General features: G+C 45.8%; 2 protein-coding genes across 2 annotated transcripts in view; one reads left to right on the top strand and one right to left on the bottom strand.

The window, feature by feature from the left end:
• LOC118396068 (collagen alpha-4(IV) chain-like) overlaps positions 1 to 25,180 on the top strand; it is a 26,442-nt gene extending 1,262 nt beyond the window's left edge. The window contains exons 2-20 of the mRNA XM_052463360.1: positions 736 to 894; positions 1,212 to 1,379; positions 4,133 to 4,282; positions 4,803 to 4,910; positions 6,718 to 6,899; positions 7,217 to 7,280; positions 8,583 to 8,657; positions 11,954 to 12,052; positions 12,205 to 12,315; positions 16,059 to 16,130; positions 16,259 to 16,387; positions 16,856 to 16,963; positions 21,109 to 21,264; positions 21,426 to 21,533; positions 21,630 to 21,773; positions 21,862 to 21,978; positions 22,164 to 22,352; positions 22,751 to 23,034; positions 23,236 to 25,180. Of these exons, the coding sequence (XP_052319320.1) occupies positions 1,244 to 1,379; positions 4,133 to 4,282; positions 4,803 to 4,910; positions 6,718 to 6,899; positions 7,217 to 7,280; positions 8,583 to 8,657; positions 11,954 to 12,052; positions 12,205 to 12,315; positions 16,059 to 16,130; positions 16,259 to 16,387; positions 16,856 to 16,963; positions 21,109 to 21,264; positions 21,426 to 21,533; positions 21,630 to 21,773; positions 21,862 to 21,978; positions 22,164 to 22,352; positions 22,751 to 23,034; positions 23,236 to 23,496 (2,493 nt within the window). The 5' untranslated portion in view covers positions 736 to 894; positions 1,212 to 1,243 and the 3' untranslated portion in view covers positions 23,497 to 25,180. The remainder of the gene's footprint in view (positions 1 to 735; positions 895 to 1,211; positions 1,380 to 4,132; positions 4,283 to 4,802; positions 4,911 to 6,717; positions 6,900 to 7,216; positions 7,281 to 8,582; positions 8,658 to 11,953; positions 12,053 to 12,204; positions 12,316 to 16,058; positions 16,131 to 16,258; positions 16,388 to 16,855; positions 16,964 to 21,108; positions 21,265 to 21,425; positions 21,534 to 21,629; positions 21,774 to 21,861; positions 21,979 to 22,163; positions 22,353 to 22,750; positions 23,035 to 23,235) is intronic.
• A 6,326-nt stretch (positions 25,181 to 31,506) lies between these two features.
• Positions 31,507 to 60,100, bottom strand: LOC118396069 (neuronal tyrosine-phosphorylated phosphoinositide-3-kinase adapter 2-like). The gene is made up of 4 exons (XM_052463359.1): positions 59,969 to 60,100; positions 48,548 to 48,888; positions 39,557 to 40,678; positions 31,507 to 32,976 (listed from the first exon to the last, which is right to left on the bottom strand). The coding sequence occupies exons 2-4, from the start codon at positions 48,846 to 48,848 to the stop codon at positions 31,649 to 31,651; spliced, it is 2,751 nt and encodes a 916-aa protein (XP_052319319.1). The 5' UTR covers positions 48,849 to 48,888; positions 59,969 to 60,100; the 3' UTR covers positions 31,507 to 31,648.
• Positions 60,101 to 71,917: the final 11,817 nt, after the last annotated feature.

Here is a 71,917-nt window from a genome sequence, read left to right as displayed (position 1 = left end):
AAGTTTTTATTTGGGCTGGTAACTCTAATGAACTTATCCTCTACAGCAGAGGTAACTCTCGGTCTTCCTTTCCTGTGGTGGTCCTCATGAGAGCCAGTTTCATCATAGCGCTTGATGGTTTTTGCAACTGCACTTGAAGCAACTTTTAAAATTCTGGAAATGTTCCGGATTGACTGACCTTCATGTCTTAAGTCATGATTGACTGTCGTTTCTCTTTGCTTATTTGAGCTGTTCTTACCATTATATGGACTTTTACGTTTTTTACCAAATAGGGTTATCTTCTGTATACCACCCCTACCTTGTCACAACACAACTGATTGGCTCAAATGCGTTAAGAAGGAAAGAAATTCCACAAATGAACTTTTAACAAGGCACATCTGTTAATTTAAATGCATTCCAAGTGACTACCTCGTGAAGCTGGTTGAGAGAATGCCAAGAGTGTGCAAAGTTGTCATCAAGTCAAAGGGTGGCTACTTTGAAGAATCTGAATTATAAAATATATTTAGATTTGTTTAACACTTTTTTTGGTTACTACATGATTCCATATGTGTTATTTCATAGTTTTGATGTCCTCACTATTATTCTACAATGAAGAAAATAAAACCCTTGAATGAGTAGGTGTGTCCAAACTTTTGACAGGTACTGTATTTTGAATGCTTTACAATCTTTCATTGTTCTTGGTGACTCTAAGATGGGGCTCATTGCATCTCTAACCATATGGTGATTTCATAACAGGGGGATCAGGCCCGTACGGAGGTGTGGGTTACAAGGGGTCAAAAGGAGACACTGGGGACCCAGGACCGGGCGGTCCTCCAGGGCCAACAGAATGTAGAGAGAAAGGAGCTGTTGGCCCACCGGGAGCCTCAGGACCACCAGGAGTCAGGGGCCCATCGGGTGAGGATCTAAAATAGCCACCACACGGTACAGTTCTTTTCGTGTTTGATCTGTTTGACACACAGCTAAAATCAGGAATCGGTTAGGTTTTGGAACTATCCCCAGAGCATGTCATCGTTCCATAGTCATTTTAACAGTCACACTTTAAGGGAACTATAAATTATAAAAGATTAATATGGCATCAGTATTAACTAAGCACTTCAATACTCACTGCACATAGCTTCCCATTGTACAATATGCTCTGAACAGTCCTCCACCTCACATTTTGTTAAAAAGACATGTACTGCTTTCAGTCAATTAGTGGTGTGTCTTGTTAGGTTTCCGTGGTTATAAAGGACATAAGGGTGCGATGGGTCCTCCTGGACGTGGAGTGAAGGGACCAGCAGGGATCCCCGGGCCTCCTGGTCCCCCGGGACCCGTTGGTGCCAAAGGTTTCAGTGGGTCACCAGGTGTCCCGGGCTTCCCTGGTGTAACAGGAACCAAAGGTGAGCCAGGTCCAATTATAATAATAATTATTATTATTATCAATATTATTATTATTATCATCAATATTATTATTAGCAATATTGTTATTACAATTTTTATCACTATTTATTAATTATAATTTTGATGATGATGGTTATTATCATTATCATCTGAACATACCACAGCAACAGGCAATGTCAAATAATATGCTGGTTGCTTTTACTATTGTATTACATGTTTAATAAACAGAAGCTATTTTTGTTTCCAGCTTGTCTCAGCATCCACCCGGTTGACTAAAATACAGTGCCTTCGGAAAGTATTCAGACCCACTGTCTTTTTACACACTTTGATACGCTACAGCCTTATTCTAAAATGGATAAAATAATTTTTTTCCCTCATCAATTTACACACAATACCCCATAATGACATCACAATACCCCATAATGACATCACAATACCTCATAATGACAAAGCAAAAACGGATGGGATTTTTTTGTTGCCAATTTTTTTTTTTTTTTTACTGAAATATTACATTTACATAAGTATTCAGACCCTTTACTCAGTACTTTGTTGAAGTACCTTTGGCAGTGATTACAGCCTTTTTTCTTCTTAGGTATGACGTTGCATCTGTATTTCTCCCATTCTTCTCTGCAGATCCTCTCAAGCTCTGTCAGGTTGGATGGGGAGCGTTGCTGCACAGCTATTTTCAGGTCGTGCTCTGGCTGGATCACTCAAGGACTTTCAGAGACTTGTCCCGAAGCCACTCCTGTGTTGTCCTGGCTGTGTGCTTAGGGTCGTTGTCCTATTGGATGGTGAACCTTCCCTCCAGCTTTCCCTCAATACTGACTAGTCTCCCAGTCCCTGCAGCTGAAAAACATCCCCACAGCATGATGCTGCCACCACCATGCTTCACTGTAGGGATGTCCTTGAGACGTGACGCTTGGCATTCAGGCCAAAGAGTTCAATCTTGGTTTCATCAGACCAGATAATCTTGTTTCTCATGGTCTGAGAGTCCTTTAGATGCCTTTTGACAAACTCCAAGCGGGCTGTCATGTGCCTTTTACTGAAGAGTGGCTTCCGTCTGCCCACTCTACCATAAAGGCCTGATTGGTGGAGGGCTGCAGAGATGGTTGTCCTTCTGGAAGGTTCTCCCGTGTCCACAGAGGAACTCCAGAGCTGAGTGACCATCGGTTTCTTGGTCACCTCCCTGACCAAAGCCCTTTTCCCCCAATTGCTCAGTTTGGCCGGGCGGCCAGCCCTTGATGGTTCCAAAATTCTTCCATTTAAGAATGATGGAGGACACTGTGTTCTTGGCAGTGGTGGAAAAAGGACCCCATTTTCATACTTGAGAAATAAAAAAATACCTTAAATGAAAATGACTCAAGTAAAAGTGAAAGTCACCCAGTAAAATACTACTTGAGTAAAAGTTTTAAAAAAGTATTTGGTTTTAAATATACTTAAGTATCAAAAGTACAAGTATAAATCATGTCACTTTCATTATATTAAGCAAATCAAAACAAATTTAAAGATAGCCAGGTGCACACTCCCACACTCAGACATCATTTACAAATTAAGCATGTATGTTTAGTGAGTCTACCAGATCAGAGGCAGTAGGGATGACCAGAGATGTTCTCTTGATGTGCGTGAATTGGACCATTTTCCTGTCCTGCTAAGCATTTAAAATGCAACAAGTACTTTTGGTTGTCAGGTAAAATGTATGGAGTAAAAAGTACATCATTTTCTTTAGGAATGTAGTGAATTAAAAGTTGTCCAAAATATAAATACTAAAGTACAGATATAAATACTAAAGTACACCCCAAAAAACACTTAAGTAGTACTTTAAAGTATGTTTACTTAAGTACTTTACACCACTGGTACTTGGGGACCTTTAATTGCTGCAGAATGTTTTGGTACCAATCCCCAGATCTGTGCCTCGACACAATCCTGTCTCGGAGCCCTACTGACAATTCCTTCAACCTCATGGCTTGGTTTTTGCTCTGACATGCACTGTCAACTGTGGAACCTTATATACACATGTGTGTGCCTTTCCAAATCATGTCCAATCGATTGACTTTACCATGGGTGGTCTCCAATGAAGTTGTAGAAACATCTCAAGGATGATCAATGGAAACAGGATGCACCTGAGCTCAACTTCGAGTCTCATAGCAAATGGTCTGAATACTTATGTAAATAAGGTATTTCTGTTTTTTAATTTGAATAGATTTGCCCAAATTTCTAACAACCTTTTTTCACTTTGTCATTATGAGGTATTGTGATGTCATTATGGGGTATTGTGATGTCATTATGGTGTATTGTGATGTCATTATGGGGTATTGTGTGTATATTGCTTTGGCTTTGTATTTATTTAATCAATTTTAGAATAAGGCTGTAACTTAACAAAATGTGGGAAAAGTCAACGGTCTGAATACTTTCCAAAGGCACTGTAATGTTATGACATTTACGTGATTCTCTGTTCGCACTTTGAATTGAATAACTTGAATTGGGATAACGATATATAAATATGGATGCCTTGTTTTGGGTATCGCCTGCCTCGAAATAGACAGCCTGCAAAATAGACGTACACAACTCTGATATCCCATTTTAAGTACAAAGTATACCAGGACCGTGTTCATTAGGCACCAATAAGAAACACAAATTGTTTTTCCATTGCAAAATATTTTTCAGGTGATGCCCTAATGAACATGACCCAGCCAATGGACTATCTTTATTATTATCCTATGACAACTATTCCCAATGATGTCATCTTTCCCAGGGCCCAGGGGATATCCTGGTAGAGATGGGTCGGCTGTTCCTGGTACACCGGGTGTGCCTGGAAACCCAGGATCCCACGGGAGGCAAGGGGAGAGGGGTTTTACAGGACGCGACGGTCAGGATGGAGACCAGGGGTACAAAGGAGCCAAAGGTACAAACTGTACATTACAGTGTATGCACATTGCAGCATCCACATAATAAAATACATACAAAGTATTGTGTCTACCTTTGGTATCTGCACACAGACAGTCAACCTTCCTTAGAAGTATTTGTAATTACTCTCTTTATGTGGAGTGTCATTTCAGTGAATTTAGAAAACTATTCTCTCTGTGTATACTTCCTTGTTTATGGTATCCTATTTCTCTTCATGACTATGTGCATGATTTCCTCTCTGCATACTTTACATAACATTACTATTTCAGTGTGCTGTCCCTCGTCGTAGACCGTTTCTGCATAGAACGCCATATCACCCGTTGTTGTTGCATTCACAGTCTTATATATGTTGTACTTATATGTGCACATAATGTAGTATATTATATTGTTCAGTATATTACACATTCACAGTATTATATATGTTGTACTTATTATATATGTTGTACTTATATGTACACATAGTGTAGTATATTATATTGTTCAGTATATTACACATTGACAGTGTAGAATGTCCCCAGGTCACAGAGGTCCCCCCGGAAGTCCTGGCCCAGTAGGAGTCATAACCGTTAAAGGACAGAAGGGCTCTGAAGGACCACCAGGAGAGGATGGCTTCACTGGAGCAAGAGGTGAGAGAGAGACAACACAACCCCCTCTGAACACTCTTACAAAACAAGGTGCTATCTAGAACCCGAAAGGGTTCTCTGGCTGTCCCCATAGGAGAACCCTTTGAAGAACCCATTTTGGTTCCAAGTAGAATCCTTTTGAGTTCCATATAGAACACAGAGGGTTCTATATGGAAAATTGTACTTAGAACTAAAAAAGGGTTCTCCTGTTTGGACAGCCAATGAGCCTTTTTGGAGCCCTTTTTTCAGAGAAAAGGGTTCGCAGTAGCATCATGCAACTGTGTTAAAACAGATCAGTTCTGCTTTGGTAATACATGTTGGACTAGGTTTTTTTTTGGTGAAAAATCCTTCAAACTAATATAAGAGGATGCAGGTGGTAGACGGCGGGACTGTATTTTAGCAGGTGGTAGACGGCGGGACTGTATTTTAGCAGGTGGTAGACGGCGGGACTGTATTTTAGCAGGTGGTAGACGGCGGGACTGTATTTTAGCAGGTGGTAGACGGCGGGACTGTATTTTAGCAGGTGGTAGACGGCGGGACTGTATTTTAGCAGGTGGTAGACGGCGGGACTGTATTTTAGCAGGTGGTAGACGGCGGGACTGTATTTTAGCAGGTGGTAGACGGCGGGCAGGTGGTAGACGGCGGGACTGTATTTTAGCAGGTGGTAGACGGCGGGACTGTATTTTAGCAGGTGGTAGACGGCGGGACTGTATTTTAGCAGGTGGTAGACGGCAGGACTGTATTTTAGCAGGTGGTAGACGGCGGGACTGTATTTTAGCAGGTGGTAGACGGCGGGACTGTATTTTAGCAGGTGGTAGACGGCGGGACTGTATTTTAGCAGGTGGTAGACGGCGGGACTGTATTTTAGCAGGTGGTAGACGGCGGGACTGTATTTTAGCAGGTGGTAGACGGCGGGACTGTATTTTAGCAGGTGGTAGACGGCGGGACTGTATTTTAGCAGGTGGTAGACGGCGGGACTGTATTTTAGCAGGTGGTAGACGGCGGGACTGTATTTTAGCAGGTGGTACGGCGGGAGCAGGTGGTAGCGGCGGGACTGTATTTTAGCAGGTGGTAGACGGCGGGAGCAGGTGGTAGACGGCGGGACTGTATTTTAGCAGGTGGTAGACGGCGGGACTGTATTTTAGCAGGTTTAGCAGGTGGTAGACGGCGGGACTGTATTTTAGCAGGTGGTAGACGGCGGGACTGTATTTTAGCAGGTGTATTTTAGCAGGTGGTAGACGGCGGGACTGTATTTTAGCAGGTGGTAGACGGCGGGACTGTATTTTAGCAGGTGGTAGACGGCGGGACTGTATTTTAGCAGGTGGTAGACGGCGGGACTGTATTTTAGCAGGTGGTAGACGGCGGGACTGTATTTTAGCAGGTGGTAGACGGCGGGACTGTATTTTAGCAGGTGGTAGACGGCGGGACTGTATTTTAGCAGGTGGTAGACGGCGGGACTGTATTTTAGCTAGACGGCAGGACTGTATTTTAGCAGGTGGTAGACGGCAGGACTGTATTTTAGCAGGTGGTAGACGGCGGGACTGTATTTTAGCAGGTGGTAGACGGCGGGACTGTATTTTAGCAGGTGGTAGACGGCAGGACTGTATTTTAGCAGGTGGTAGACGGCGGGACTGTATTTTAGCAGGTGGTAGACGGCGGGACTGTATTTTAGCAGGTGGTAGACGGCGGGACTGTATTTTAGCAGGTGGTAGACGGCGGGACTGTATTTTAGCAGGTGGTAGACGGCGGGACTGTATTTTTGATTCTCTAATAAGACATGGATAAACAATGCACTGTTCTTTCTTCTCAGGTTCCAAGGGCTCAAGTGGGTCACCAGGTAAACCAGGGGGGAATGGACAGGATGGTCCTCCTGGATATGAGAAAGGGCTCCCAGGACAACCTGGCAGACCTGGTCTCCCTGGACCCCCCGGATCCCGAGGACCTAAAGGCTTGAGTGGTATAGTTGGTTTCCCTGGACCAGTCGGTGATAAGGTACTTCATTACTGATACTCATCACTACATCTTAGATGTTCTTTGTTTACCTCATTAAACTACTAAAACTTTGGTAAAAATTGCTATTATGAATGGTTTCCAGACAAATTAATGCTGCTCAAGATTGATAAATGAGGTGCAGTATGTCTGTATGTATTTAAATTGAGAATATATTCCCTCCCAAGTAAGTGGTCTTGGAAGTAATGTAAGAACACATGTCTTTGTTAAGACACAGGATGTTTATGTGTGAGTATCTTGGTGTGTGGGTGTTACTGTGTGTTGCTATGCCAGTGACTGTTGGTTTATCCCCCTTGCAGGGGGACCCTGGGCACACGGGCCCTCCTGGGAACCCAGGCCTTCCAGGAATGACAGGCTTAAAGGGTGAGTAGAGAGACAACAGAAAATACACACAAACATGATAAGGGGACCTTAAAGGGACAAGAAGAGAGGAAGGGGAGGTCATAAAGGGACAGGAAGAGAGGAAGGGGAGGTCATAAAGGGACAAGAAGAGAGGAAGGGGAGGTCATAAAGGGACAGGAAGAGAGGAAGGGGAGGTCATAAAGGGACAGGGAGAGAGGAAGGGGAGGTTATAAAGGGACAGGGAGAGAGGAAGGGGAGGTCATAAAGGGACAGGAAGAGAGGAAGGGGAGGTCATAAAGGGACAGGGAGAGAGGAAGGGGAGGTCATAAAGGGACAGGAAGAGAGGAAGGGGAGGTCATAAAGGGACAGGGAGAGAGGAAGGGGAGGTTATAAAGGGACAGGGAGAGAGGAAGGGGAGGTCATAAAGGGACAGGGAGAGAGGAAGGGGAGGTCATAAAGGGAGAGGAAGGGGAGGTCATAAATGGACAGGAAGAGAGGAAGGGGAGGTCATAAAGGGACAGGAAGAGAGGAAGGGGAAGTCATAAAGGGAGAGGAAGGGGAGGTCATAAAGGGAGAGGAAGGGGAGGTCATAAAGGGAGAGGAAGGGGAGGTCATAAAGGGACAGGAAGAGAGGAAGGGGAGGTCATAAAGGGACAGGGAGAGAGGAAGGGGAGGTCATAAAGGGACAGGCAGAGAGGAAGGGGAGGTCATAAAGGGACAGGGAGAGAGGAAGGGGAGGTCATAAAGGGACAGGGAGAGAGGAAGGGGAGGTCATAAAGGGACAGGGAGAGAGGAAGGGGAGGTCATAAAGGGAGAGGAAGGGGAGGTCATAAAGGGACAGGAAGAGAGGAAGGGGAGGTCATAAAGGGACAGGCAGAGAGGAAGGGGAGGTCATAAAGGGACAGGGAGAGAGGAAGGGGAGGTCATAAAGGGACAGGGAGAGAGGAAGGGGAGGTCATAAAGGGACAGGGAGAGAGGAAGGGGAGGTCATAAAGGGACAGGAAGAGAGGAAGGGGAGGTCATAAAGGGACAGGGAGAGAGGAAGGGGAGGTCATAAAGGGACAGGGAGAGAGGAAGGGGAGGTCATAAAGGGACAGGGAGAGAGGAAGGGGAGGTCATAAAGGGACAGGGAGAGAGGAAGGGGAGGTCATAAAGGACAGGAAGAGAGGAAGGGGAGGTCATAAAGGGAGAGGAGGGGGAGGTCATTAAGGGACAGGAAGAGAGGAAGGGGAGGTCATAAAGGGACAGGAAGAGAGGAAAGGGAGGTTCCTCTCTCTGATCTTCTCTGTTTCCTGACACTCAAACCCTGACCCTATTCTGCAGGTGACCCAGGAGACTCTATCGGACAACCAGGACTACCTGGACCACCGGGTCCTCCAGGAGAATGCGGAACCTTAGGTGATCACAATACAACGTCTGCTTACAGCATGGCGCCTTATTCCCCATACAGAGCTCTACACTCCGCTTGGCTAGAGCCAGAGTATCTGGGGCGCTACATTTGGACACATTTCCAACTGAGTGAACAATCACAAACAACACTATTGCAGTTTTGAGATGATGACAACAGGATACAGGATGTTTAGGACTCCCGGACCTACCAGATAAAAACGTTACTACATAAATACAAATACTCACTTCCAATGGGGATTCTGGCCCGTACAGTTTAGAAGTCACATCAGTGCACACGTACACTCTTAGAAAAACTATGCTATCTAGAACCTGGAAGGGTTATTCAACTGTCCCCATAGGACAACCCTTTGAATATGTAGAACCCTTTCCATGTAGGACCAAAAAAGTGTTCTCCCTGGAACCAAAAAACGGTTCTCCTATGGGGACAGCCGAAGAACCCTTTTTGGTTCTATGTAGAACCCTTTCCATGTAGGACCAAAAAAGTGTTCTCTCCGGAACCAAAAAAGGGTTCTCCTATGGGGACAGCCGAAGAACCCTTTTGGAACCCTTTTTTTTCTAAGAGGGCAGCATGACAGAACTGTGTGCTATGCATGTATCATGACCATATCTCTCCTGTTTATTCATTTGTGTTTATGTTCTCCCCATGATCCTGGTACTGCTCTTGTCCAGAGTGTGATGCTGAGTCATTAGAATAGGAGTAACTTCAGGTCACATATGATATTAACTGAATATGCTATGGCTAGCTTGCCGTACTTTACCTGCACACAGAGGAAAGCTGCAAAATGGCTTATGCTCAGGTGAGGTCCCCAATGCATTAGGTGTTTTGTCGCTGCTCACTACACCTTCTGAAGGGTGCACCGATCGGGTCGATCAGGCCCCATCTGAGCCAGGTGGCTTGCCAACTGCTCCTCCAGCCATTACCATGCCCTCTCTGCCTCCTGCCTAGCTATGCAACAGATCTTCTAACGCTCTGCTCCCTTTACTCATAGAATCCCTAGTGTCCTTCTACTGGTAGACACTTGACCTTCCATCCCTTGTCAGTGCATTCATCCACGAGTGTCTGGCACGTCAACAGCTTCCTTTCATAGGCTTCCTTAATGCTCTCCTCCCATGGAGTCATTAGCATGGCCATTTAGATGTTGGTGCTCCTTGACCAGACTGGCCGTTCTGGTTTGAATGTTGTGCTGACAATGTCCTGGGGGAAGATGAGGGGCCTTCCCAGGTCAGCTCTTAACTCTTTCCAATCCGCTGCTGTTGTTGTCAGTAAATTGGTCAGTCAGTCAGGCTGCTGCTGCTGTTCCAGTCAGTCGGTCAGTCAGTCAGGCTGCTGCTGCTGTTCTCAGTCAGTCGGTCAGTCAGTCAGGCTGCTGCTGCTGTTCTCAGTCAGTCGGTCAGTCAGTCAGGCTGCTGCTGCTGTTCTCAGTCAGTCGGTCAGTCAGTCAGGCTGCTGCTGCTGTTCTCAGTCAGTCGGTCAGTCAGTCAGGCTGCTGCTGCTGTTCTCAGTCAGTCGGTCAGTCAGTCAGGCTGCTGCTGCTGTTCTCAGTCAGTCGGTCAGTCAGTCAGGCTGCTGCTGCTGTTCTCAGTCAGTCGGTCAGTCAGTCAGGCTGCTGCTGCTGTTCTCAGTCAGTCGGTCAGTCAGTCAGGCTGCTGCTGCTGTTCTCAGTCAGTCGGTCAGTCAGTCAGGCTGCTGCTGCTGTTCTCAGTCAGTCGGTCAGTCAGTCAGTCAGGCTGCTGCTGCTGTTCTCAGTCAGTCGGTCAGTCAGTCAGTCAGGCTGCTGCTGCTGTTCTCAGTCAGTCGGTCAGTCAGTCAGGCTGCTGCTGCTGTTCTCAGTCAGTCGGTCAGTCAGTCAGGCTGCTGCTGCTGTTCTTAGTCAGTCTCAGGCTGCTGCTCTCAGTCAGTCGGTCAGTCAGTCAGTCAGGCTGCTGCTGCTGTTCTCAGTCAGTCAGTCGGTCAGTCAGTCAGGCTGCTGCTGCTGTTCTTAGTCAGTCGGTCAGTCAGTCAGGCTGCTGCTGCTGTTCTCAGTCAGTCGGTCAGTCAGTCAGTCAGGCTGCTGCTGCTGTTCTCAGTCAGTCAGTCGGTCAGTCAGTCAGGCTGCTGCTGCTGTTCTCAGTCAGTCGGTCAGTCAGTCAGGCTGCTGCTGCTGTTCTCAGTCAGTCGGTCAGTCAGTCAGGCTGCTGCTGCTGTTCTCAGTCAGTCGGTCAGTCAGTCAGGCTGCTGCTGCTGTTCTCAGTCAGTCGGTCAGTCAGTCAGGCTGCTGCTGCTGTTCTTAGTCAGTCGGTCAGTCAGTCAGGCTGCTGCTCTCAGTCAGTCGGTCAGTCAGTCAGTCAGGCTGCTGCTGCTGTTCTCAGTCAGTCAGTCGGTCAGTCAGTCAGGCTGCTGCTGCTGTTCTTAGTCAGTCGGTCAGTCAGTCAGGCTGCTGCTGCTGTTCTCAGTCAGTCGGTCAGTCAGTCAGTCAGGCTGCTGTTGCTGTTGTCAGTCAGTCGGTCAGTCAGTCAGGCTGCTGCTGCTGTTCTCAGTCAGTCGGTCAGTCAGTCAGGCTGCTGCTGCTGTTCTCAGTCAGTCGGTCAGTCAGTCAGGCTGCTGCTGCTGTTGTCAGTCAGTCGGTCAGTCAGTCAGGCTGCTGCTGCTGTTGTCAGTCAGTCGGTCAGTCAGTCAGGCTGCTGCTGCTGTTCTCAGTCAGTCGGTCAGTCAGTCAGGCTGCTGCTGCTGTTCTCAGTCAGTCGGTCAGTCAGTCAGGCTGCTGCTGCTGTTCTCAGTCAGTCGGTCAGTCAGTCAGGCTGCTGCTGCTGTTCTCAGTCAGTCGGTCAGTCAGTCAGGCTGCTGCTCTCAGTCAGTCGGTCAGTCAGTCAGTCAGGCTGCTGCTGCTGTTCTTAGTCAGTCGGTCAGTCAGTCAGGCTGCTGCTGCTGTTGTCAGTCAGTCGGTCAGTCAGTCAGTCAGGCTGCTGCTGCTGTTCTCAGTCAGTCGGTCAGTCAGTCAGTCAGGCTGCTGCTGCTGCTGTTCTCAGTCAGTCGGTCAGTCAGTCAGTCAGGCTGCTGCTGTTGTTTTTTGTATTTGTGTTCACTTCCAAATGTGAAGTTTGTGTTATGGCAGTGATTCACACTCCTAGAAGGTATGTGCAGGTGTGATTGGTACTGGGGTTGCAAAAAAACCTTTCCAGAAATCCTTGTTGGAGGATTACAGATGTCCTTATTTCCTCCCGATTCTGGGAACCTCCCAAACCGGAATTTCTGGGAAAGTGACTAGAAATGTGCAACCCTAATTGATATTTTTCACACTCTATAGATCCAAAGGGAGACCCAGGAGATCCAGGGAGCCCAGGACCCAGAGGATCACCAGGACAGCCTGGTGTCCACGGAGCCCGAGGACCACTGGGTGGCCCAGGTAATGGATCCCTAAAGTCCCCTTCTGTGTTGTCACTCATTTCATATTTTCTCCTTAGGACAGGATACAGGACATTTCATTTATGTCTATGTGTTTGTTTAGTGTCTACATATGTAAGCATTTTAGATTCTAAAGTTTGTGTGTGTGTGCAGGTTTCCCTGGTCCCTCAGGTCCGCCGGGTCGTCCAGGCTCCCCAGGGCCTCCCGGAGGAATTCTCGGAGGTCAAGGCCCCAATGGCAATCCTGGACTGCCCGGTCCTCCAGGTACTAAGACCCAATCTATAGTTGAAGTCGGAGGTTTCCATTCACCTTAGCCAAATACATTTAAACTCAGTTTTTCACAATTCCTGACATTTAATCCCAGTAAAAAAATACTCTGTTTTAGGTCAGTTAGGATCACCACTTTATTTTAAGAATGTGAAATGTCAGAATAATAGTAGAGAGAATGATTTATTTCAGCTTTTATTTCTTTCATCACATTCCAAGTGGGTCAGAAATGTACATGCACTCAATTAGTATTTTGTAGCATTGCCTTTAAATTGTTCAACTTGGGGCAAATGTTTCGGGTAGCCTTCCACAAGCTTCCCACAATAAGTTGGGTGAATTTTGTCCCATTCCTCCTGACAGAGCTGGTGTAACTGAGTCAGGTTTGTAGGCCTCCTTGCTCGGACACGCTTTGTCAGTTCTGCCCACAAATTTTCTATAGGATGAGGTCAGGGCTTTGTGATGGCCACTCCAATACCTTGACTTTGTTGTCCTTTAGCCATTTTCCACAACTTTGGAAGTATGCTTGGGGTCATTGTCCATTTGGAAGACCAATTTGTGACCAAGCTTTAACTTACTGACTGATGTCTTGAGATGTTGCTTCAATATATCCACATAACTGTCCTCCTCATGATGTTTTCTATTTTGTGAAGTGCACAAGTCCCTCCTGCATCAAAGCACCCCCACAACATGATGCTGCCACCCCAGTGCTTCACGGTTGGGATGGTGTTCTTTGGCTTGCAAGCCTCCCCCTTTTTCCTCCAAACATAACAATGGTTATTATGGCCAAGCAGTTATATTTTTGTTTTATCAGACCAGAGGACATTTCTCCAAAAAATACAATCTTTGTCCCCATGTGCAGTTGCAAACCATAGTGTGGCTTTTTTATGGCGGTTTTGGAGCAGTGGCTTCTTCCTTGTTGAGCGGACTTTCGGGTTATGTCGATATTGGAGTCATTTTACTGTGGATATAGATACTTTTGTACCTGTTTCCTTTTGGCACCAAAGTACGTTCATCTCTAGGAAACAGAACGCGTCTCCTTCCTGAGCGGTATGACGGCTGCGTGGTCCCATGGTGTTTATACTTGTGTACTATTATTTGTACAGATGAACGTGGTACCTTCAGGCATTTGGAAATTGCTCCCAATGATGAACCAGACTTGTGGAGGTCTACAAATTTTTTTCTGAGGTCTTGGCTGATTTCTTTTGATTATCCCATCATGTCAAACAAAGAGGCACTAAGTTTGAAGGTAGGCCTTGAAATACACTGCTCAAAAAAATAAAGGGAACACTAAAATAACACATCCTAGATCTGAATGAATGAAATATTCTTATTAAATACTTTTTTTCTTTACATAGTTGATTGTGCTGACAACAAAACCACACAAAAATTATCAATGGAAATCAAATTTATCAACCCATGGAGGTCTGGATTTGGAGTCACACTCAAAATTAAAGTAGAAAACCACACTACAGGCTGATCCAACTTTGATGTAATGTCCTTAAAACAAGTCAAAATGAGGCTCAGTAGTGTGTGTGGCCTCCACATGCCTGTATGACCTCCCTACAAAGCCTGGGCATGCTCCTGATGAGGTGGCGGATGGTCTCCTGAGGGATCTCCTCCCAGACCTGGACTAAAGCATCCGCCAACTCCTGTACAGTCTGTGGTGCAACGTGGCGTTGGTGGATGGAGCGAGACATGATGTCCCAGATGTACTCAATTGGATTCAGGTCTGGGGAACGGGCGGGCCAGTCCATAGCATCAATGCCTTCCTCTTGCAGGAACTGCTGACACACTCCAGCCACATGAGGTCTAGCATTGTCTTGCATTAGGAGGAATCCAGGGCCAACCGCACCAGCATGGTCTCACAAGGGATCTGAGGATCTCATCCTGGTACCTAATGGCAGTCAGGCTACCTCTGGCGAGCACATGGAGGGCTGTGCGGCCCCCCAAAGAAATGCCACCCCACACCATGACTGACCCACCGCCAAACCGGTCATGCTGGAGGATGTTGCAGGCAGCAGAACGTTCTCCACAGCGTCTCCAGACTCTGTCACGTCTGTCACATGTGCTCAGTGTGAACCTGCTTTCATCTGTGAAGAGCACAGGGCACCAGTGGCGAATTTGCCAATCTTGGTGTTCTCTGGCAAATGCCAAACGTCCTGCATGGTGTTGGGCTGTAAGCACCACCCCCACCTGTGGGCATCGGGCCCTCATACCACCCTCATGTAGTCTGTTTCTGACTGTTTGAGCAGACACATGCACATTTGTGGCCTGCTGGAGGTCATTTTGCAGGGCTCAGGCAGTGCTCCTCCTGCTCCTCCTTGCACAAATGCGGAGGTAGTGGTCCTGCTGCTGGGTTGTTGCCCTCCTTCAGCCTCCTCCACGTCTCCTGATGTACTGGCCTGTCTCCTGGTAGCACCTCCACGCTCTGGACACTACGCTGACAGACACAGAAAACCTTATTGCCACAGCTCGCATTGATGTACCATCCAGGATGAGCTGCACTACCTGAGCCACTTGTGTGGGTTGTAGACTCTGTCTTCTGCTACCACTAGAGGGAAAGCACCGCCAGCATGCAAAAGTAACCATAACATCAGCCAGGAAGCATAGGAACTGAGAAGTGGTCTGTGGTTATCACCTGCAGAACCACTCCTTTATTGGGGGTGTCTTGCTAATTGCCTATAATTTCCACCTGTTGCCTATTCCATTTGCACAACAGCATGTGAAATTTATTGTCAATAAGTGTTGCTTCCTAAGTGGACAGTGTGATTTCACAGAAGTGTGATTGACTTGGAGTTACATTGTGTTGTTTAAGTGTTCCCTTTATTTTTTTGAGCAGTGTACATCCACAGGTACACCTCCAATTGACTCAAATGCACAAAGTAGATGTCCTAACTGACTTGCCAAAACAATAGTTTGTTAACAAGAAATTTGTGGAGTGGTTGAAAAATTAATTTTAATGACTCCAGCCTAAGTGTATGTAAACGTCCGACTTCAACTATACTTACCACCTAGTGACAGGCCCTAGCCATTTAGATTTGTTTGGGGGGGCCCCTCACCTCAGGCAAAACATTTTATTTGCATGTGAAACATATGTTAACATTGCCAAAGCAAGTGATGTAGATAATAAACAACTGAGAAATAAACAATAAACAATGTAGTTTGGCGATGAAAAAAAATGCTATTTCAAAGTTAATTTCCTGCAATTCTACACATTTTGCCATGCATAGAGAAAATGTTGCTGTTTTTAAATACACATATTCTGCAATTCTACACCTATTTTACCATGGGGGGGGAATAAATCTTGTAGTTTGAAAACTAATTTCATGCAATGCTCCTAATTCTGCCATGGGTTGTAAGAGAAAATATAGCAGTTTTAAAGCTAATATCCTGCAAATCTACACATCTTGACATTGGGTGGAGAAAACATTTTTGTAGTTTTCAAAGCTAATTTCCTGAAATTCTACATGTTGCCATGACTTAATGCCATGTTCATACAATATCTGAGTGAGAGTAACTTACACTGGGGCCCCCTGGAGGTCAGGGCCCCGTGCCCTGCATACCCGGGTTGGTAATTCGGTCATGATTACTACAAGGTTTAGATTGCTGGCTGGACTCATTTACCTCGCATTCCCAAACATTTAGCTGACATGGTATACATGTATACTGTACATGTGTGCAGTTTACCCGGGAATGATTTGGATGTATATGGGATTGACTTGATGTGAATTTCTCCACAGGTTTCCCGGGACCCCCAGGGCTGCATGGTCTGAACGGGCTCCAAGGCCAAAAAGGAGAGAAAGGAGCCAGAGGTGAGGTTACAAACACTTATCAATAAATAACTGTCTCTGAATAGATACAGTATCTAAATCCAGGTAAAGTACGTTACTAATAGAAACAGGTACCAGTAGTCCTTATGTGTCACATCTCACTCTCTCAGGACCAGATGTGTTGGGCCCACGAGGGCCATCTGGGTACCCCGGAGTCAAAGGCCACACAGGCTCCCAGGGACCCCCGGGAACTTCTTACCCCGGATCTAAAGGCCTAAGGGGCCCTCCAGGCTACCAAGGTACTGTTTGTGTCAGTCATGAGTGAAAAATGTGCTTTTCAAGATAGTAATGACATGATTGATATGCCATGTAAGAGATCATCATACGTTAGAATGTAGCAAAAGGTTGGCGTGTGATTTTATTTTTAGTTTATAGACAGTGCATTCAGAAAGTATTCAGACCCCTGGACTTTCTTTCACATGTTGTTACATTACAGATTTATTCAAAAATGTATGAATCTACACACAGTACCCCATAATGACGAAGCAAAAACAGGTTTAAAGACATTTTTGAAATGTATTAAAAACAAAAACATTTTAACACTGTGATTTTCTTTTAAGTTTCTAATATAGTAGATACAGTACATTGTGTGTCATTACTGCGTAGTTCCCCGGTGGAGTAGGGTACATGTGAGTGTTAGGTTGTTGACATGATGTTAGCTACTGTATGACTCCTGTATGGTTGATTGAATGTGTAATGTCACCCAGGACCAAAAGGAGTCACTGGTGAGCCCGGTGGTTCAGGTGGAGAGTGCTCAGAATGTCACAGAGGACCCAACGGAGAGCCAGGATACGAAGGCATTCATGGACCTCCAGGTCTGTCTGTCTGTCTGTCTGTCTGTCTGTCTGTCTGTCTGTCTGTCTGTCTGTCTGTCTGTCTGCCTGTCTGTACCAGGTGACAAATGTCAAACTGTCTGTCTGTACCAGGTGACAAATGTCAAACTGTCTGTCAGTGTGTACGCCAAATAATGAAAGGCTTACTTACAAGCCCTTAACCAACAATGTAGTTTTAAGAAAATATTTTTTTTTAAAAGTAAGAGAAAAGATGGATGGCAGGAAGCTTGGCCCCGGTGATGTACTGGGCCGTACGCACTACCCTCTGTAGTGCCTCGCAGTCGGAGGCCGAGAAGTTGCCATACTACGCAGTGATGAAACCAGTCAGGATGCTCGATGGTGCAGCTGTCAAACCTTTGAGGATCTGAGAACCCATGCCAAATCTTGTCAGTCTCTTGAGGGGGAATAGGTTTTGTCGTGCCCTCTTCACAACTGTCTTGGTGTACTTGGACCATGTTAGTTTGTTGGTGATGTGGACACCAAGGAACTTGAATCGCTCAACCTGCTCCACTGCAGCCCCAACGATGAGAATTGGGGCGTGCTCGGTCCTCCTTTTCCTGTAGTCCACAATCATCTCCTTTGTCTTGATCATGTTGAGGGAGAGGTTGTTGTCCTTGTGTAACCGGTGTGAAATGCAATAGAGATTGCATCATCTGTGGCTCTGTTGGTGTGGTACTCAAATTGGAGTGGGTCTAGGATTTATGGGATAATGGTGTTAATGTGAACTATGACCAGCCTTTCAAAGCATTTCATGGCTACAGGCGTGAGTGCTATGGGTCGGTAGTCATTTAGGCAGGTAACCTTAGTGATCTTGTGCACAGGAACTATGGTGGTCTGCTTGAAACATGTTGGTTTTACAGAATCGGTCAGGGAGAGGTTGTACATGTCAGGGAAAACAGTTGCCAGTTGGTCAGCGCATGCCCGGAGTACACATCCTGGTAATCCATCTGGTCCTGCGGCCATATGAATGTTGACCTGCTTAAAGGTCTTACTCACATCAGCTGTGGAGAGTGTGATCACACAGTCGTCCAGAACAGCTGATGCTCTCATACATGTTTCAGTGTTACTTGCCTCGAAGCGAGCATAGAAGTTACTTAGCTTGTCAGGAAGGCTCGTATCACTGGGCAGCTCTTGGCTGTGCGTCCCTTTGTAGTCTGTAATAGCTTGCAATCCCTGCCACATCTGACAAGCGTCGTATGATTCGATCTTAGTCCAGTATTGACGCTTTGCCTGTTTGATGGTCCGTCGGAGGACATAGCAGGAGTTTTTATAAGCTTCCGGGTTAGAGTCCAGCTCCTTGAAAGCGGCAGCTCTACCCTTAGCTCAGTGCGAAAGTTGCCTGTGATCCATGGCTTCTGGTTGTGGTTTGTACGTACAGTTACTGTGGGGACGACATCCTCTATACACTTATTGATAAAGCCAGTGACTGATGTGGTGTACCAATGCCATCAGAATCCTGGAACATGGAACATGTTCCAGTCTGTGATAGCAAAACAGTCCTGTAGTTTAGCATCTGCTTCATCTGACCACTTTTTTATAGACTGAGGTGCTTCCTGCTTTAATTTTTGCTTGTAAAATGGAATTAGGAGGATAGAATTATGTTCAGGTTTGCCAAATGGAGGGCGAGAGAGAGCTTTGTACGCGTCTCTGTGTGTGGAGTAAAGGTGGTCTAGAACTGATTTCCCTGCATTATAGTCCCCGGCCACTAGGATTGCCTCCTCTGGATCAGCTATATCCTGTTTGCGTATGGTGGTATACAGCTCATTGAGTGTGGTTTTAGTGCCAGCATCGGTCTGTGGTGGTATATAGACAGCTACAAAAAATACAGATAAACTCTCTAGGTAGATAGTGTGGTCTAAAGCTTATCATGAGATACTCTACCTCAGGTGAGCAAAACCTTGAGACTTCCTTATATATCATGCACCAGCTGTTGTTTACATATATGCATATGCCCCACCCCATGTCTTACCAGTGGCTGCTGTTCCATCCTGCCGATGGAGTGTATAACCCGCCAGCTGTATGTTATTAATCTCATCGTTCAGCCACGACTCAGTGAAGCATAAGATATTACAGTTTTTAATGTCCTGTTGGTAGGATATAAAGTTGAAGTCGGAAGTTTACATACACTTAGGTTGAGTCATTAAAACTGATTTTTCAACCACTCCACAAATTTCTTGTTAACCAACTATGGTTTTGGCAAGTCGGTTAGGACATCTACTTTGTGCGTCACACAAGTAATTTTTCCAACAAAAATTGTTTACAGACAGATTATCATAATTCACTGTATCACAATTCCAGTGGGTCAGACGTTTACATACACCAAGTTGACTGTTCCTTTAAACCGCTTAAATGATGTCATGGCTTTAGAAGCTTCTGATAACTCAAATGATGTCAATTAGCCTAATTGGAGGTGTACTTGTGGATGTATTTCACGGCCTGCCTTCAAACTCAGTTAATATATATTCATAGTGAAACGAGTCCTATATCGACATAACCTGAAAGGCCGTTAAGCAAGGAAGAAGCCACTGCTTCAAAACCACCATAAAAAAGCCACACTACGGTTTGCAACTGAATTTGGGGACAAAGATCATACTTTTGATTGTCCAAAGATTGTCCTGTCCTCTGTTCTGATGAAAGAAAAATAGAACTGTTTGGCCAAAATGACCATCATTTTGTTTGGAGGACAGGGGAGGCTTGCAAGCCGAAGAACACCATCCAAACCGTGAAGCACGGGAGTGGCAGCATCATGTTCTGGGGGATGCTTTGCTGCAGGAGGGACTGGTGCACTTCACAAAATAGATTGCATCATGAGGTAGGAAAATTATGTGGATATATTGAAGCAACATCTCAAGACATCAGTCAGTAAGTTAAAGCTTGGTCGCAAATTGGTCTTCCAAATGGACAATGACCCCAAGCATACTTCCAAAGTTGTGGCAAAATTGCTTAATATATGCCATATATATAATATATATGCCATTTTAGCAGACGCTTTTATCCAAAGCGACTTACAGTCATGTGTGCATACATTCTACGTATGGGTGGTCCCGGGGATCGAACCCACTACCCTGGCGTTACAAGCGCCATGCTCTACCAACTGAGCTACAGAAGGACCACAACGTCAAGGTATTTGAGTGACCATCACAAAGCCCTGACCTCAATCCTATAGAACATTTGTGGGCAGAACTGGAAAAAGTGTGTGCGAGCAAGGAGGCCTACAAACCTGACTCAGTTACACTAGCTCTGTCAGGAGCAATGGGCCAAAATTCACCCAACTTATTGTGGGAAGCTTGTGTAAGGCTAATTGAAGCGTTTGACCCAAGTTAAACAATTTAAAGACAATACTACCAAATACTAATTGAGTGTATGTAAATATATCACCCACTGGGAAGGTGTTGACATGTCACATTCTTAAAATAAAGTGGTGATCATAAGACAGGGAATATTTACTAGGATTAAATGTCAGGAATTGTGGAAAAACTGAGTTTAAATGTACTTGGATAAGGTGTATCTAAACTTCCGACTTCAACTGTACGTGCTCTCAGTTCGTGCTTTTGCACCTGTGTTGCTTGCTGTTTGGGGTTTTAGGCTGGGTTTCTGTACAGCACTTTGATATATCAGCTGATGTTAGAAGGGCTATATAAATAAAGGGCTATATAAATCAAATTGATTTGGTTTGTAGTATATCCCTCCCGTCTGACTCATTCAAGAAAAACTTTACTCACCTCAAATTGGACAATCACAGTTCTGATGTCCAGAAGCTCTTTTCTGTCATAAGAAATGGTAGCAGCAACATTATGTACAATACAAGATACGAACAACGTGAAAAAACATGCAAAATATCAAAGTTGGTTAAGAGCCGAGAAGACTGCAGCCATCCCTTACTTACTTGCTTAAATGACATTTTATGGTGTCAGATGTCAGTGTGTACCAGGTGTCAGATGTCGGTCAGTGTGTACCAGGTGTCAGATGTCGGTCAGTGTGTACCAGGTGTCAGATGTCGGTCAGTGTGTACCAGGTGTCAGATGTCAGTGTGTACCAGGGGTCAGATGTCAGTCAGTCTGTCATTCTGTACCAGGAGTCAGGTGTTTCTGTGTGTTTTTCTTGTCTCAGTATTTGAGTGTTTTCAGGACCACCCGGTGAACCGGGTCCTGCTGGTACTGCAGAGCCATCTCCAGGAGACCCAGGCCCCCAAGGGCCACCAGGGCCCAATGGCCATAAAGGACAGAGAGGCCCCCCAGGACCCCTAGGGCCAACAGACTACTCAGGATCACAAGGACCCAAAGGTAACCACATAACACACAACTCCGAAACAGAAAACTGTGTAAAACATTTAAAATCGGAAAACAAAATTGTTGTGTTTTTTTGGGGGCGGGGCAGGTCGAGTTAGTCCCTCCCTGATGCAGTCTGTTTTCTCTGTTTTGTGCCTAATGTTCTTTTCTGATAGGTGCCAGAGGCCCTGTGGGTCACATGGGCCCCAACGGAGCAAGAGGTCGTCCAGGCGCCTACGGCCTCCTGGGGCCCAAAGGTGACAAAGGCAAACCTGGGGATGCAGGTGAGGGCTCAGACCAATAGAGATAACTGAGACAATTCTAGCTGTTTAGCCTGCCCTGTTCTTTTGACAATGAGGTTCCTCTGTATCCCCCTGCAGGTCCCAAAGGCCTGCCCGGTCAGGTTTTAGACAGTGTCGTTACCACTCAGGAACCCTACCGTGGGATCCATGGCCCCTCAGGTCCATCAGGTCCAAATGGTCCCCCGGGAAAGGCTGGGCCCAGTGGGAACCCTGGGCCTCACGGTAAGTGACCTACAGAAACATGGTGTGTGTGTGTGTGTGTTGTTTTCACACAGACGGTGGGTGGTGTTTCGTGTGTCATTTTCTCTAGGTCCTAAGGGCCCAGCTGGGTCACGAGGGCCCCCAGGGAGAAATGGACCTCCAGGTCCACCTGGACCTTTAGGAGACCCAGGCGATCATGGACAGCAAGGTTTTGTGGGACATCAGGGTAAAGACACACACACATATATACACACACACACACGCACACAGAGACAGAATATATAACAAATAGTAACAGAAGTAAGCCGTTTCACCGTGCTCCTCAACATAATGCAATATACTAATATTCTCGCATCTGACGTGTATACATTAGTCTTTTGGTGTAAACACATATACTCTTCCTCCTCACAGGTCCTCCGGGTTCTCAGGGTGACCGTGGCTACCCCGGTTCCACTGGCTCTGTGAGTTCAGGCTTCCTGCTGGTGATCCACAGCCAGTCGGTGGAGGTCCCTGTGTGTCCCGAGGGCAGCAGCCCCCTGTGGACCGGCTATAGCCTGTTCTACCTGGAGGGGCAGGAGAGGACACACACACAGGACCTGGGTACGTACGAACCCCTAGATGGGTGTGGAGGGGTGGGCTGAGGGTGTGTAGGGGTGGGCCGAATGTAGGGGGGTGGACCGAGTGGAGAGGTGTGGAGAGGTGTATAAGGATACTGACTAATGAGTTATCTCCATTTTGTGTCAGCTCATCAATGTGTTCAGGTCTGTCTTTCAATCTATTCACATCAGAGTTGGGGTTCAATTCCTTTTCAGTTTTCCTATTAGGAAAAAATAGAATTGGAATTTATTTTTACTTCCTGAACTGGCTGAATTAAAAAGGAATTGACCAGCAACCCTGATTCACATGTACACAACTCTCTCTCCTCCCCCGCCCTTCTCTTTGCCCCCCCTCTCTCTCTCTCCCCCCTCCTGCCCTTCTCTCTCTCTGTCCTCCCCCAGGCCAGGCCGGCTCATGTCTGCGTATCTTCAGCACCATGCCCTTCTCCTACTGCAACACAGGTACCTGTGACTACGCCAGCCGCAACGACAAATCCTACTGGCTTTCCACCACCGCTGCCGTGCCCATGATGCCCGTGTCGGGCCACGACATCCGCGCCCATATCAGCCGCTGTGCCGTGTGTGAGACACCCTCACCCGCTGTGGCAGTGCACAGCCAGGATCATATCGCCCCCACCTGCCCCCCTGGGTGGAGGAGTCTGTGGGCTGGCTACTCCTTCCTCATGGTGAGTGTATGGTGGTAGGGGAGATCTGTGTGTGTGTGTGTGTGTGTGTGTGTGTGTGTGTGTGTGTGTGTGTGTGTGTGTGTGTGTGTGTGTGTGTGTGTGTGTGTGTGTGTGTGTGTGTGTGTGTGTGTGTGTGTGTGTGTGTGTGTGTGTGTGTGTGTGTGTGTGTATATCACTCACACTATCCTCTCGTCTCTCCAGCACTCTGGAGCGGGCGACGAGGGTGGCGGCCAATCTCTGACCTCATCCGGCAGCTGCCTGCGAGACTTCCGTGCCCAGCCCTTTGTGGAGTGCCAGGGCCCGCGGGGCACATGCCACTACTTCGCCAATGTCTACAGCTTCTGGCTGACCCATGTTTCCCTGGACGAGCAGTTTGGCCCCAGTCCCGTCCCTAGCGTGTTGAAGGCTGCCGATCAACAGCGCCAGCAGGCCAGCCGCTGCCACGTGTGTACCAAGGGCTGAACACCTTATGTCACCTCCGATTTCTACTTTTGTTTTGTTGGTATTTTGTATGTTTATTAGATTGAGAGAGAAGAGCGTGTTCTGAAAAGGCAGTAGAACAGATTTCAATCCTTGCTGGCAGCGGCACATCGTACATGTGCTCCACACCACTAGACCTCCCCAGGCCACGTCACCTCCTATTTCATCCATAAGTCAAGTTGCCTCATAATATGATTACCAAACTACCCCGACCCCACTACATCACTGTCACAATGCTGTGCTATGCTAGCCCTATCAGCGCCCTGTCCCACTTGTCAGGGATACATACAATCATCATCTATTACTATTTACAATTTTTGACTATGGTGGCTAGTTTAACGAAACCATAGTGTGGATTGCAGTCCATAGACCACTTTCAAGGGAAGGAAACATCTATCAAGTGTGGAGGATGATGTAATTTTGCTGAACTATCCCTTTAACTGACTTCGTAATGGAGGCCATTGGCCAGATCATAGACGGGTTGGTTGTTTAGCAACAAAACCGACGCGTGTGCAACTATGGGGCAAAACAGACGGGGTTGGCTTAGATGGTTGACAACATGTCAACTATATTTCATGTCCAGTGTTTATTGAAAACATAAATTAATGTGCTTAATGGGCACTTGTTGTCTCAAATACGTTACAGTTGTTGGTTAGCTAGTGAATTTGAGCCATATTAGCATCGATGTGACAGTCAAAACACCTCAAAACAAGATAAAAAACGAGCCACCTAGGATTCCCCACATAGCTGCTTTTTGTCATTGTTGCTATAGCTACAGTATTTGGCCATCTAGAATCAGAACAACACACAGCGTTCTGCCCCATTTAAGGCTTGCTCATTGTTTTCGTGACTCTGTCCACTAACCCATCTATTGGCACAATGGTTTAGCACTGATCAACCTGCACTGAGCACCTCCCAGATCAGGAAGTGACAGTGGACACTGGGAAAGGAGTAAGGCATGTGAACACACTGTATTACTCAGAGCGCTCATCATTGTAAAACCAGCTATTCACTCCAACAAAGACTACAGGCCAAAATCAGAAATAATTTTAACATGTGTAGTTAAAATAACCAATAATCTAGTATTGTTGTATCAATATCCATGTCATAATGTTAGAATTAAGTGACAAGGCGCCAGGGGTGTGGTATATGGCCAATATACCACGGCGAAGGGCTGTTCTTGGATATTGGCCATATACCACAAACCCCCAAGGTGCCTTATTGCTATAAACATTTTAAAAACGTGTTTACTGTTCAATTTTTGTCTGTAACAAATATTTTTAGGTCAATGCCGTGGTATATTGTCTGATATACACACGGCTGGAATGCTGTTTCAGCCAATCAGCATCCAGGACCCAAACGACCCTGTTTATAATTAATCATTTACACTACAGCTATTACGGCTTTGAAATGCACTGGTCCCATTTTTTTCCGACATCATAACTGTTTTATATACCGGTTTTTAGTTGTGTAAAATGAAATGACAAATGAAATAGTTTAATTTAGTTTCTTGTGGTGTGACTATCAATTGTGTTCATGTTGGTGCTGATTATTACAGTCGTGCTGTTATTGTTTTGAGCTCTGCCATGTTTGTATTACAGATACGCAAATGTCTTTATTCTTTAAAGTTTTTTCCACAATGAAAAAATCCTTGTGTATCATTTACAGGGACCTTTTCCATTAACTTTAACTTCTTTTTAAGGTTACTCTTATCGAAAACCACATATGTATCCAAGTAAATCGGAGTAAAATGTAATGACCAAAAGCACAATCGCATATTTCACCGGGAGTCCCATCTCTTCCACAGTGAGACACAGTTAATATTTATTTCTCTCGACAACAGAACCAATCAGCATACAGCACTTTTTTCTCAAACATGTTTTTTTCTTCTCTTTCTTCTTTTCCTTTTCAGAATGAAGAGCACAGTCAGCGCTGTGTTCTTTCTCTCGCTTTCACACTGCACATTATTTACACACACACAAAAAAAAGATAGTTAAACATCGGACCTGCGCTGTAAGAAATGTTCATGTTTCAAACAATCATTTCAGAGTTGACCTGCATACAGTGTAGCTCGGCACACACTAACACACACGCACAGTTATAAAGGACTTGGTGCGGACCGCCGTGTTGATTTCTCAATGGAAGGGGTATTGCACTGGTTTAACCAGTTAGGTTGTTCATGCTACTCCGAGGTTTCCTTTCCTCCATTCCTATTGGCCTGCTGCTCATGTCTGCCAATGGATGGGCAGATTAAAGTCTCTAATCCATTTCCATGTCCAACGTCACTACAGTGCATTGCACCTTAAATATCCTCAAAGTGAGTCATGTAGAAGTTGCCCGCAACACAGATCTGGGGTCAGATTACCCAAATCCTAACCTTAACCAATAGGATATCATTAAAAAAGATGGCACTGGACCAGCAGTTAGAGGCAACTCCTGACTCACCTTGACTACAGGTGCATGCTGGTCTATGCTTGCCTGACGACTCAAACTGAATTTATCGCTACAGACTTCAGTCTGAGACTGACATCATTGAAGTCGTTTGTAGTGATGTAAAAAATGAGGGGTGTCGTACAAAAGTCATCAGCGATTGGATCATTTCTAACCAATCAGAGTATCAAAGCCAATGACAAATTGTCAAATGTCGCTTTACCCACATGTGTTTTGGCTCTGGCCCAACCCATTGGTTTCTGCGACCAATCAGATTGTCGAGAACGGATTTCCATTCTAGAAATTGTCAGGGGAGGTACTCAGATCCAGACTCATCGTGGAGAAGAAACCAATGTAGCTTTTGACCAGAGCAAGGAGTCTGGGTAGCTTGGCAAGGTCTATGGACAAGACAGGAAAATGAGATCAGAGGGCGATTCTGGGGAAGAAAAAAAAATCTATGCAGACATTGCATTTCTTACGTATAAAAAAAGATTCACTGCAGACGATGCAGGAGGTTGAAAGAGAAGATACAGCCTAATTGAATGTTATGGGTAGTGCAGTTTTAATGATTAACCTTAAGTCTTGATCTGTAGGTCCTTGTGCAACCCTTGTTCTATGTTCTTAATACTTGGGCAGAGCTGTGGCCACGCTATAGGTAATTATCATCTGATGCCTAGAATGGATGCCACCAAGCAGCCGCCAATCCCAGGGGGTAATGCATCACAGACAGCCAGTTATGGGTGATGACATGTCACAGACAGCCAATCGTCTGCGACCATACCACCCAGCCAACCAATGATAACGCATTACATGGCACAGCTCTACTACTCACAAAAAAAATATATAAGCATATTTTCCAAAGATATTTCTCAAGAAAGTGCATAACATACACATATTCTACTGTAAGCATACGTATTTGTCTAAAATCTCAGGCGATCATTGTTCGGGCTGATTGTTGGTGTGGATTGAGTACAGTATCTACTCTGTGAACAGAAGCCCTAAATGCGCCTGGCGGAGTAGGACAGCTGACCTGTGCCAGCTATTGCCACCAACCCACATTAAATAACCAACCCTTGCAAAGTGCAACGTCACCATCCACAATTGACCTCAACAGGCGTTGACTGATTTGGGATAATAGGTTGACGTTTATCTCCCCGACCCACCCTTGTTTCCATCTTCGTGTAATGTCATCGAAAATTGTCACTTGTGTACTACATGCCAGCAAACCCATCTCATTACTAAGAAATCTTCATCAAAGGCTCTGACTACACAGCTAGTGAACTTACAAACTGAAGCACAAGATTCCTGACCTGTTCTGGAACTAAGTATTATACATTCAAGAACACATTGGCCCATGGCAACCAGAGCCAGGTATTTAGATCAACATTTATGGCTCAGATAGAAACCTACAGTACCAGTCAAAAGTTTGGACACACCTACTCATTCAAAGGTTTTTCTACATTGTAGAATAATAGTGAAGACATCACAACAATGAAATAACACATATGGAATCATGTAGTAACCAAAAAAGTGTTTAACAAATCTAAATATATATATATGTAAGTAGCCACCCTTTGCCTTGACAGCTTTGCACACTCTTTGTATTCTCTCAACCAGATTCATGAGGTAGTCACCTGGAATATATTTCAATTAACTGGTGTGCCTTGTTAAATGTTCATTTGTGAAATTTCTTTCCTTCTCAATGAGTTTGAGCCAATCAGTTGTGTTGTTAAAAGGTAGGTAGGGGTGGTAGACAGAGGATAGCCCTATTTGGTAAAAGTCCAAGTCCATATTATGGCAAGAACAGTTCAAATAAACAAAGAGAAATGACAGTCAGTCATGACTTTAAAACATGAAAGTCAGTCAATCCTGAAAATTTCAAGAACTTCAGTGCTGTCACAAAAACCATCAAGCGCTATGATGAAACTGACTCTCACGAGGACCGCCACAGGAAAGGAAGGCCCAGAGATAACTATGCTGCAGAGGATAAGTTCATTAGAGTTCCCAGCCTCAGAAATTGGCAATTAACTGCACCTCAGATTACAGCCCAAATAAATGCTTTACAGAGTTCAAGTAACAGACACATCTCCACATCAACTGTTCAGAGGAGACTGCTTGAATCAGGCCTTCATGGTCGAATTGCTGCAAAGAAACCACTGCTAAAGGACACCAATAATAAGAAGAGACTTGCTTGGGCCAAGAAACACTAGCAATGGACATTAGACCGGTGGAAATCTGTCCTTACGTCTGATGAGTCTGAATTTTAGATTTTTGGTTCCAAATGTCTTTGTGAGATGCAGAGTAGATGAATAGATGATCTCCACATGTGTGGTTCTCACCGTGAAGCATGGAGGAGAAGGTGTGATGGTGTGGGGGTGCTTTGCTGGTGACAGCACTTTGAGATATCAGCTGATGTACGAAGGGCTATATAAATTGATTTGATTTGACACTGTCAGTGATTTATTTAGAATTTAAGGCACACTTAACCAGCATGGCTAGCATGGCATTCTGCAGCAATACGCCATCCCATCTGGTTTGCGCTTCGTGGGACTATCATTTGTTTTTCAACAGGACAATGACCCAACAGATCTCCAGGCTGTGTAAGGGCTATTTGACCAAGAAGTAGAGTGATGGAGTGCTGCATCAGATGACCTGGCCTCCACAATCACCCAACCTCAACCCAGTTGAGATTGTTTGGGATGAGTTGGACTGCAAAGTGAAGGAAAAGCAGCCAACGTGTGCTCAGCATATGTGGGAACTCCTTAAAGACTATTGGAAAAGCATTCCAGGTGAAGATGGTTGAGAGAATGCCAAGAGTGTGCAAAGCTGTCATCTAGGCAAAATGTGGCTACTTTGAAGAATCTCAAATATAAATTACTTTTTTGGTTACTACCTTATTCAATATGTGTTATTTCATAGTTTTGTTATCTTCACTATTATTCTACAACCTAGATTTATTTTTTTATTAAAGAAAAACCTTTGAATGAGTAGGTGTGTCCAAACTTTTGACAGGTATTGTATTGTATGTCAACTGAACTCCTCAACAGTGACAGCTTGTTGACTGTCAGAATATCCTACATTCAAAAGAGTACGTCGAGCATTGGAAATTAATTGAGCACTTGGCATAAAGAATTATGCTTGATAGACTTTAAAATGTTAAATACCAAAAGAAAAAACGTTTTTTTAAAACTACATTGGATTGATCTACAACTACATAGTTTTTTTGCTGCTTCATAGCTTTTTGTTTAGAAAATATCTATTCATATGAAGTCACACGATATAGAAAAATATCAAATATCACTGGTGATAAGAAAAAATGACAACCTGAACAACCAGAAATGTTGCTATGGTAACCACCATTGTCATTTGACATCAGCGACCCCCCTGCTCTTATTGGCTGCCCCTGACACCTCTGATGTGGAGAGGGCCAATCAGAAGGCACACAGTTCAGAAGGAGGATGGGCGTGAGGCCAAGCAGGTTATTGTCAGATGGCTGTGTCCCAGAACACGGTGGTTTGTGTTGGGTAGGGGGGAGGCCGGATCTTTTTGGCCCCGTTGCTCTTCCCCCAGATGGGGAGGGTAGGCATGCTGTCCTGCTTACAGAGGTTCCTGTCCGGGGTGTTCCTGTCTGGCTGCGGCCTGGAGCGGATCTCCATGCACAGGGAGCGTTTCCTCTCGATCTGCTCCAGCATGGTGCTGTCCCCACACTTCCACGGCATCTGGGACGCGTGGGGAAAAGCGGGAAACCAGGGAAAGTAAATCAAGCACATCTCAAGAATGAAAGAAAACAAATGTATATTTATCCAGGTCTGCAGGACCTATCTCCTCGACTTACCTGTGCCTCTGATGCTTGCCTCTGTGGGGTCCCTAAGGGAGAGGGTGTAACTGGGGCAGAGGAGGAGTGGCCATACTTCGTAAGTGCTGGTTTCAGCTCTACAAAGAGGGACAAATGCATTTCAATTCATTAATTGAGCTCACTCTTTAACGGTTTACATACAACAAAACAAAACGTTACGGTGAAACAACACACAGTTGTTTAAACACAATCTCAAACCCACCACATGCATTGATACCGGTTGCCATCTTTTCAGACCAGAATAAATATTGTACTCTCACCGTGTTTTTCTGTCTTGTCTATAGGATAATGCTTGGAATCGAATTGACTTTAATGTTGTGTAGCCTAAGCTCCTAGCTTTTTCGGGCTATGCGATGTTTCAAAAAGCACATGCACCTGGTGAAGGGTATGCACAGTCTGATTATAGAAATATCCTATTATCAATGTCTAGCTAGCGAGCTAACAAGCTCATTCAGAAGGCTACACATAGTCCTCACAACTTTGCTTAAACTAATTTCGACAGTGGGTCGCTGAATAGTTATCTTAACTTAGCTACCAATTTCAATAGCCAATTTACCTATTGCTGAAAACCTATATTCCATCAAAGCAATGAGATTCTGCAAACCGGCCTGCCCAAACTAACAAACACTTGCAAAACTGATGTTTGGATTGTTTTTTTCAGCTTGTAGGCTCAAATAAATGCTTTAAATATATCGTTTACTTCAGCAGGTTTATTTTATGCCAATAACTTCAAATATCAATAATAACCCACTGGGCACATTTTTTGATTTACATTTAATTCAGATGTCAACTAACATGAATTTATTGGGAAATGAACATTGGATTAAGGTTCAAAGTTGGGTGAAAAAAAATACAAAATTCCCGTAAATTGATAACTTTTTGAAAATCCAATCAGTTTTCCAAGTTGATTCAACGTCATCATATATTTTTTTTGTGTGAGGAAATTACATGGAAACAATGTTGATTCAACCAGTTGTTACCCATTGTGAACCTTACTACCTTGGTTATATACATGTTAGTTACCCAACCCAGTCAGAGAATGCTCACTTTTTAAAATGTTTTTATTATGGATAGACTACTAACTCTCAGTAAATGGCATGTTATTGCAATCAACAATATAGCATCTTTCTAAACGTTGCAGATTATTGTGCTTGATGAGGATATGTTTAGTGTCTGTAAATAATTTACCACAGTCACTTCATGGTGTCGGGTTGTGTTGAAGGATTGCAATTTAATTTGGGCTATCCTCACCTGTATTGCCACTTCCAAACACCATTGGCGGACTGCCAGCAGGTCTCCCATGCCGAGTTTGTGTGGCAGTCGATGATTGTTGTTGCCCTGATACACCGTTCCTCGCTTGTGCTTTTGATTGCTCAACGCTATAGGTCCCCCTATCTCTGACATCACGCCTGGGCAAGACCTCTGAGCTATGACCAACCCAGTCTTTATTGACGCACCTAAGATCTACCATATTGGCACTCTTGCCGTAGCTATCGCGCCGGAGGGGCAGCTCTGAGCCATTGCAGCTTCTGTCCTTGCTGTCACGCCTGGCTTCAAGGCCGTTTCTGTCTGACTCTTTGATTTCCTGTCGGGGTAAGGGGAAGGGCTCCATTCCATTGTAACTTTGTTCTTTTCCCTCATGTCTAGACTCTAGGCTGTAGCTTTCCCTGTCTCTGTCTTTGCTATTACGTCTGCACTCAATGCCATTTCTGGGTGAATCTTTGCTTTTTTGTCTGGGTCGGAGCTCTGGTGGCTGGTCCATTCGTTCTTTGCTGTCGTGTCTTGAATCCATTCCGTTCCTGACTTGGTCTTTGCCATCTTCCCTGGGTAGAAGTTCTGGTGGCTGGTTCATTTGTTCTTTGCTTTCATGTCTCGAATCCATTCCATTCCTGGTTCGGTCTTTGCTATCTTGTCTTGGTAGGAGCTCTGGTGGCTGATCCATTCGTACTTTGCGGTCATGTCTCGAATCAATTCCGTTCCTGTTTTGGTCTTTGCTATCTTGCCTGGGTAGAAGTTCCGGTGGGTTCTGGTGGCTGAGCCTTTCTTTGCTGTCTGGTCTGGACTCCACACCACTCCGGGGAGAGTGTTTGCTGTCGTGTCTGGACTCCACACCATTCCGGGGAGAGTCTTTGCTGTCGTGTCTGGAATCCACACCATTCCGTGGAGAGTCTTTGCTGTCGTGTCTGGAATCCACACCATTCTGGGGAGAGTCTTTGCTGTCGTGTCTGGAATCCACACCATTCCGGGGAGAGTCTTTGCTGTCGTATCTGGAATCCACACCATTCGGGGAGAGTCTTTGCTGTCGTGTCTGGAATCCACACCATTCTGGGGAGAGTCTTTGCTGTCGTGTCTGGACTCCACACCATTCCGGGGAGAGTCTTTGCTGTCGTGTCTGGAATCCACACCATTCCGTGGAGAGTCTTTGCTGTCGTGTCTGGAATCCACACCATTCCGGGGAGAGTCTTTGCTGTCGTGTCTGGAATCCACACCATTCCGTGGAGAGTCTTTGCTGTCGTGTCTGGACTCCACACCATTCCGGGGAGAGTCTTTGCTGTCGTGTCTGGAATCCACACCATTCCGTGGAGAGTCTTTGCTGTCGTGTCTGGAATCCACACCATTCTGGGGAGAGTCTTTGCTGTCGTGTCTGGAATCCACACCATTCTGGGGAGAGTCTTTGCTGTCGTGTCTGGAATCCACACCATTCCGTGGAGAGTCTTTGCTGTCGTGTCTGGAATCCACACCATTCTGGGGAGAGTCTTTGCTGTCATGTCTGGACTCCACACCATTCCGGGGAGAGTCTTTCCTGTCCAGTTGTAGTAACGGCTCCATGCCGTGGACACTTCTGTCTTTACTGTCCCGTCTGACAGGCGGGAGTTCCACACTTTTACAACCCCTGCCTTTACTGTCCATTTTCATAGGCAAGGGCTCCACACTGTTACAACCTTGGTCTTTGCTGGTCCCTTTCATAGGCAAGGGCTCCACACTGTTACAACCCCGGTCTTTGCTATATCGCTTGGGCAGCGGCTCCACGCTGCTACAGCTCCTGTCCTTGGTGTTGCGTAGGTGAGAAGAATACTCTTTGCTACGATCCTTACTCTCCCGTTTGGACTCCTTGTGACTGTGCCGCTCCTTGCCATCACGTTTTGACACGCTGTGAGACTTACTCTTGGATTCGGCTGTAACAGAGGACAAACAGTCAATGTACCGTAAAATACCAAGTTATGTCCACACAAAAATAACTAGTAAACATAGCCTATATACCATAAAGAAGATGAAAAATATAAGTACATCTGTAATATCTATGTATTCATACTGCACTACCGCTATACGGCCACTTGGTGTCACCCATGCGCTGTGGGAGCTATGAACTATGGGTATGCTGGGATATAATGCTGTTTGTTCCAGTTGCCATGGAGACATCCAGGCTGTGAATTGCATATATGCTATTATCAATGGGTAGGTAAAGGCCCAGTAACCACTTTGAATACTTCCTTATTTCAATTTCTTCTCTCTGTGTTAGGGCGGCAGGGTAGCCAAGTGGTTAGAGCGTTGGACAAGTAACCGGAAGGTTGCAAGTTCAAACCCCTGAGCTGACAAGGTCATTCTGCCCCTGAACAGGCAGTTCAAGAATTTGTTCTTAACTGACTTGCCTAGTTAAATAAAGATAAAATAAAAAGGGCTCAGACACACCAATAGCATTTGCTGGCTGAAAGTACTTTAAAAAGGGACATTTCAAAATGTTTAAACTTCATATTCATCATCTCCAGCTCCAAACCCAACAGGTTTGATGAGGTGTTCAGGAGTCTTATGGCTTTGGGGTAGAAGCTGTTTAGAAGCCTTTTGGACCTAGACTTGGAGCTCCGGTACCGCTTGCCGTGCGGTAGCAGAGAGAACAGTCTATGACTAGGGTGGCTGGAGTCTTTGACCATTTTTAGGGCCTTCCTCTGACACAGCCTGGTATAGAGGTCCTGGATGGCAGGAAGCTTAGCCCCAGTGATGTACTGGACCGTACGCACTACCCTCTGTAGTGCCTTGAGGTCGGATGGCAGAGCAGTTGCCATACCAGGCGGTGATGCAACCAGTCAGGATGCTCTCGATGGTGCAGTTGAGGATCTGAGGACCCATGCCAAATATATTCAGTCTCCTGAGGGGGAATAGGTTTTGTCGTGCCCCCTTCACGACTGTCTTGGCATGCTTGGACCATGTTAGTTTGTTGGTGATGTGGACATCAGGGAACTTGAAGCTCTCAACCTGCTCCACTGCAGTGGAGGGGACTGAGCAAGCACCCATGAGGGGCCCCTGTGTTGAGGATCAGCGTGGCGGATGTGTTGTTACCTACCCTTACCCCCTGGGGGCGGCCCATCAGGAAGTCCAGGATCCAGTTGCAGAGGGAGGTGTCTAGTCCCAGGGTCCTTAGCTTATTGGTGAGCTTTGAGGGCACTATGGTGTTGAACTCTGAGCTGTAGTCAATGAATAGCATTCTCACATAGGTGTTCCTTTTGTCCAGGTGGGAAAGGGCAGTGTGGAGTGCAATAGAGATTGCATCATCTGTGGATCTGTTGGGGCGGTATGCAAATTGGAGTGGGTCTAGGGTTTCTGGGATAATGGTGTTGATGTGAGCCATGTCCAGCCTTTCAAAGCACTTCATGGCTACAGACGTGAGTGCTACGGGTCGGTTGTCATTTAGGCAGGTTACCTTAGTGTTCTGCGGCACAGGCACTATGCTGGTCTGCTTAAAACATGTTGGTATTACAGACTCGGACAGGGAGAGGTTAAAAATGTCCATGAAGACACTTGCCAGTTGGTCAGCCCATGCTCGCAGTACACGTCCTGGTAATCCATCTGGTCCTGCCGCCTTGTGAATGTTGAACTGTTTAAAGGTCTTACTCACATCGGCTGCGGAGATGTTCACACAGTCTTCCGGAACAGCTGCTCTCATGCATGTTTCAGTGTTATTTGCCTTGAAGGGAGCATAGAAGTAGTTTAGCTCGTCTGTTAGGCTCGTATCACTGGGCAGCTCTCGGCTGTGCTTCCCTTTGTAGTCTGTAATGGTTAGCAAGCCCTGCCACATCCAACAAGCGTCAGAGCCAGTGTAGTAGGATTCGATCTTAGTCCTGTATTGATGCTTTGCCTGTTTGATGGTTCTTAGGAGGGCATTGCAGGATTTAGAGTTCCGCTCCTTGAAAGCGGCAGCTCAAGCCTTTAGCTCAGCGCAGATGTTGTCTGTAACGGTCACTGTGGGGACGACGTTGTCGATGCACTTATTGATAAAGCCAATGACTGATGTGGTGTATTCCTCAATGCCATTAGAATCCCGGAACATAGTCCAGTCTGTGATAGCAAAACAGTCCTGTAGCTTAGCATCTGCTTCATCTGACCACTTGTGTATTGATCTAGTCGCTGGTGCTTTCTGCTTTAATGTTTGCTTGCCAGCAGGAATCAGGAGGATAGAATTATGGTCAGATTTGCAAAATGGAGGGTGAAGGAGAGCTTTGTACGCATCTCTGTGTGTGGAGTAAAGGTGGTCAAGAGTTTTTTTCCCCCTCTGGTTGCACATTTAACATGCTGATAGAGGGAACAATGAACACAGTGAACACTGAGGCTGTACCCTTACAGTTTTGTATAGTAGCCAATAGACTAGACTATTGTGGCTATTTGAGCATAATGCAGGCCTATACCAACAAAAACCAATGGAGCAAATCCCATACAAGATTGTAGATTGTGATTTCTATGATATAGCCTACAGTGGCATATGTGTGGTGTTTAATGCAGACCTACATTACATGAGACTTTTAATGACATTTTTACATTATGAAGGGCTTGAAATTAATTAATTATTTTTCCCTTGGTCTGTAACATCATGGGCCAATTAGGTGACTGTAAATTGTATTGTGTTGTATGAGGCAAGAAACCACTTTACAAAATAACACTGCCCCTTTAATTAAGACATAAGCCTAGACGTTTTGTGCTCTTGTAGGAAGCGGTATCTCTAACTGGGCTAATAACTCGCTATAACTAGAAAAGAACGTCAACAAGTGTGCACATGCGCAGCTCATTCATTCGTGGGTAATTGAACGACCGCTCGTGGGCTATCTCCACCAATAGAATTCTACTCCGTTGCGCTCTGGCTATGCCTACAACAAAATCACAGACTCAAGCTTGCAAAGTTAGATTTGTTTTGGTTTTTGTTGCAATGAAAAGGGATATAATGTGATATAATGTTGATTCTATAAAGTGCAAACTAATGGGGCGAACTCAAGTGAAGTTCAATCTCTTGTCTACTGCGCGGCAATCGTGGAGGAGGTGAGCACACGCGCAGTTTATAGGGGACATTGATGATATGAAATTGAACATTTTATTAATGTCCCTTTAACACAGTTCGCATAAAAATCGGCAGACGATCTTTAAACGATCCACATTCGGTGCGATGTGTGCATCCCTTAATCTGTCGAATTTGGTGAAAGTGGGCCTATATGATGATTGTAATGTTCTCTCTCTCGTTTAGATCCCTCATTCACAACATTGCTATGGGTAACACTGTTCTTCTGTCCAGATTTGTAAAGGAAGTTAGAAGTCAGAGAGCGTTCCTCGACGGTTTGATAACCAAAAGGCAACAGCCCACAAAGAGACTAACATCTGCCTTCCATAAAATACATTGGTCAATCTCTGCAACAAAAAAATAATGAACATGCACAGTTGATTCCCAGCAGAGCGCTATGGTGCATTACTGCTTTCCCAGAAGTCCCATATCACAAGGCTTGCGTGTCACCAGTGCGTGCTTGTTGTTACGTCTCATAGAGGTGACGAACCAGAGGAAAAGTGGGTCATGCTTGCTAGCTGTGTTTCTATCCTCCCCGATAGCAAAGAGGACGCCCGCCGTACGTGATCGATCATAGAACGTTGCTCAGCGGACCTGCCATTACGTAAGCCCCAATAGGCTGGCTGGACGCAGGTGCAACAATAGAAACAAATAATAAGAAAAAAACTAGTCTTCACAGCATTGCCCCCGTCGCTACATAGTGCGAGTGAACATGGTTTATGAGCCATATCCCGGGGCTAAAGGACAAATCAGAACCATGCAGCAATAAGACATTACTACATAGGCAGACATTTGTCCACAAGCCAAAGAAATACACAGAAATTGCATAAAATGCCAGATGCAAACATTTGCCACAACCACTAAGATGTCCAACAGTCAGAGAAGATTGTGGTATAATTCCAGGAAGTCAGCAACTGTTCTTTCTCTCTCCTGATTGGTGACTGTGACGATGTTTCCCTGATTGGTTAAATCTCTACTAGCTGATTGGGCCAACGGAGGAATATAACTCTTGATCGGGTGTACAAGTCTTGGCTGTCTCTCAGGAGCCCACTGCATGCACATGATCAGTTGGAAGCTGGGCGTGACCTGCACTGCGATTGGCCCACTTCCTCATAGGGAGGGAAATACCAGAGGCTCCTTCTTCTGTTGCTATGACTGGTTTGGAGTTGATGGTTGCTATGAAGCTCTGGGAGTTAAGTGCAGATTGATTGACACATGCTCAGTTATTTTTTAACTGAATTGATTCAAATGCACATAACTGGTGGGAATTCCCCGAATGAAGTTAGTTGCTATAGTATGTTAGATCTCTCTCCAAATCATCGGCTGCTCTTTTCTGCCAATCTGTTAAAAACCCACTCGCACACTTCACTGTGGCCATTATCAAGGAACACAAAAGTGTAAATACGTGGTTTTAAACACAAATTAATGTTTTATTCCTTTGCATTAGAGGCCCATTGAAGTTCCAGGCCATGTCTCAATAGAGATTGTTCATTCGGGGAGAAAAGTAATGTCAGAATTACGCATACAAATTAAACATGAATTCATGATTAAAAATACAGCTCATAGGACGGTTGACATAAAACCCGGAGGAGAATAAACATTTCTGAAGTTATATAGAAACGTGTTCATCTCTGGTGTTGGCAACCTATCTGAATTCACCATTAATGTCATTTTGTCTGGGTCCCGGACCGGACACATTGGCTTCCTGTGTTTAAACATGATGTTTACATATTTATCAGTAATGCTGTGTGGTGGCTTAATGCCACTGTGGGGTTTGAGAGGTCCTAGTGCCGGCCGCTCTACTCTCTCTCTAATCCTGCCAGATTAAATCATATGATCTGTATCAATCTACATTCGGTGGGCCTAGATTAAACGGGCTCATGGAGGAAATGCTTGCAAATAGCCACAACACACCCATGGCCACAAAACACCCATGGCATAGCCTGCAATCCTGCTATCAGCAGCATCTCCTACTTTAGCGGGATTGGAAGTTGTTTTACCAGATGAAAAGGGTGTTACGTTGATACGACGTGGATGAGACCACTAACAACTAATTTCATTAAAATTAAAATAAACATTGCTGTTTTTTCTGCGAGTCAATGTGTCAATGTTACACTGTGTGGGTTATGGCACAGCAGTCATATTGGATCAGACTGGATACACATGGAGTAACTATTTTGTTGCTCCACCTCTATGTAGCTATTGACTGATTCTGTAACTATAGTAACAAATAGATGATGGTGTGATGTATTGACTGATTCTGTAACTATAGTAACAAATAGATGATGGTGTGATGTATTGACTGATTCTGTAACTATAGTAACAAATAGATGATGGTGTGATGTATTGACTGATTCTGTAACTATAGTAACAAATAGATGATGGTGTGATGTATTGACTGATTCTGTAACTATAGTGACAAATAGATGATGGTGTGATGTATTGACTGATTCTGTAACTATAGTAACAAATAGATGATGGTGTGATGTATTGACTGACTCTGTAACTATAGTGACAAATAGATAATGGTGTGATGTATTGACTGATTCTGTAACTATAGTGACAAATAGATGATGGTGTGATGTATTGACTGACTCTGTAACTATAGTGACAAATAGATGATGGTGTGATGTATTGACTGACTGTAACTATAGTGACAAATAGATGATGGTGTGATGTATTGACTGATTCTGTAACTATAGTGACAAATAGATGATGGTGTGATGTATTGACTGATTCTGTAACTATAGTAACAAATAGATGATGGTGTGATGTATTGACTGACTCTGTAACTATAGTGACAAATAGATGATGGTGTGATGTATTGACTGACTCTAACTATAGTAACAAATAGATGATGGTGTGGTGTATTGACTGATTCTGTAACTATAGTGACAAATAGATGATGGTGTGATGTATTGACTGATTCTGTAACTATAGTAACAAATAGATGATGGTGTGATGTATTGACTGACTCTGTAACTATAGTGACAAATAGATGATGGTGTGATGTATTGACTGACTCTGTAACTATAGTGACAAATAGATGATGGTGTGATGTATTGCCTGATTCTGTAACTATAGTGACAAATAGATGATGGTGTGATGTATTGACTGACTCTGTAACTATAGTGACAAATAGATGATGGTGTGATGTATTGCCTGATTCTGTAACTATAGTGACAAATAGATGATGGTGTGATGTATTGACTGATTCTGTAACTATAGTAACAAATAGATGATGGTGTGATGTATTGACTGACTCTGTAACTATAGTGACAAATAGATAATGGTGTGATGTATTGACTGATTCTGTAACTATAGTGACAAATAGATGATGGTGTGATGTATTGACTGACTCTGTAACTATAGTGACAAATAGATGATGGTGTGATGTATTGACTGATGTATTGACTGAATGATTGATTGACACTCACTCTCCCCGGGCTCCTTGGACTTTCTCCCGCCGGTGTTCTTCTTCATCATGTTCCGGCCGGCGGTGAACAGGTTGGTCAGCTCGTCCAGGGGGCTGGTCGGTGTGCGTGAGCGTCCCGTGGATACGTTCTGCATCGACCCATGCAGCCTGCCCCCAGCTATGCAGTCCTGTGGGGGCGAGCCCTTTCCATGGGGCGTGGTGGAGGCGCTGCACGGCAGCCCGCCCGGGAGGGGCATGGGGGCGTCGAAGGGCGGTGTGCGCATCAGGCTAAGCGGCGTGAGGCAGCGGCCCATGCTGACGGGGGAGGGGCAGGCTGAGTGGCTGCGCTGATAACCGTGGGCTGAGGAGGCTGAGGACTTGTAGAGGGTGCAGGGCAGGGGCGGAGCCGACGAGCGACCCGACACTGTCAGGGTGGGCGTGGCTGTCAGCTCCCTGCAGAGGTGCGCCAAGGGGGGCTCAGAAGAGGAGGTGGGCGACTTGTTGTAGGCGCAGGGGTTGTCCATCATGGGCAGCTTCGTCAGTGGATCCAGAGGGGTGAGCGGGGACTCGTCTGAGTTTGGCGAGCATTGGGCCGGCGCAGGGGGGAACACCAGGAGGGGCAGCCGGTGGGTGAGCAAGTTGGGAAACGGCGCAGGGATGTCGCATAGGGGGATGTTACGCGGGGTGGGGCAGCGGTGGAGAGACTCTGGGTCCAGGAGCGCCGGGGTGGGGCAGCGGTGGAGAGGCTCTGGGTCCAGGAGCGCCGGGGTGGGGCAGGCGGAGTGGCACCCCGGGGGGTCCCAGCAGTAGTCCATATCATCCAGGAGAGGGTACTTCATCTCCTCGTACACAGACTCTCCCGGCTCCTCGTCCTCACTCTTGGGCGCCACTGTGTGCACGCCGCCTCCAACGCTGGCGCCCATCTCGATGTAGACAGGCTCATCCGAGTCGGAGTGGTGGCTGGGGCTCTCGTCGCTCGGCGGAGAGGGGTTGCACTCGCACTCGGCAGAGGGGGAGTGACTCTTGGAGCCAATGTGCTTCCTGATGCAGGAATCATCGAAGGAGGTGCTCAGCTGGGTTTTGGGGTTCCTCCTGGGTTTGGGGGGAGGGATCCTCTTGCAGTCTTCTCCGCAGCCTTGTGGCGCTGAAGGAACAGAAAACAAAAACGTTCAGCCAATCAGCATAAACCTCATCGTTGTATTACTACATGTTACATGGCATTAGGTCACAGTAGCTGAACAACATTCATTGAGTCAGATATATTTGATACATGACTACATACAGAAACAGTCCCAGGGGCTCCTCTCTATGACACACACACACACTTTATCCCTTTCATATATTTCAAATACACCCTCAACCTTAATCCAACCACTACATACTCACATTCCACTACACACACATACAGGCAAACAAGACCAAAACACAGGCTGCACACTCAACTGTTTGGCAATGCAACGGGGCTTTATATCACAGCACCATTCCATGCAGCTCAACCGGATAATGAGGCGATAAGGGGAGACTCTTTTTAGCCATGCATCTCTACCTGAGGTGACAATAGGAGATTTGAGCTCAGCAAGCTGTGGTCCAATGTGTGTACAGATGTCTCAGTGTAATTTGTGTCTCTGTACTCGGATGTCTTGTTATTATTACTATCATGATGCTAACTGGGTTGCATGGTGGATCTAGAGATCTGTTTCATGCACTGATGATGAATTCATCCTTCCCCCGCCTCCCTTCTCCGGCTCTCTCTCCCGCCTTCCCCCGTAGTGGATGTGTTTACCCACACCCTCTCTCCATCCTGGGGGAAATGGAATCTAGGTCAGTCGCTTCTCCTGAATGAATTCTAGCTCTGACTGATCCCTGCTCTGCTCAGAACCCGATCTGGCTCACGTAACAACACCCCCCTCGGTGAGGGACACCCCCACACTCAGACAGCGATTGGCCTGGACGCCTTAGAGCTCCACCCGTTGCCGCCGCCTCATTGGCACACGCTGCCTGCTGTCGTTCTGATTGGTCTGGCTACGGGGGGGGTCTTGTTTCTGTGGGATGGTTGCTGTGGCGCAGGGGAAGAACTGTGTGCACACGGGGATCCCCTCCAATCTGAGGCAGTCAGGGCAACTCCCAAACCAACCGTCACAATGGTATACGCGTCAAACTGCAACGCGATCAAATGCGACTGTATATTCACCCTTAAGTCTCTCACAGCCCCTTAAAACTATATTATATTACTTCAATAGCCTGTTAATTTCTTGATCATTTTGCAGCACTTGCTGTTTCCTTGATCAGCAGGTGGTTTCTGTTTTGTCAAAGTATCTTGTTGTTTACATGCTACATGATATAGGCATATACAGTGCCTTGCGAAAGTATTCGGCCCCCTTGAACTTTGCGACCTTTTGCCACATTTCAGGCTTCAAACATAAAGATATAAAACTGTATTTTTTTTGTGAAGAATCAACAACAAGTGGGACACAATCATGAAGTGGAACGACATTTATTGGATATTTCAAACTTTTTTAATAAATCAAAAACTGAAAAATTGGCCGTGCAAAATTATTCAGCCCCCTTAAGTTAATACTTTGTAGCGCCACCTTTTGCTGCGATTACAGCTGTAAGTCGCTTGGGGTATGTCTCTATCAGTTTTGCACATCGAGAGACTGAATTTTTTTCCCATTCCTCCTTGCAAAACAGCTCGAGCTCAGTAAGGTTGGATGGAGAGCATTTGTGAACAGCAGTTTTCAGTTCTTTCCACAGATTCTCGATTGGATTCAAGTCTGGACTTTGACTTGGCCATTCTAACACCTGGATATGTTTATTTTTGAACCATTCCATTGTAGATTTTGCTTTATGTTTTGGATCATTGTCTTGTTGGAAGACAATCTCCGTCCCAGTCTCAGGTCTTTTGCAGACTCCATCAGGTTTTCTTCCAGAATGGTCCTGTATTTGGCTCCATCCATCATCCCATCAATTTTAACCATCTTCCCTGTCCCTGCTGAAGAAAAGCAGGCCCAAACCATGATGCTGCCACCACCATGTTTGACAGTGGAGATGGTGTGTTCAGGGTGATGAGCTGTGTTGCTTTTATGCCAAACATAACGTTTTGCATTGTTGCCAAAAAGTTCAATTTTGGTTTCATCTGACCAGAGCACCTTCTTCCACATGTTTGGTGTGTCTCCCAGGTGGCTTGTGGCAAACTTTAAACAACACTTTTTATGGATATCTTTAAGAAATGGCTTTCTTCTTGCCACTTTTCCATAAAGGCCAGATTTGTGCAATATACGACTGATTGTTGTCCTATGGACAGAGTCTCCCACCTCAGCTGTAGATCCCTGCAGTTCACACAGAGTGATCATGGGCCTCTTGGCTGCATCTCTGATCAGTCTTCTCCTTGTATGAGCTGAACGTTTAGAGGGACGGCCAGGTCTTGGTAGATTTGCAGTGGTCTGATACTCCATCCATTTCAATATTATCGCTCCCTGGGATGCACAGTGCTCCCTGGGATGTTTAAAGCTTGGGAAATCGTTTTGTATCCAAATCCGTCTTTAAACTTCTTCACAGCAGTATCTCGGACCTGCCTGGTGTGTTCCTTGTTCTTCATGATGCTCTCTGCGCTTTTAACGGACCTCTGAGACTATCACAGTGCAGGTGCATTGATACGGACACTTGATTACACACAGGTGGATTGTATTTATCATCATTAGTCATTTAGGTCAACATTGGATCATTCAGAGATCCTCACTGAACTTCTGGAGAGAGTTTGCTGCACTGAAAGTAAAGGGGCTGAATAATTTTGCACGCCCAATTTTTCAGTTTTTGATTTGTTAAAAAAGTTTGAAATATCCAATAAATGTTGTTCCACTTCATGATTGTGTCCCACTTGTTGTTGATTCTTCACAAAAAAATACAGTTTTATATATTTATGTTTGAAGCCTGAAATGTGGCAAAAGGTCGCAAAGTTCAAGGGGGCCGAATACTTTCGCAAGGCACTGTATTTGTACAGCTGCGCAGCGATTGAGTTTATAGTTAGGTGCTTATGCTTCGTTAGTTTACATCCCTAACCAGTAACCGCAAGGCCACACTACTGCTTTTACAGCATTACAAGCATTTCGCTACGCTCACAGCAACATCCGCTAAATATATGTATATGTGACCAATAACATTTGATTTGAATAAAGTAAAAACAAATCATATCTGATCAGAGATGGTCAAATGTCTCTACACTTTCTACTTACGTTTTCTATCACCACTCCCATCATTAATTTCATTCCTCTGTTTTCATTTGAGATCCACTGTTATTAGTAAATGCAGGTGAACATGTAACAGTTGGCAGTGTCCTCTTACACTTTTCGGAGAACATTACTTTCATCTACGTGATGAGGATAAAGGCTAAACTAAACAGCTCACACCAGGACATGAAGATCAGCGCCCTGTTTCCCCAAGAGCATTTTAAGGCTTAAGTTCATCGTTAGAACCGTCGTAGGAGCGTCGTTAAATCTCAGAGCTTTTTGCCAAATAACCATCGCTATTAAAGTTGCACGTGAAAACGCTCGTAATCTAAACGGTTGGCTCAGACCAGTAGAACAGCTAAATGCGTCGTTAGATGCTTGTTGTTGTCCACTTCATACACAGAAGATCTCCGCTAAACATGTCTATGTGTGACTGCGATAACATCAGAACAAAGTTGACAGTCAAATACAAAGTTCCGAATGTCTTTGCAATTTAATACTAACAAGGGACGTATTTAAAAAAAAAAATAGATAACTTCAAATGAAAACTGAGATGACTCTGCATTCAAATATAAACAGTACGCTATAGGCCTATTTCAATCATATTGGAATACATTTCATGTTCAATCAATTGAGGTTTATTTAGCTTACTTGTAGGCCACTGTCTGTAATTTGTCTCAACATATTTCATGATGTGTGCAATGATGTGCCAAATTGGTGTATTAGTGCATTTTTTATTGGGTAAGCATTAGAATAAGCCGCCTCAATATTTGCAGAATATCTCTCTCGGGGCTGATCTGTTGTCAGTATTGTGAAATAATTATAATGTTTAAGGAAAGATTTGAATGGAGAAAACAACTGATCCGAGAGCAGCACTTCCTTTCTTTAGATCCTATCAGTGTCGACACATGCTCCAACAATGCACTTAGCAACCGTAATCTCTGCGTTGTGTTTTTGGGAAACTTATTTTACGTTTGTAGGAAAACACACATAAGCCTAAACTATCAGGAAACCGACCCTGATCTCTTCAGATGTGACCGCAAATTCCTTTGCCATATGTAAACAAGGTCTTTGCGGGCTTTTAAAAAGCTTTAAGAAGAAAACAGATGAGCAGATACTGTAGAACGCAGATACTGTAGAACGCAGATGCTGTAGAACGCAGATACTGTAGAACGCAGACACTGTAGAACGCAGACACTGCAGAACGCAGATACTGTAGAATACAGATACTGTAGAACGCAGATACTGTAGAATGCAGATACTGTAGAATGCAGATACTGTAGAATGCAGATACTGTAGAATGCAGATACTGTAGAATGCAGATGCTGTAGAATGCAGATACTGTGGAATGCAGATACTGTAGAACGCAGATGCTGTAGAACGCAGATGCTGCAGAACGCAGATACTGCAGAACGCAGATAATGTAGAACGCAGAACGCAGATTCTGTAGAATGCAGATACTGTAGAACGCAGAATGCAGATACTGTAGAACGCAGAATGCAGATACTGTAGAACACAGATACTAGAACTGCGACATGTCCATGTGGAGAGGAGAAGGCCCAAATTAAATCTTGCTAACTAGCAGTCCCCCAGGTGTGTATTCATGGATGCCAAGGGAAGACAGGCTTCACCAAAAATGTAGCAAGAAAAACATTTTCTTTCTCTCTGTGTTTCATAATTTTCCTTCAATTCACAAGAGGATGAATGTATCTCACTGGAGAAAGCATTAGAGAGAGAAAAACAGCGCCCCTCTGTCTCTGAATGGCATCTATCTGATGCTGTCTGGTCATAAAGAGTATGACATTGTTGCCGCCTGTAGCATTGAAGGCAACGGAAGCCAGAGAGCATTTGGCCTCCTTTGATATTTAAAAAAAAAAAAAAATTAATAGCCAATCATCGTTGAGCTAAACTGAGTGAGCTCAACTGTGATTGGTCCTGGCGCACCATAAAAAAAAGTGTCAAGGGAAGCCAGTTTGGATTTGGCTTCACTCCTATTACATCGCATCGATAGAAATACGTGATTGACAGAAACAACTTGGAATTGTTGCATATTATTGGGTTGTTGTCCTCCCATGTCTGGCTAGCAAAAAAATGTTTCCCTTTCCTAAAATTAGCCATGGATAGAGATAGGGATTTGGCCTTGTGGTTTTACTTCATTCTCCGTGCTGGCCAATGACTATAACGACAATTCTGATCCAACCATAAATTCATACACATTGTGGCCCTGGACTGAGAGGATGGATGTTCGGAATGCAGCTTGATGTAGTAGGCTACTGTTAACTAGCTGGCTAATCGCTAACTTTGCCCATGAATCGAAGTTAGGCTAGCGACCAAGCATTTTAGCCAGGTAGCCAAGGACAACAAAAACTAAAAGCGTGTACAGTATGACAGAGTGATAGACCGTTTCACCAACATGAAAGAGAGGAGGATGGCATTGGCATTTCTCTACATGTAGGGTGAGTTAACATGTTTTTTCTACTTGCACACACACACGCACGCACGCACGCACGCACGCACGCACGCACACACACACACACACACACACACACACACACACACACACACATCAGAACCATGGAAAGCCACATCATATATAGATTACATTGACTGGACTAAATCGTTTTTGCTATATTTTACTTGGCACTGTATTAGGCTAAGCAGAGGTGATTTAATCATGTTGAAATAGTACTGGACTCAACCTCATGTACACTGGACTCAACCTCATGCACACTGGACTCAACCTCATGTACACTGGACTCAACCTCATGTACACTGGACTCAACCTCATGCACACTGGACTCAACCTCATGTACACTGGACTCAACCTCATGTACACTGGACTCAACCTCATGTACACTGGACTCAACCTCATGTACACTGGACTCAACCTCATGCACACTGCACTCAACCTCATGTACACTGCACTCAACCTCATGTACACTGCACTCAACCTCATGTACACTGCACACAACCTCATGTACACTGGACTCAACCTCATGTACACTGGACTCAACCTCATGTACACTGGACTCAACCTCATGCACACTGGACTCAACCTCATGTACACTGGACTCAACCTCATGTACACTGGACTCAACCTCATGTACACTGGACTCAACCTCATGCACACTGGACTCAACCTCATGTACACTGCACTCAACCTCATGTACACTGCACTCAACCTCATGTACACTGCACACAACCTCAGGTACACTGGACTCAACCTCATGTACACTGCACTCAACCTCATGTACACTGGACTCAACCTCATGTACACTGCACTCAACCTCATGTACACTGCACTCAACCTCATGTACACTGCACTCAACCTCATGTACACTGCACTCAACCTCATGTATACTGGACTCAACCTCATGTACACTGCACTCAACCTCATGTACACTGGACTCAACCTCATGTACACTGCACTCAACCTCATTTACACTGCACTCAACCTCATGTACACTGCACTCAACCTCATGTACACTGGACTCAACCTCATGTACACTGCACTCAACCTCATGTACACTGGACTCAACCTCATTTACACTGCACTCAACCTCATGTACACTGGACTCTGGCTGCTCGGCTCATTCAATCTCACTGCTGCTGACGTTTCATTTGTTTACAGCTTAGCCCTTAGAGACTGCATGGATTCTACAAGGTGTCGAAAGCATTCCACAGGGATGCTGGCCCATGTTGACTCCAATGCTTCCCACAATTAAGTCATGTCCTTTGGGTGGTAGACCATTCTTGATACACGGTAAACTGTTGAGTGTGAATAACCCAGCAGCGTTGCAGTTCTTGACACACTTAAACCGGTGCGCCTGGCACCTACTACCATACCCCGTTCAAAGGCACTTAAATCTTTTGTCTTGCCCATTCACCCTCTGAATGTCACACATACACAATCCTACCCTTCATCTATACTGATTGAAGTGGTTTTAACAAATAACATCAATAAGGGATCATAGCTTTCACGTGGTCAGACTATGTCATGGAAAGAGGAGGTGTTCATGATGTTTTGTTCACTCAGTGTACACCACCCGGTGCATATTGGGACGTTTTTTTCTGTAGTTGAATAGAATGTTGGCGTAGATTTGTGTTGTTGTGTAGTTTGTTTTCTTAGCTGTGTGGTGCACAGCATTATTTAGCTGTGTAGTTTGTTTTCTTAGCTGTGTGGTGCACAGCATTATTTAACTGGGTTGTTTGTTTTCTTAGCTGTGTGGTGCACAGCATTATTTAGCTGTGTTGTTTGTTTTCTTAGCTGTGTGGTGCACAGCATTATTTAGCTGTGTTGTTTGTTTTCTTAGCTGTGTGGTGCACAGCATTATTTAACTGGGTTGTTTGTTTTCTTAGCTGTGTGGTGCACAGCATTATTTAGCTGTGTTGTTTGTTTTCTTAGCTGTGTGGTACACAGCATTATTTAACTGGGTTGTTTGTTTTCTTAGCTGTGTGGTGCACAGCATTATTTAACTGGGTTGTTTGTTTTCTTAGCTGTGTGGTGCACAGCATTATTTAACTGGGTTGTTTGTTTTCTTAGCTGTGTGGTGCACAGCATTATTTAACTGGGTTGTTTGTTTTCTTAGCTGTGTGGTGCGCATCATTATTTGTTGTAGTTGTGTAGTATTTTCCTGTGATTGTTGGTTGTTGCATAATGGTCTTGTTTGTTTGCGTAGTTGTGCATTAAGTAGCATTTCTCATAGCTGTTTAGTAGGCCTATCTTCCCCTAGCTACTTGAGTTACAGGCTATGTTTGCGTATCTAGTCTCGTTGTTCAACACTTACCATCCGGATTTGCCCTGCAGCCCCTGCAGACCCTGCAGCCCCTGCAGACCCTGCAGCCCCTGCAGACCCTGCAGCCCCTGCAGCCCAAGGTGGGGCTGTGTTCCACTGTCTCAGAGGAAATGCTCAGCTTGGTAGCCGGGTCCCTCCTGGGTTTGGGTGGGGGCTGCTTACGGGAGGTAGGGCTGCCCACCTCCTCCTCCCCACCACCGTTACTGCCCACCGAGTGTGGTGACTGGGAGCGCACGGCAAAGCCCGGCCCGTAAGCAAGCTGCGGGCGGGCTGGCATGGTCATGGAGCCCATATGCAGGTGCTTCTCCTCGGTCACCACCTCTTGGCCCGTCCTGACAGAGAGAGAGGGGAAGAGAGAGAGAAATGTTTGTTATGATACATGACGAATGGTTGTACCATTGACAGCATCTTGACTGGCTGCATCACTGCTTGGAATGTCAACTGCTTGGCATCCGACCGCAAGGCGCTACAGAGGGTAGTACGTACGGCCCCAGAACATCACTGAGGCTGAGCTCCCTGCCATCCAGAATCTCTATACCAGGTGGTGTTAGAAGAAGGACCAACGTTTCGGCATAAACGCTTATTGAGGAAGGCACAGTGATGCTGAAACGTCTGTGTTTTAACCAATACATTTATATATACACTACCATTCAAAAGTTTGGGGTCACTAGGAAAAGTCCTTCATTTCTCAGAACAAGAATAGACTGACAAGTTTCAGAAGAAAGTCCTTTGTTTCTTGCCATTTTGAGCCTGTAATCGAACCCACAAATGCTGACGCTCCAGATACTCAACTAGTCTAAAGCCCAGTTTTATTTCTTCTTTAATCAGAACAACAGTTTTCAGCTGTGCTAGCATACAGTCGTTGCAAAAGGGTTTTCAAATGATCAGTTAGCCTTGTTTAAAAGGATAAACTTGGATTAGCTAACACAACGTGCCATTGGAACACAGGAGTGATGGTTGCTGATAATGGGCCTCTGTACGTCTATGTAGATATTCCATGTGTGTGTGTGTGTGTGTGTGTGTGTGTGTGTGTGTGTTGTGTGTGATGTGTGTGTATGTGTGTGTGTGGTGTGTAGTGTGTGTGTGTGTGATGTGTGTGTGCGGGTTTCTGCACTAGTCTCTTTGTGAAGGCTCAAATGATGGAAGCGACCAACAATGAGAACCACATTGGTGCCAATCAGCCGAGAGAAAATCTCTCTGTGGGTTGACATTGATTTGTGTTTAGCTCAGCGCTCCCAAAACCCAGAGACCAGGAGACACGATGGAAGTCCCCCACTCCAGCCACCGTCAATCCCCCTTTAAATACAAGGATGATTGGTCTGAATAGAGCGGCTGTTGTGGCAGGGTGGGGCTTTTGACAGTCACAGGACTGTACTGGCCAGAGAGTACAGAGTAGATTTCTGACTCTCACTGCCAAATGGTGGAGACTTTCGCGTCATTTAAAATTGTTTGTTTTTCTTTTTTGATTATTTAGGTCACCAGCAAATGAACAGAAGACGTCACTGAGATAATTGGAAAGTTTAAATGCAGTTTGGAAATGACGAGGCCGTTAGACCTCGTTATTTCTCTTATATCATCAGATGGGAAAATGTGTTAAATAGGGTTTATTGGTCTACACTTCCAATAGATACAAAACAACACTACACTGAACGATAGACAAACAAAATAGCCGAACAACTATTGTCTCTCCAACAACACAACTCGGGCACTTTTTGCATATGCACACACCCACTCACACAGAAACTGCTGTGCGTCGTCCACACTGTGTTGAATATGTAATTCCTTATCAGTGCAGTCTCAGTAGGCGCTCAAGTACAACTCAAACTCCTCACTGGGGTGGAGTTTTCATCATGTCAGTAGAACAGAGTTTAACCTCCCGTGTAGTTCAACCCTGAGGGGTTAAGTCCCAGAGTTTATCCAGTAATGACATACAATAAATCAATGCTTTAGTCCAAATAAAAAAGTAGTTGTGACATTTAAGTGGCGATTTGTGCTCACAAGTGCTTGGATGGGTGGTTGTGGATGTGCGGGGTGTTTGGGTGTGGTGTGGATGTGCGGGGTGTTTGGGTGTGGTGTGGATGTGCGGGGGTGTTTGGGTGTGGTGTGGATGTGCGGGGTGTTTGGGTGTGGTGTGGGTGTGCGGGGGTGTTTGGGTGTGTGTGTGTGTGTGTGTGTGTGAGACATTGCTGACTTCCACTGACTCTGAGCCAGCTGCTGAGCTGGGGGTTGGGGGTTGGGGGGTCACTGGTCAGGGGCTTAACTTTGCCTAGCAACTGGGTATCCACGGACACCAGACACAAAACCAGCCTCCGGACTGCTCCACATAACAAAAGCACACGTGCACGCCCAAAACATACTCAGGAGACTACAACTCCCAAGTCTCAAACTCCCATCTGTAGTCCTTAACCCGCAGACCTCCCTTGAGTGCTGACATATAACGGCTACCGTCCTCCAGCTATCAAACCTATCACACATATCACCTGATGATTCCAAGACCTCAGGGCATCAATCACTCCAGTGGAGCGCTACCAGTCATACCCATGATAGATGTGGCATTGAACTCGCATTTCTTCAAGATCAGGAAGAGAAAGAAAAATCACACAGCTCTCCGTGTGTATTCCTGTTTAAGCCTGGTGCCCAGAGGAGCTTTGCACTAGCTGATGTTATGTAGCCCAGACAGTGGACATTTTCAAAACACTCTCTTTGCAAACGTTTATATTGTTATTTTTTTAAATCATAAAACACACTAAACCTGGTCTCTGAAAGGCAGGAGTTGTTTTCCCCGTGTAGTAAGTCACGTAACGTAGCTTTTGCACTTTAATTAATCAAGTCTGCAGAAATTATCATAATAACCTACGTAATAACATGAACCTACGTAATAACATGAACCTACGTAATAACATGAACCTACGTAATAACATGAACCTACGTAATAACATGAACCTACGTAATAACATGAACCTACGTAATAACATGAACCTACGTAATAACATGAACCTACGTAATAACATGAACCTACGTAATAACATGAACCTACGTAATAACATGAACCTACGTAATAACATGAACCTACATAATAACATGAACCTTTGTAATAACATGAACCTACGTAATAACCTAAACCTACGTAATAACATGAACCTACGTAATAACATGAACCTACGTAATAACATGAACCTACGTAATAACATGAACCTACGTAATAACATGAACCTACGTAATAACATGAACCTACGTAATAACATGAACCTTTGTAATAACATGAACCTTTGTAATAACATGAACCTACGTAATAACATGAACCTACGTAATAACATGAACCTACGTAATAACATGAACCTACGTAATAACATGAACCTACGTAATAACATGAACCTACGTAATAACATGAACCTACGTAATAACATGAACCTACGTAATAACATGAACCTACGTAATAACCTAAACCTACGTAATAACATGAACCTTTGTAATAACATGAACCTTTGTAATAACATGAACCTACGTAATAACATGAACCTACGTAATAACATGAACCTACGTAATAACATGAACCTACGTAATAACATGAACCTACGTAATAACATAAACCTACATAATAACCTAAACCTACGTAATAACATGAACCTTTGTAATAACAAACCTTTAATAACATGAACCTTTGTAATAACATTAGAATTTGAAAAAAAACGTCCAGGAAATATGGAAATGTGGCTTTACATGAACAGGGTGGTACTTAATTCATGTACTCTGTAGAAATGGTAACAATAAGGTAATCATACCATTCATAGGTCATAAGAATTAAAACTCTGCTTCTACCACACAGCTATCTGCAGGAAAACACTTGTGAATATTAACACAGTAGTTCGTGTCAGGTGTTTAACTGGTGGAGTTATATATAGGATATTTACCAGTGATTGGCTGGACCACAGATCACAGGTGCACTTGGAACAGTTGGATGGAGGGTTGTCATTGGGCAGTTCTGTAAATAGGCTACTTGAGTCTCTATGGGACATGGAACGCACAACACGACACCAACAAGTGATAGAACTGGGTTTATGTATGTGTGTGTGTGTGTGTGTGTGTGTGTGTGTGTGTGTGTGTGTGTGTGTGTGTGTGTGTGTGTGTGTGTGTGTGTGTGACAACAAACACAGTGACAACAAACACAGTGATATGCACACACACACACACACACACACACACACACACAAACCCAGTTATTTTGTTTGTTGGTGTTGTATTGTGCGTTCAAACAGAGACTCAAGTGTTGACCCAGAACCAAAACTGCCCAGCTACAACCCTGTGTGTATATCCCTGTGTGTGTGAATAACTACTCCTTCAGATACAAGGAAAACACCAATGGGATGGCAATACACGCAGGAAGAACCTCCTCACTCAAACCGATGTGGTGATCTGATTGGCCTGTGGCTGTTCCAGCTGTCACCAGGCAGAACACATCTCCTGCTAGCAAGCAATTCACACTTAATCTCCTTCTAACAGGTTTTTTTCTTCTCTGCCCCTCCCTCTCCTATCTTTCTGTCTCTCCCATTCGCTCTCTATCTTTACCCCCCTTTCTCTGCCCCTCCCTCTCCTGTCTTTCTGTCTCTCCCATTCGCTCTCTATCTTTACCCCCTTTCTCTGCCCCTCCCTCTCCTATCTTTCGGTCTCTCCCATTCGCTCTCTATCTTTAGCCACCTTTCTCTGCCCCTCCCTCTCCTATCTTTCTGTCTCTCCCATTCGCTCTCTATCTTTACCCCCTTTCTCTGCCCCTCCCTCTCCTATCTTTCTGTCTCTCCCATTCGCTCTCTATCTTTACCCCCCTTTCTCTGCCCCTCCCTCTCCTATCTTTCTGTCTCTCCCATTCGCTCTCTATCTTTACCCCCCTTTCTCTGCCCCTCCCTCTCCTATCTTTCTGTCTCTCCCATTCGCTCTCTATCTTTACCCCCTTTCTCTGCCCCTCCCTCTCCTATCTTTCTGTCTCTCCCATTCGCTCTCTATCTTTACCCCCCTTTCTCTGCCCCTCCCTCTCCTATCTTTCTGTCTCATTCTCCTATCTTTATTCTGCCCCTCCCTCTCCTATCTTTTGTCTCTCCCATTCCCTCTATCTTTACCCCCTCTGTCCCTCCCTCTCCTATATTTTGTCTCTCCCATTCGCTCTCTATCTTTACCCCCTTTCTCTGCTCCCTCCCTCTCCTATCTTTGTCTCTCCCATTCACTCTCTATCTTTACCCCCTTTCTCTGCCCCTCCCTCTCCTATCTTTCTGTCTCTCCCATTCGCTCTCTATCTTTAGCCCCCTTTCTCTGCCCCTCCCTCTCCTATCTTTCTGTCTCTCCCATTCGCTCTCTATCTTTACCCCCCTTTCTCTGCCCCTCCCTCTCCTATCTTTCTGTCTCTCCCATTCGCTCTCTATCTTTACCCCCCTTTCTCTGCCCCTCCCTCTCCTATCTTTCTGTCTCTCCCATTTGGCTCTCTATCTTTACCCCCCCTTTCTCTGTCCCTCCCTCTCCTATCTTTGTCTCTCCCATTCGCTCTCTATCTTTACCCCCCCTTTCTCTGTCCCTCCCTCTTCTATCTTTCTGTCTCTCCCATTCACTCTCTATCTTTACCCCCCTTTCTCTGCCCCCTCCTCTCTTTTGGTCTCTCCTGTTCTCTCTCTATTTTCACCAAACCCTCTCTCACTCCCTCCCTCTCCTCTATTTCTGCCTCTCCCATTCTCTCTCTCCCTCCGTCAGCTACTGTAAAAATGGGTTGTCTCATTGACCTACTAATAGGCCTCATGAAAAATCAAGCTATCATTTCATATTCTTCCTCTAGCTACTGTGCATTAATATTTTACATTGACAACAGCTGAGAGACGGCTAGAGAAATATCGGGACACTAGATATCACATTCATCTCCCTTGGAATCGACACAGAGTTAGGATGACAGACTCGCTTTTTGGTGTGCTAACTTTTGCCGTGTGTTTTGAGTGAAAAGTTATACGAGTTTGTTCTACACTCCATAACAAACAAAACGTTTCATCATATGACTGAAGGACCTAGGATTTTGCGCTTGAAAACGTGGACTTGCTCAAATAGAATTTGCTCATAGACATGTACTCGTATAAACAGTGTTGTGAGTATACAGATAACAAATAGAAAAAAGGACATATTAGGAGTCAACTGCAGTTGGAGTCAGCTTTACTATCAGAACAAGTGACTAAATGACCATAAGCTTTAAGGCTTTAAGGCACTGCATACACTAAACAATCTCAACAACATTTGCAGAGCTTACCAGTGGGGTATACCACAAAGCAGGTTCAATGAGTTAGCCAGCTAAACGTGCCTAAACAGTCTGAAATATTATTATTTATTGTTTTGAAGATATACTTGAAATGGGTACGGTATAATTGACTCAACAACAAAACAAAACATATCTAAGTTTAGTTTTCTTATTGAACCAGAAAATCAATAGTTATTTGTGGTTATTTATCAAAGCTAACTGGCTAACTCATTGAGCCTGCTTTGTAGTACAGCTCTCAGGTGAAAGCCATCAATACCCTACGAGGTTTAAGATAAGCGATGACTGTTCCAGCTTTGAAAACGTATCTCTCAGATGTTGCAGAGACTTTGGCAACATGTAGAAAGGGAATCTGTCGAGGAACTCTCCTTCCACTGTTAGCATGTAGCATTAGAAAGCACACACAGACACACACAAGCAGACCCCACCAGCTCTATATCCACTGAGTCTGCTATGATCTATCACTGGCGAACCACACACTTCGACTCCACAGATGCCCACGTTGTGCGCCCGCTTGCTATTCGCTGAGCTTTCAGATACCCACGTGGTGCGCCTGCTTGCTATTCGCTGAGATTTCAGATGCCCACGTGGTGCCGCTACATATTCAGGTCTCCTCGGCCTCGCTTTCATCGGGACAGAGAGCTAAAGAGGACAAAAAACATTTGCAAGACACGACTCCCAATGCTAATTCCAACGTTTTGTAGGACTGTTTTATAAACAATGTATCAGACGACTGAAATGACCGACTTTCAGTTAGTGAACATGTATGCCTGGTTTTGAGTTTTGGATCACATATCTTCCATCATTAACCAGTTAACACGTATGTAACGATTGTCGTTGGTGGAAGAAGATGAGGACCAAGGTGCAGCGTGGTACATGTTCGGCATTTTATTCAATATAACTGAACACTAGATAACAACGTAACAAAAGGCACAACCGAAACAGCTCCGTCAGGTGCAACACACACTAAACAGAAAATAACTACCCACAACTTATAGCGGGAAAACAGGCTGCCTAAGTATGGTTCTCAGTCAGAGACAACGACAGGCAGCTGACCCTGATTGAGTACCACACCCGGACAAAAACAAAGAAATAGAAAAACATAGAAAAACTAACATAGAACGCCCACCCTAGTCACACCTTGGCCTAACCAAAATAGAGAATAAAAAGCCTCTCTATGGCCAGGGCGTGACAGTGTAACCTTGCCTATAGTTCTGTTGATAGGTCCTATGTTAATAACAACTATACACAAACCACACACTTAGTGTATTTATATCCAATAGTGAACGTGGGATCATTCATCGATTTTATGATCACAATCCCCCTAATTCTAGCCTGGTCCCAGATCTGTTTGTGCTATCTTGCCAAGTCCTATGGTCCTATGGCTATACGACACAAACAGACCTGAGACCAGGCTACCCTAACACTACTCTCCGTATCAGAAGTAGACCAGGCTACCCTAACACTACTCTCCGTATCAGAAGTAGACCAGGCTACCCTAACACTACTCTCCGTATCAGAAGTAGACCAGGCTACCCTAACACTACTCTCCGTATCAGAAGTAGACCAGGCTACCCTAACACTACTCTCCATATCAGAAGTAGACCAGGCTACCCTAACACTACTCTCCATATCAGAAGTAGACCAGGCTACCCTAACACTACTCTCCATATCAGAAGTAGACCAGGCTACCCTAACACTACTCTCCAAATCAGAAGTAGACCAGGCTACCCTAACACTACTCTCCATATCACAAGTAGACCAGGCTACCCTAACACTACTCTCCATATCACAAGTAGACCAGGCTACCCTAACACTACTCTCCATATCACAAGTAGACCAGGCTACCCTAACACTACTCTCCAAATCAGAAGTAGACCAGGCTACCCTAACACTACTCTCCAAATCAGAAGTAGACCAGGCTACCCTAACACTCCATATCTCCATATCACAAGTAGACCAGGCTACCCTAACACTACTCTCCGTATCAGAAGTAGACCAGGCTACCCTAACACTATTCTCCGTATCAGAAGTAGACCAGGCTACCCTAACACTACTCTCCGTATCAGAAGTAGACCAGGCTACCCTAACACTACTCTCCATATCAGAAGTAGACCAGAGTACCCTAACACTACTCTCCGTATCAGAAGTAGACCAGGCTACCCTAACACTACTCTCCGTATCAGAAGTAGACCAGAGTACCCTAACACTACTCTCCAAATCAGAAGTAGACCAGAGTACCCTAACACTACTCTCCGTATCAGAAGTAGACCAGAGTACCCTAACACTACTCTCCGTATCAGAAGTAGACCAGGCTACCCTAACACTACTCTCCGTATCAGAAGTAGACCAGAGTACCCTAACACTACTCTCCGTATCAGAAGTAGACCAGGCTACCCTAACACTACTCTCCGTATCAGAAGTAGACCAGAGTACCCTAACACTACTCTCCATATCAGAAGTAGACCAGAGTACCCTAACACTACTCTCCGTATCAGAAGTAGACCAGAGTACCCTAACACTACTCTCCAAATCAGAAGTAGACCAGAGTACCCTAACACTACTCTCCGTATCAGAAGTAGACCAGAGTACCCTAACACTACTCTCCAAATCAGAAGTAGACCAGGTACCCTAACACTACTCTCCGTGATCAGAAGTAGACCAAACCCTAACACTACTCCCTCCGTATCAGAAGTAGACCAGACTACCCTAACACTACTCTCCAAATCAGAAGTAGACCAGAGTACCCTAACACTACTCTCCAAATCAGAAGTAGACCAGACTACCCTAACACTACTCTCAAATCAGAAGTAGACCAGAGTACCCTAACACTACTCTCCAAATCAGAAGTAGACCAGGCTACCCTAACACTACTCTCCGTATCAGAAGTAGAGCAGGCTACCCTAACACTACTCTCCAAATCAGAAGTAGACCAGAGTACCCTAACACTACTCTCCGTATCAGAAGTAGACCAGAGTACCCTAACACTACTCTCCATATCAGAAGTAGACCAGAGTACCCTAACACTACTCTCCGTATCAGAAGTAGAGCAGGCTACCCTAACACTACTCTCCATATCAGAAGTAGACCAGGCTACCCTAACACTACTCTCCATATCAGAAGTAGACCAGAGTACCCTAACACTACTCCGTATCAGAAGTAGACCAGAGTACCCTAACACTACACTCCGTATCAGAAGTAGACCAGAGTACCCTAACACTACTCTCCGTATCAGAAGTAGAGCAGGCTACCCTAACACTACTCTCCATATCAGAAGTAGACCAGGCTACCCTAACACTACTCTCCAAATCAGAAGTAAACCAGAGTAACACTATTCTGTATCAGAAGTAGACCAGAGTACCCAACACTACTCTCCAAATCACAATAGACCAATCCTAACACTACTCTCCATATCAGAAGTAGACCAGACTACCCTAACACTACTCTCCGTATCAGAAGTAGACCAGGCTACCCTAACACTACTCTCCAAATCAGAAGTAGACCAGAGTACCCTAACACTACTCTCCGTATCAGAAGTAGACCAGAGTACCCTAACACTACTCTCCGTATCAGAAGTAGACCAGGCTACCCTAACACTACTCTCCGTATCAGAAGTAGACCAGAGTACCCTAACACTACTCTCCATATCAGAAGTAGAGCAGGCAGGGACAACCTCTAGCCAAGGACAAGTCCTAAATAAGTCAGGAAGTGACAAATTAACTATACTCCCTAGAGAGGCCTGCGCCAACCCACTGGCACCCCAAAATATGGCAATATGCCATAGTCAAAGAGATACACACACACACAACCTGTTAACACACACACACACAACCCGTTAACACACACACACAAACACAACCCATTAACACACACACACAAACACAACCCATTAACACACACACACACAAAACCTATTAACACACACACACACACAACCCATTAACACACACACACACACACACACACACACACACACACACACACACACACACACACACACACACACACACACACACACACACACACACACAAGAAGCACATACATTACACAGACTCTTTCCTCTCTGCAGTATGTGTGACAACTCAACAAGTCAGGTAATGTAACATTTGACCAACGAAGCCAACACATCGCTTCAAATCAGAATGAGGGGAAATCTGAAGACTCTGGTTACATGGCATTGGAAAACATCCATGGCTGCCATGGCACAATGCATCAACTTAAACCTGTAACTTTACAGGGATACAATGTATTAGTGGATCTAGATATAACTGGACAAGCATGCGGTGTGTTGAGGTGTGTGTGTGTTGAGGTGTGGGTGTGTTGAGGTGTGGGTGTGTTGAGGTGTGGGTGTGTGTTGTGGTGTGGGTGTGTTGAGGTGTGGGTGTGTTGAGGTGTGGGTGTGTGTTGAGGGTGTGTGTGTGTTGAGGTGTGTGTGTGTGTTGAGGTGTGGGTGTGTTAAGGTGTGTGTGTGTGTTGAGGTGTGGGTGTGTTGAGGTGTGGGTGTGCTGAGGTGTCGGTGTGTTGAGGTGTGGGTGTTTTGAGGTGTGGGTGTGTGTTGAGGTGTGGGTGTGTTGAGGTGTGTGTGTGTTGAGGTGTGTGTGTGTTGAGGTGTGGGTGTGTTGAGGTGTGGGTGTGTTGAGGTGTGTGTGTGTTGAGGTGTGGGTGTGTTGAGGTGTGGGTGTGTTGAGGTGTGTGTGTGTTGAGGTGTGGGTGTGTTGAGGTGTGTGTGTGTTGAGGTGTGTGTGTGTTGAGGTGTGGGTGTGTTGAGGTGTGGGTGTGTTGAGGTGTGGGTGTGTTGAGGTGTGGGTGTGTTGAGGTGTGGGTGTGTTGAGGTGTGTGTGTGTGTTGAGGTGTGGGTGTGTTGAGGTGTGTGTGTGTGTTGAGGTGTGGGTGTGTTGAGGTGTGTGTGTGTTGAGGTGTGTTGGGGTGTGGGTGTGTGTTGAGGTGTGGGTGTGTTGAGGTGTGGGTGTGTTGAGGTGTGGGTGTGTTGAGGTGTGTGTGTGTTGAGGTGTGGGTGTGTTGAGGTTTGGGTGTGCAACATCTGACATCTATAGACAAGCATGACCAGTCTGTATGTGTGGATCATTTCTCAGTGTCCTGTAGGTGTATGAACGCATTTTAAGACTCCTACCTTTTTATGGCTTCTTCCTGTTTTCTCTTCTCTTCCTGTTTCTCCTGTAGGTAAATCCTGTTCCTCTCATTCCTGCCGTGGTGCAGGTTCTGAGAGACCAGCCCGCTGTAGGTTCCTAGTCCACTATCTTCAACATCCAGGTTCTGAGAGACCAGCCCGTTGTAGGTTCCTAGTCCACTATCTTCAACATCCAGGTTCTGGGAGACCAGCCCGTTGTAGGTTCCTAGTCCACTATCTTCAACATCCAGGTTCTGGGAGACCAGCCCGTTGTAGGTTCCTAGTCCACTATCTTCAACATCCAGGTTCTGGGAGACCAGCCCGTTGTAGGTTCCTAGTCCACTATCTTCAACATCCAGGTTCTGGGAGACCAGCCCGTTGTAGGCTCTTAGTCCCCTATCTTCAACATACTGGACAAACCTCAGAGTTTCTTCCTGTTTGGAGCGATCCGACAACCTTCTGAAAAGCATAATAAAGAAATGTTAATGACATCGTGGCTCAGTGACGTTTCTGGTGTCTGGTGGCTGGTTTCTGGTTGCTGTGTCTGGTGGCCTGCTGGGTTCGTTGCCTGTAAAGGGTTGTTAGTATCTGTGGCAGTTGTTGGTCAAAGTTTCATCAGTATCCCCGGAGCTGTACAATGCAAACCCAGGAACTGCGGTTGAAAATGAGCCGACTGGCTAAAACCGGCACTTTTTCTGAAACGTTGATTAATGTGCACTGTCCCTGTAAAAAATACCCAAGCGCACAAACAATTCTGGAGGGGTCCACTATCTAGTCGGTTTTTGTCCTAACTGTTTTCTCACTCTCTGATAAATGACTTCCATTGATCAAGAACTTACTGATGAAATAAGAAAACCAAATGACACAGAACCGAATGACACAGTAGCTTTAGGGCAACAACAGTACTGAGAAATCCTTTAGTGTCATGTACCACGAACACAGGATATCAAACATTGTGGTACTGATCGCATTTATGTGCATTCCTGGATTTACACAAAGAACTGCTGCGATTCCTGATCAAATGTTCGGGCTTGTGGTTTTATCTGATTCTCAAAAAAGATTATTCTTTATAGGATTCCTCCACAAACACTTGTGCGTCACAGACGAGCTGCGTGAATTGGAATGCTCCATTGAAAAAAATACTTTTCCCTGACGTCAGATCAACTGCGACCCCTTTGATTTCTTGCTCTCAAGTGAGGAGAATGGACGATGAACATAACACTGTTTACAGCCACATTCAAACACACCACTGATATAACACTGTTTACAGCCACACCACTGAGCATCTAATGATGTGTCGTGGGATTCAATGTGTGTGTGTGTACCGGTAGGTGTGTGTAGATGCAGAGTGTATACTATGCTGTTTGAGGGAGTGAATGTGTGTGTGTACCGGTATATATGTGTATGTGTGTGTGTGTGTGTGTTTATGTATATATATATATATATATTTGTTTATGTGGATGTATGTATATATATATATTTGTTTATGTGGATGTATATATATATATATATATATATAGATATATGTGTGTGTGTGTGTGTGTGAGAGAGCGAGAGAGAGAGAGAGAGAGTCAGAGAGGAGAGCAGACAGATGTAGATTACATGGCCTCAACTCAGAGAGCAGCATCTCCTGCATCACCATACCTCTACTGTCAGTCGGTTCTGTCTCTCCATGAATAACCTCTGTGTTGGGGTTAGTGGGTATAACTGCATGTGGAGCAGGAGGTTCTGTCTCTCCATGAATAACCTCTGTGTTGGGGTTAGTGGGTATAACTGCATGTGGAGCAGGAGGTTCTGTCTCTCCATGAATAACCTCTGTGTTGGGGTTAGTGGGTTTAACTGCATGTGGAGCAGGCGGTTCTGTCTCTCCATGAATAACCTCTGTGTTGGGGTTAGTGGGTTTAACTGCATGTGGAGCAGGAGGTTCTGTCTCTCCATGAATAACCTCTGTGTTGGGGTTAGTGGGTTTAACTGCATGTGGAGCAGGAGGTTCTGTCTCTCCATGAATAACCTCTGTGTTGGGGTTAGTGGGTTTAACTGCATGTGGAGCAGGCGGTTCTGTCTCTCCATGAATAACCTCTGTGTTGGGGTTAGTGGGTTTAACTGCATGTGGAGCAGGAGGTTCTGTCTCTCCATGAATAACCTCTGTGTTGGGGTTAGTGGGTTTAACTGCATGTGGAGTAGGCGGTTCTGTCTCTCCATGAATAACCTCTGTGTTGGGGTTAGTGGGTTTAACTGCATGTGGAGCAGGAGGTTCTGTCTCTCCATGAATAACCTCTGTGTTGGGGTTAGTGGGTATAACTGCATGTGGAGCAGGAGGTTCTGTCTCTCCATGAATAACCTCTGTGTTGGGGTTAGTGGGTTTAACTGCATGTGGAGCAGGCGGTTCTGTCTCTCCATGAATAACCTCTGTGTTGGGGTTAGTGGGTTTAACTGCATGTGGAGCAGGCGGTTCTGTCTCTCCATGAATAACCTCTGTGTTGGGGTTAGTGGGTTTAACTGCATGTGGAGCAGGAGGTTCTGTCTCTCCATGAATAACCTCTGTGTTGGGGTTAGTGGGTTTAACTGCATGTGGAGCAGGAGGTTCTGTCTCTCCATGAATAACCTCTGTGTTGGGGTTAGTGGGTTTAACTGCATGTGGAGCAGGCGGTGCTGTCTCTCCATGAATAACCTCTGTGTTGGGGTTAGTGGGTATAACTGCATGTGGAGCAGGCGGTTCTGTCTCTCCATGAATAACCTCTGTGTTGGGGTTAGTGGGTTTAACTGCATGTGGAGCAGGAGGTTCTGTCTCTCCATGAATAACCTCTGTGTTGGGGTTAGTGGGTTTAACTGCATGTGGAGCAGGAGGTTCTGTCTCTCCATGAATAACCTCTGTGTTGGGGTTAGTGGGTTTAACTGCATGTGGAGCAGGCGGTTCTGTCTCTCCATGAATAACCTCTGTGTTGGGGTTAGTGGGTTTAACTGCATGTGGAGCAGGCGGTTCCGGTTCGATACAGAGACCACTCATTTTGAAAGGGCAGTTTTGAATCACTGTCACAGACAGACAAGAGACAGATGGCAGTGGTATAATTACAACTTGTAGCTGTTAATACTGCGCAAATGTACCTCAAAGTCTAAGTTTATCGTTGGTGCTCAGGCACAGAGTGCTCTTGCAGGATTCAAAACTCTACTGGAGCTGAATTAAGCCTCTGTAATCCCTGTAAACCTGCATCGCTGCACTCAGCTCGTTTATCACATTGTTTTTCAATGAAACCTTGCAGTTGTTTGTCCTCCTCTGGTCTTACACATATTTTCTCTTTCTTTCCTATCTTCAAATCAGATAAATCTTTGTTTACATACCCTACATTACTCATCTCATATGTATATACTGTACTCGATACCATCTACTGCATCGTGCCTATGCCATTCTGTTCCATCACTCATTCATACTCATTCATATATCTTTATGTACATATTCTTTATCCCTTTACACTTGTGTGTATAAGGTAGTAGTTTTGGACTTGTTAGGTAAGATTACTCGTTGGTTATTACTGCATTGTCGGAACTAGAAGCACAAGCATTTCGCTACACTCGCATTAACATCTGCTAACCATGTGTATGTGACAAATAAAGTTGATTTGATATGATTTGATTTTGATCTGTTGGAGAAGCTCTCAATCTATTCTGTTAAAAAAGTTGTTCTGCAGCTCTGAAGCAAAACTACATCCCCTCTTTCCCTCACTACCTCTCACTTCTTACTTTCCCGTCCTCTCAGCCCTCTCCTCTCGTTGGCTGCAGCTGTTGGTTCTCCGAGCTGCAATTTTCTCAAAACAGAAATGACAGCGGCACACTATGTCCGTATCTAGGCAACGGTGTCACACGGGAGAAGGGGATGTTCTCGATCGGTGTCAAAAAAATGTCACTGCCGGTCGCACTCAATATACAGAGGATCAGGTAACAAAGGTAAATCCTATGAACTCAATGGCACTGCTAGGGAAAGGTGTGTGTATATATGTGTATGTGAGCATGCCCACACGTGTGTGTGTGTGTGTGTGTGTGTGTGTGTGTGTGTGTGTGTGTGTGTGTGTGTGTGTGTGTGTGTGTGTGTGTGTGTGTGTGTGTGTGTGTGTGTGTGTGTGTGTGTGTGTGTGTGTGTGTGTGTGTGTGTGTGTGTGTGTGTGTGTGTGTGTGGTGGTACTTACAGTAGAGCTGTGTCCCTGCTGGTTTGAGGAGGGCCAAAGCAATGTTCTCCAGGTGTGTCCAGTGCGAGCCGCAGAACAACTCAGACAGATCTCGGGGCACGTGTACAGAAAGCCACTTCAATCCACAGGGAAGCCCAGTAGCCATTGTACGCTCCCAACAGCTGGGCTTGCTCAAAGGAGTCCTCCAGGACCAGGGCGGTGACAGGGGGTAGCGAGGCCTGTGGATGCCCAGGCCAGTGCTCCGTCCCCTGGGTAGCCACAAAGACCCAAGGCCCCTGTCCAAACAATGCTATACTCCAACCCGGGAGCCAGGTTTACACTCATCTGCACACACATGGACAGACCCTACCAGCATCACACACATGGACAGACCCTACCAGCATCACCCACACATAGGCAGACCCTACCAGCATCACACACATGGACAGACCTTACCAACATCACCCACACATAGACAGACCCTACCAGCATCACACACACATAGACAGACCCTACCAGCATCACAGACAGACCCTACCAGCATCACACACATGGACAGACCTTACCAACATCACCCACACATAGACAGACCCTACCAGCATCACACACATAGACAAACCCTACCAGCATCACAGACAGACCCTACCAGCATCACACACATAGACAGACCCTACCAGCATCACAAACATAGACAGACCCTACCAGCATCACATACATAGACAGACCCTACCAGCATCACACACATAGACAGACCCTACCAGCATCACACACTCCATATGACATGCAGATTGAACACACACTCCGACGGCTCCTGGTGGGTTTCTGTCTGAACCGATCTGATGATTTCTTGGCTGTCCGGTTGTGTGTGACCCTCAGATGCAGTTAGTATCCGTAGTTGAGAAGCAGAGCGGTGTGTGTCGGGGGGGTGTTCAGTCGGATCATCTCTCCGCTGTCTCTCTCATCAACACAGAAATCCACTCCACTAGCCTCAGCAGATGAGACCAGGCTTTATGAGCACGGATCACAAAGAACACGCCTACTCTACCTTCCTTCCTCCCAGCAAATCTCCCCTCTGCCTCCCTCTCTCTCTCTCTCTACTAGTATCTTTCTGCCCCCTCCATCCCCTCTGCCTCCCTGACTCTCTCTCTCTCTCTACTAGTATCTTTCTGCCCCCTCCATCCCCTCTGCCTCCCTGACTCTCTCTCTCTCTCTACTAGTATCTTTCTGCCCCCCATCTCCCTCTGCCTCCCTGATCCCCTCTGCCTCCCTCTCTCTCTCTCTACTAGTATATTTCTGCCCCCCATCCCCTCTGCCTCCCTGACTCTCTCTCTCTCTACTAGTATCTTTCTGCCCCCCATCCCCTCTGCCTCCCTGACTCTCTCTCTCTCTCTCTACTAGTATCTTTCTGCCCCCCATCCCCTCTGCCTCCCTGACTCTCTCTCTCTCTCTCTACTAGTATCTTTCTGCCCCCATACTCTCTGCCTCCCTGACTCTCTCTCTCTCTCTACTAGTATCTTTCTGCCCCCCCCATCCCCTCTGCCTCCCTGACTCTCTCTCTCTCTACTAGTATCTTTCTGCCCCCCATCCTCTCTGCCTCCCTGACTCTCTCTCTCTCTACTAGTATCTTTCTGCCCCCCCATCCCCTCTGCCTCACTGTTGTCTTTCTGTCTATTTATCTGCTTTATATGGCCGCACTGCACTCACTGTGTGTTTTTCTCTTTCCAGCACCACGGAGAGTTCTCTTACCAGCAGCCTGGGTAGGTGGGTTGGAGAAGAGGGCGAGGGTGGGGTGGGGTGGGGGGAAATCAGTTCCTCCACTATTGCCAGGGTGTGACCTCAATAAACACAGCCTCCTCTTACCCACACATGCATACCAAACAACTACTCTGTATGCACAAATGCAACAAAAACAACGAATGCACATAGACAACATTTCAGAAAGCATTGCAGAACACAGCATCACCCCCCATGCAACAATTTAAGCACACTGCACACAAAAAATAATTGATGTTAACGCTGAAACATCCCTGGGGCAACACAGACGAATGTACCCAAAGCAGTTAGAGTTAGTGTTGTTGTGTGTTTGTTATGGGATGCTACTGCTGCAAGCTCTGTGTTTACAGTATGACTATCCAACATTTATTTCCTGAAGGGAATACTATCTAGTTGTTTGTGTGCTGGGAGGGTTGGGTACGAGGCGTGGGTATGAGGGGTTTGTACGGCTGGATTAACACTGAGGACACAAAGGGATTAGGGGAGTAGCGATCTGTTGTTTTCATCAAGCCTACCTTTCGCCCCTCCCCTAACTTTCCCCCTCTTCCCCTCCCTCGGTCTGTGTTGGGACCAAAAATGAGTTGACAGAAGCAGGCGGTGGTGGAATTTAGGTTGGATTAGCAGTGAATTAGGGACGGCAGAGCAGGTAGGGGGCAGTGGAGGAGAGAAAGAGTCAAGGTTAAATGTCACAATCGTGAGTTAGAGATCAGTGTCAATTGAGTTAGTTATAGGGAATTGGGGGGATACCTAGTCAGTTGTACAACTGAATGCATTCAACTGAAATGTGACTTCCGCATTTAACCCAACCCCTCTGAATCAGAGAGGTGCGGGGGGGCTGCCTTAATCGACATCCACGTCTTCAGCACCCGGGGAACAGTGGGTTAACTGCCTTGTTCAGGGGCAGAACGACCAATTTTCATCTTGTCAGCTCGGGGACTCGATCCAACAACCTTTTGGCTGCTTTCTTAGTAGGCTACTTATAGGTGTTACTGGCCCAACACTCAAACCACTAGGCTACCTGCCACCCTAGTTTACATGTTAAAGATCTATACAGAACATGAGAAAGTAAATCAGCAGTTGAGAGTTAGTTTAGTTTTAGTACCCTTTTAGCCCTACAAAAAGGAGCCAGAGTAAATGTGGAAAGATGTGTATATAGCGACTAGCTTTTGTAGGTACAGTATGGTTCAGTACCCAAATACTACAGTATGGTTCAGTACCCAAATACTACAGTATGGTTCAGTACCCAAATACTACAGTATGGTTCAGTACCCAGTACTACAGTATGGTTCAGTACCCAGTACTACAGTATGGTTCAGTACCCAAATACTACAGTATGGTTCAGTACCCAAATACTACAGTATGGTTCAGTACCCAATTACTACAGTATGGTTCAGTACCCAGTACTACAGTATGGTTCAGTACCCAGTACTACAGTATGGTTCAGTACCCAAATACTACAGTATGGTTCAGTACCCAGTACTACAGTATGGTTCAGTACCCAGTATTACAGTATGGTTCAGTACCCAAATACTACAGTATGGTTCAGTACCCAATTACTACAGTATGGTTCAGTACCCAGTACTACAGTATGGTTCAGTACCCATTACTACAGTATGGTTCAGTACCCAAATACTACAGTATGGTTCAGTACCCAGTAATACAGTATGGTTCAGTACCCAGTATTACAGTATGGTTCAGTACCCAGTATTACAGTATGGTTCAGTACCCAGTATTACAGTATTGTTCAGTACCCAGTATTACAGTATGGTTCAGTACCCAGTATTACAGTATGGTTCAATACCCAGTACTACCTACAGTATGGTTCAGTACCCAGTACTACAGTATGGTTCAGTTACCCAGTACTACAGTATGGTTCAGTACCCAAATACTACAGTATGGTTCAGTACCCAGTACTACAGTATGGTTCAGTACCCAGTACTACAATATGGTTCAGTACCCAAATACTACAGTATGGTTCAGTACCCAGTACTACAGTATGGTTCAGTACCCAGTACTACAATATGGTTCAGTACCCAGTACTACTAAGAAAGCAGTCATATTTGAGGGCTAAGTACTCTCAACACATAATTTGTAAATAACATCCTATAGTTCCAGACTCGTATTACTACTAGTGGATGTAATCAAATCAAGCTTTATTTATACAGCACATTTCAGACATGGAAGGCAACGCAATGTGCTTCACAGGAAAAAAAACGAATAAAAAACAATTAAAATAAAGAAACTGAAATATTTACTACTGAAGGAATTTACCAAGGCCTCGCAACTTTTAAAGGGTTTATACATTGTGTTATGGTAAACTGTAAGGTCTCCTCTTCAGGAAACCTCTGTTTGTGTGTGTGTTAACACCTGTTTTGAGTGTTGTGCCCTTCAGACACTATCAGAAGGCTGAAACCACCTACGCTCAGACTCCTCCTGTCTGGGCCCCACCGTGGCCGTCTGAGGTTCTGAGAATATGACTGGTTTCCCGAGAACACAAGGCTGCAGCAGGCCTGATGAAAACAGCCACCTGTCAGAAGATGCTTAGACTCGTTCACCTTGTTATGACCCTATACTTGTGATGAAAGGTCAAGTTTCGGTCAAACCCACTTCTGAGCTTTTAATTGCTGACAAGATGGTTGCTGTTGTCAGGGGGAGGTTAGATTTATTAACATGTTGTTGCCAGGGAAACCCAGGCACGGAGGACTGGGGAGGCTATAAGTTACAGGATGTCTTAGACACTTTGCAGAACCTGTGGAGAGCTATCATATACTGTACTCTGTACCAACTTCTGCCTACAATTGTATTACTAAAGGAGACTTTTAATACTTAAACATAGAGTCTGTGTTTCCTTTCTACTACAAATATATATAAGTTTGATAATTATATAGACCTGATCATCTGTTGAATATTTCTTTAACTTTATTTAACTAAGTTAAGAACAATTTCTTATTTTCTGCCTTGTTCAGGAGCAGAACTACAGATTTTTACCTTGTCAGCTCAGAGATTCAATCTTGCAACCTTTCAGTAACTAATATTGATCTGCTAATTGGCAGATTAGCCAGTCACTCTAACCACTAGGCTACCTGCCTCACCTAATTGACCAACGCTACACAACAACCATAAGATGATAAACTAAAGAATAACAAAAACTGAATGACTAAAAAGTACCCAAAGGAAAAGCAAAGCCAAAGTATGTCCACAGTTTCAGCCCCCCTCAGGTTCTCTGGCAGAAGGCTGGGGGCATAGTAACTAAAGGCTGCCTCTCCATGCCTCTTGGTCCCCTCAGGTTCTCTGGCAGAGGGCTGGGGGCATAGTAACTAAAGGCTGCCTCTCCATGCCTCTTGGTCCCCTCAGGTTCTCTGGCAGAGGGCTGGGGGCATTGCCTCTCCATGTCTTGGTCCCCTCAGGTTCTCTGGCAGAGGGCTGGGGGCATAGTAACTAAAGGCTGCCTCTCCATGCCTCTTGGTCCCCTCAGGTTCTCTGGCAGAGGGCTGGGGGCATAGTAACTAAAGGCTGCCTCTCCATGCCTCTTGGTCCCCTCAGGTTCTCTGGCAGAGGGCTGGGGGCATAGTAACTAAAGGCTGCCTCTCCATGCCTCTTGGTCCCCTCAGGTTCTCTGGCAGAGGGCTGGGGGCATAGTAACTAAAGGCTGCCTCTCCATGCCTCTTGGTCCCCTCAGGTTCTCTGGCAGAGGGCTGGGGGCATAGTAACTAAAGGCTGCCTCTCCATGCCTCTTGGTCCCCTCAGGTTCTCTGGCAGAGGGCTGGGGGCATAGTAACTAAAGGCTGCCTCTCCATGCCTCTTGGTCCCCTCAGGTTCTCTGGCAGAGGGCTGGGGGCATAGTAACTAAAGGCTGCCTCTCCATGCCTCTTGGTCCCCTCAGGTTCTCTGGCAGAGGGCTGGGGGCATAGTAACTAAAGGCTGCCTCTCCATGCCTCTTGGTCCCCTCAGGTTCTCTGGCAGAGGGCTGGGGGCTGGGGGCATAGTAACTAAAGGCTGCCTCTCCATGCCTCTTGGTCCCCTCAGGTTCTCTGGCAGAGGGCTGGGGGCATAGTAACTAAAGGCTGCCTCTCCATGCCTCTTGGTCCCCTCAGGTTCTCTGGCAGAGGGCTGGGGGCATAGTAACTAAAGGCTGCCTCTCCATGCCTCTTGGTCCCCTCAGGTTCTCTGGCAGAGGGCTGGGGGCATAGTAACTAAAGGCTGCCTCTCCATGCCTCTTGGTCCCCTCAGGTTCTCTGGCAGAGGGCTGGGGGCATAGTAACTAAAGGCTGCCACTCCATGCCTCTTGGTCCCCTCAGGTTCTCTGGCAGAGGGCTGGGGGCATAGTAACTAAAGGCTGCCTCTCCATGCCTCTTGGTCCCCTCAGGTTCTCTGGCAGAGGGCTGGGGGCATAGTAACTAAAGGCTGCCTCTCCATGCCTCTTGGTCCCCCTCAGGTTCTCTGGCAGAGGGCTGGGGGCATAGTAACTAAAGGCTGCCTCTCCATGCCTCTTGGTCCCCTCAGGTTCTCTGGCAGAGGGCTGGGGGCATAGTAACTAAAGGCTGCCTCTCCATGCCTCTTGGTCCCCTCAGGTTCTCTGGCAGAGGGCTGGGGGCATAGTAACAAAAGGCTGCCTCTCCATGCCTCTTGGTCCCCTCAGGTTCTCTCTGGCAGAGGGCTGGGGGCATAGTAACTAAAGGCTGCCTCTCCATGCCTCTTGGTCCCCTCAGGTTCTCTGGCAGAGGGCTGGGGGCATAGTAACTAAAGGCTGCCTCTCCATGCCTCTTGGTCCCCTCAGGTTCTCTGGCAGAGGGCTGGGGGCATAGTAACTAAAGGCTGCCTCTCCATGCCTCTTGGTCCCCTCAGGTTCTCTGGCAGAGGGCTGGGGGCATAGTAACTAAAGGCTGCCTCTCCATGCCTCTTGGTCCCCTCAGGTTCTCTGGCAGAGGGCTGGGGGCATAGTAACTAAAGGCTGCCTCTCCATGCCTCTTGGTCCCCTCAGGTTCTCTTGGCAGAGGGCTGGGGGCATAGTAACTAAAGGCTGCCTCTCCATGCCTCTTGGTCCCCTCAGGTTCTCTGGCAGAGGGCTGGGGGCATAGTAACTAAAGGCTGCCTCTCCATGCCTCTTGGTCCCCTCAGGTTCTCTGGCAGAGGGCTGGGGGCATAGTAACTAAAGGCTGCCTCTCCATGCCTCTTGGTCCCCTCAGGTTCTCTGGCAGAGGGCTGGCAGAGGGGGGGAATAGTAACTAAAGGCTGCCTCTCCATGCCTCTTGGTCCCCTCAGGTTCTCTGGCAGAGGGCTGGGGGCATAGTAACTAAAGGCTGCCTCTCCATGCCTCTTGGTCCCCTCAGGTTCTCTGGCAGAGGGCTGGGGGCATAGTAACTAAAGGCTGCCTCTCCATGCCTCTTGGTCCCCTCAGGTTCTCTGGGCAGAGGGCTGGGGGCATAGTAACTAAAGGCTGCCTCTCCATGCCTCTTGGTCCCCTCAGGTTCTCTGGCAGAGGGCTGGGGGCATAGTAACTAAAGGCTGCCTCTCCATGCCTCTTGGTCCCCTCAGGTTCTCTGGCAGAGGGCTGGGGGCATAGTAACTAAAGGCTGCCTCTCCATGCCTCTTGGTCCCCTCAGGTTCTCTGGCAGAGGGCTGGGGGCATAGTAACTAAAGGCTGCCTCTCCATGCCTCTTGGTCCCCCAGGTTCTCTGGCAGAGGGCTGGGGGCATAGTCTTGGCTGCCCCTCCATGCCTCTTGGTTCTCTGGCAGAGGGCTGGGGGCATAGTAACTAAAGGCTGCCTCTCCATGCCTCTTGGTCCCCTCAGGTTCTCTGGCAGAGGGCTGGGGGCATAGTAACTAAAGGCTGCCTCTCCATGCCTCTTGGTCCCCTCAGGTTCTCTGGCAGAGGGCTGGGGGCATAGTAACTAAAGGCTGCCTCTCCATGCCTCTTGGTCCCCTCAGGTTCTCTGGCAGAGGGCTGGGGGCATAGTAACTAAAGGCTGCCTCTCCATGCCTCTTGGTCCCCTCAGGTTCTCTGGCAGAGGGCTGGGGG

The sequence above is a fragment of the Oncorhynchus keta genome, chromosome 15, assembly GCF_023373465.1.
Source record: "Oncorhynchus keta strain PuntledgeMale-10-30-2019 chromosome 15, Oket_V2, whole genome shotgun sequence".
Classification (NCBI taxonomy): Eukaryota; Metazoa; Chordata; class Actinopteri; order Salmoniformes; family Salmonidae; genus Oncorhynchus; species Oncorhynchus keta.
This window is presented reverse-complemented; position numbering and strand designations above follow the sequence as displayed.

Bases quoted from the DNA above. Each gene is read 5' to 3' on its own strand.
- LOC118396069 (XM_052463359.1), bottom strand. From the start codon at position 48,848: ATGGGCTCCATGACCATGCCAGCCCGCCCGCAGCTTGCTTACGGGCCG. The intron at 40,679-48,547 runs GTAAGTGTTGAA...CTGTTCCTTCAG, and splicing joins CTGCAGGGCAAATCCGGATG to CGCCACAAGGCTGCGGAGAA. The intron at 32,977-39,556 runs GTGAGTGTCAAT...CCTCTGTTACAG, and splicing joins GTCCAAGGAGCCCGGGGAGA to CCGAATCCAAGAGTAAGTCT.